Consider the following 69,274-nt stretch of genomic DNA (forward strand, 5'->3'; position numbering starts at 1 on the left):
CCACAAACAGCCCAACAATCCTATAACCCCTGAGAGACCAGCACCACCGGACCTTTCCAGGGGGCTGCAGAGCCCAGCTGGTGGCTGCAGAGGACAGACCACCACACCACGCCACAGCATCCCATCCTGAGCAGGAAGAGTGGGCAGGGAGCGAGGCTGAGTCACGGCCCGGCAGGCGCAGCGAGAGCTCAGCGTGTCTGGCAGGAAGGTGCCAGCAGCTGCGGGAAGCGCAGCTCTGAAGGAGGAGAAGGCACCCCCCTGCCTGACCACAGGGCTGAGATGTTTGGATGCCCGTTTAGGGAATGGCGAGAAGCTAAACGTGAAGCGCTGACACAGCATAAGACCCTGGGAAGCCCCTCTTCTAGGCAGCAGTGTCCCATGCTGGCTGCAGCCCGTGAGACCCCCTTCCCCCCAGGGCTCAGCCGTGGGAGACAAGCCTGCAGGTGACACAGGAGCTTTATTTAAAGTCCTTGTCTCATGATCCGTCAGCCACAGGAAAATAGGGCTGCCGACACAAGGATGACTTCATCCTTCCCGCGGAGCTGCTCCACCGGGACTGCCCCCCCCTTCCCGTCCCTCCGGCCGGAGCTGGGTCCTCACTCCGGCAAAACAACACTCTTGCAGCAACCGAAGGCTGGGAGAAGGAGCCGTGCCTTCCTCAGCGTCTGTGAGGTGCTGTGTTAACCGCTCCCCAGCGGGACCCCAGGCTTCACAACATGAGCAAAGCCACATGTGAAACGAGTGCAGTGGCCTCAGCTACCTCCTCTGTGAATGCTTCTTTCCCTCAATAAAAGCAAAACTAACGCAGCGCATGTGCTCGCCGCATTCCCGTAGAAGAGTAGGTGCCAGTGATTTCCCACAAGCGAGATGAGCAGGGCCAGACCCTCCCGGGCTGCACTGTTCTCATCCTGGAGGAGTCCCCCATTCCTACAGGGCAGGAGCAAGGGGCAGAGCTGGGGGCCATGCTTGGGAAAGCCCTAACGTGCCCTGCCCGGGGGACAGCATTCCCTCCTCTCCTCCGGCTGCCATCCCGCCTAATGCACGCTTTCCCCTGTGTCCTGGCTCTCCCTCCCAAAGCTCCATCTTGCAGCCTGCCTCCCCCTTCCAGCTCCACCCCCCCAGGCCGGACAGGCAGAAGGGGCCGATCCTGGCAGCCTCCCGAGAGTCCCGCACCACACCACCGTGCCGAGCACGTGTCCCTACCTTATATGAAAGAGGGGAGCCCTCGTGCCGATGCCCCTTGGGCTGCGCAGACTCTGGCCGCCCAGCAGGAGCTGCCTGCGTGCCGAAGGAAGCGGCAGCTCTTGCGAGGCCGTGCTGGCCTTTATTGGCAATGAAGACGAGGGTTTGGCAGTGGGCTGCGCGGCTCTCCCTAGCGCTATCCCGCCGGGAAACCAGCTGTTGCGGGTCAGGGTTAAATCCCCAGGAGTTCCTGCCTGCTCTTGCCAGCGACGGCGAGGTCTCTGAGCTGCCTTCCGCCCCATCCCAGCCACACAGGGGGTCTCCCAGGCTCCGGCACTGAGGGATTCGGACCTCCGCGCCTGCTAGCGCTCAGAGGGCGGGGTGCTGGGAGCCCTGGGTCCTGCTCCTAGCCCTGTCCCGGCTCTGCCTGGCTGTGTGGCCCTTCCTGAGTCACTTCCCTTCTCCCAGCCTCGGTTCCCCCTCCAGTAAAGGGGAGAGCCAGTTCCCGGCTCCCCGCACACAACTGCATCATTGCGGGCATCCCTAGAGCTGAGCCCTCCACTCCTCGGGCTCTGGGGCAGAGCTTTTCTGGGTCATCTTAGCCCTAGGGAAAGCTCGCCTCCAGCTTGCCTGCAAAGACCTCCAGCCTGACGGCGGAGAGAAGCGCATGGGGGGTAGGCGGAAGGAAAAGCAACTACCCCGGGATCCCTGTGGCGAGTGCTGCCTGGAAAGCATGGGGACAAGGCAGCAGGGATCCCTGCCGGGGCGCAGGCTCCCCAGGACCTACCCGTCCCTTGGCAGCCGGGAGCGGGGAAGCGCAGGGAAGACGGGGAGAGAGCAGGGTACGGGGAGCGCTTACCTTGAACTGAGCTTTCCCCGGCCTGCTGTTGTTGTTGTTGTGGTTCCTCTCGCCGCCGGTCCGGGCGGGGTCCCCGGGTCCCCCTGCGTCCCCCGCGCCAGCCTCCCCATGCCAGTTGGACAGCGTGATCTTCTTAATGGAGCGGGCGAGGGAGTTGCGGTTCAGCCGCTCCTCGTCGGTGCCCCCTTCCTCGCCGGGGCTGGGGCTGCGGGGCTGGCCCCCGGGGGCGGCCCGGGCTTGGGCCAGGTAGAGGGAGATGCGCTCGTTGAGGCTGCGGCGGAGGCCGCGGTGGCCGTCCAGAGCCGAGGCGAGGGCGATGCCGGGGCAGGCGTCCCCGGGGCAGTCGGCGGCACACTTGGGCAGCGAGAGCTTGGTGCTGATGGTGAAGGGCTGCACCTTCCTCGCCGTGCTGCCGGACATCCTCGCCCTCCCCGCCGCCGCCGGCGGGCGGGGGGCGGGGGGGCAGCCGGGGGGGCCCGGCCCGGGCACGGTGGGGCGAAGCCAGCAGCGCGGGGCCCCCGCTGCCCGGGAGCGCCGGTGATGGAGACCGCCCGGGCGGCGCCGGCTCCTTCCCCGGGGCGGGCGGCGGCGGCGGCGGGGCCGCCCCTTCCCGCGGGGGCGCTCAGCGGGGCGGCCCGGCGGCGGGGGGCGGCGGGGCGGGGGGCGGCCCGGCTCCCATGGCCGGAGCGGCAAGGCGCGGAGCGGCCGTCCGGCCTCGGCTGCCTGGGCGGACCCTCCGCCCCCGCCGGGCCGCGTCCCCTCCCCTGCCCGGGTCCCTCCTCCCGCGGCGGGCAGGGGTTAGGCGGCGGCGGCGGCGGCGGGGGGGGAGCCTCCGCGCCCTGCCCTGCCCCTGCCCTTCTCCCCCTCGCCGGCCGGCCTCAGTCGTCCGCCTTCCTGCGCAGGTTGAGGAGGCAGAGCAGGCAGGTGAGCAGGGCCTGGCGGCTCTCCCGGGAGCGCAGCCGGCGCCCCAGGCGGCGGAGCGGCGGCAGCAGGCGCTTGCGGGCCAGCGGCAGCAGGCGGGCGAGCAGGGCGCGCAGCAGCGGGGCGGCCAGCGGCGGGGCGGGCATGCTGCCCCCCGAGCCTGCGGGAGCACCGTCAGCCCCGGAGCCCTCCCCCACCGAGGTGCCTCGGCGGATCGGGGGGTGCTCAGCAGCTCCTCACGCTTCGGACCGTCCGACCCGAGCGGAATGCGGGGGTCCGCGCCCCTCCGGGAGCGGGGGGCTGCGTGGGGGAGGCTCGGCACCGGAGGGGACCGCTCACCCCCCAACCTCTTCCCCCGGTCGCTCTTACCCTCCTTGGGATCTTTCCTGCTCCGGGACGACGCTCTGCCCTTTCTCCCAGAGGAGCCTGTGCGTGGGCCTGCCACCAGCCCAAATGGCAGGAATGTCTCCACAGCAGGGACAGCAAAAAACCCAGCTGCCCATTTAAATGCCCCCTCCTCCCAGGCCAGACACATGCTCCTTGTAAGTGATACTGCTCCTGAGCCCAGGACCCCATTTGTCGGGGTGGCAGTTCTGGGGGAAGAAGGGGGGTGGGGGGGGCGAGGGAGGAACAACATCTGCCCACCACAGAAATGTGGGCTGGCAGGATGGGGTCCCGTTTCACTACAAGGCTTTGCCAAAGCCCCTGAGCAGGCAGCCGGGTCCAAAATATGCTTGCCTGTCATTCCCTGCCAGCGCCAGCAATTGCCACCCTGCTCCCACAAGGGCTAGGAATGCGGACCAGGAGGACCACCAAGGAGAGCGGGCGAGGGATGCCCCGAGGCACACAAAGCACTGAGGAGCAGATGGGTGCTCCCCAGCTGTGATCTGGCCCCCCGCAGGGCTCCAGAGCAGGCTGGTCAGCAGTGTCCCATGCTTTCCAGCTGTGCTCCCAAACTGAGCCAGCCTGGGGCAAGCAGCCAGGGCCCTGCAGACCAGGGGAGCACAAGCCAGCCAGGGTGAGGGTGCAGGCAGGAAGGTCCGTGGCTCACGTCTGTGCCCTTCCACTTCCCTCCTGCGCCTAACCTTTGTTTTGTTCCTGGTGGCTGTCTGGCTTCATTTCCTCCCCTTGTTGTTCCCTTCAAAAACCCTGCCAAGGGCCCTACTCTTGGCTCCCACTCAAGCAGAATTTAGGAGAATGAACAGGCACGAGGGACCGAACGCTACTTCTCCGTCTCCCAGCCTGCCTGACGTAAGCTGTCCCTTGCCCAGCGAGTCCCATCCAAGGGCAGTTAGTTCAGCCAGGGTGACCTTTCCCAGCCCCACGGATTCCTCTCCGGGAGCCAGCCACGGGTGAGATGAGGAAAGCGGGCTGGCTGTGCCTCAGCACAGAGACGCCATGTGCCGAAACAAGAAACAGCTCCCCAGCAGCTCAGCTCCAGGCCCGGGTGCTGCAAGGACCAGGGCTGACATCAGCCCCTTGGGACCGGCCTCCCGGAGGCTCCCGGGTCTGCTGCAGTCAGAGGGCTCCGGCGCAGGCACACCACTGCGCTGCGTGCTGCCGCCGGCCCCGTGCCGGCAGTGTTATGGGGAGTGGGAAGAGCCTAGGCGAAGGAAGCAGGAGCCAAAGCTTTGCTGCAGCTGTGTCAGGGTTTACGCTTCCCTGCGAGGGAGCTTCTCCCCTTTTATCGGGGAGGCAGCGGGTACAGCACTTGGCCTGCTCTTGAGACTCCTGGGTTCACTGTGCTGCGGCTGACCCAAGGTAAGTTGCTGCCTCGCTCAGTGCCTCGATTTCCCCAGCAGTACAGCCCCAGCGGGAATATCCCCTCCCTGTGCAGAGGGCCCTTGTGGCGTCCCACGTCTAAGCGGGCTGGGGACCACTGGGATGAAAAGTGCAGTGTCCCTGAGCAGTGGTAGTGACTGCAGTGATGGAGGGGAGCAGAGATCTTATTCCCCAGGGAGCCTTAACTATGCCTAGGAAAAGCCTTGCCTGAGCTGGGGGAACCACCCACGCTACCGTGCCTGCTGGGGAAATCCTGTCCTCCAGTCCCACAGGGAAAGGGAGGTGCCGGCCAGGTGCAGAGGTGTTGCAGCACACTCCTGGGGGTGTTGTGCCTGAAGCATTGGGTGGCAGAGATTGGGGGGGGGGGGGGGGGGGGCGTGGAAAATCCCTTGGGAACAAAGGGGCTTCATTGTGTGGCCTCTGCAGAAACCTGTTCCTTCCCAGGGAGTGAACACAGGTAACAGCAGGAGGGGTTATCCTGCTGCGAGAGCCAGATGCTGGCAACATCCCAGCACTGGGCAGAAAGCGGGGCAGGGCTTGTTTGCCAAGCTCTTGAGACACAAAAAGAGGCAGATTTTTGTCTCTGTCAAAAATGCAAAGGCATTGCCGGGCCCTTTCCCCATCTGGAAGGTCAGGGGCTTTAGCCTCCTTTCACAGCTGGGCAAAAGCATGGCCCAGGGAGGGGGAGGGACTTAACCCTGCGGCTCAGGTGAGTCAGGCGCAGAGCTGGGAAGAGAATGCAACCTCGAAAGAGAATGAAATCCCACCAGTATCTACTTCCAAACACAAGATTTAGGGCACTGGAGTCCTGTGCCCATGTGTTTCTTGGGCCAAGGTGTGTAGAGCCTTGCTGTAACCTCTCTGATCCACGGAGGACTTTCTGCTCCTGCAGTCACTGCTCTGTCTCTCAACCATTTTTCTTGTCTATCCTTCATCCCTCTTCACGAAGGGGCTCAAACTCCCTCACCAGGTGGCCGGCTCCTTTTTTGCTGGGTACATGTCAAGGCCGCTTCCTTTCAGGCATCCCATTTTCTTTATCATACCAATTGCACAACCGAGTATACCCTATTTAATTGCCAGGGAGGGCCGAGATCCACTTCCCGAGTCCAAATAGGGACCATGTGCCCCTCCATAGCACTTATTTCTCTCAGGTGGTCAGGTAGCAGCTGGACATCAGCAAACAAGGAGAAGGAGATGCCCCTGGGCAGTGCGAGGCAGGTGCAGGGTCCCGGGAAGCCTGCGGATGGAGCACCCGTGATGGGACAGCAGGGCTGGAAGCAGCTCAGCTGCGGGGGCTGTCCTCAGGCTGGCGGCAGGACTGTGCAGAGCTGTCCTCTTGTCTTCTCTCCCCTGCCATCCCAAAGCCTCGGGGACTCAGTTTGCCCAAAGCCCAGCCCCTTCCTTCTTGCTGCTGAGCAGGGGTGAGCTCACAGCTCACGTGTCTTCTGGGCAGATCCCAGGGCTGGAGTCAGCCAGTTCCTCCATCTCCCCTGGGAGAGGACGACCTGCTGGGCAGGCACCTCGGAGAAGGCACGGTTGGAGGGTCAGGGGTGTGGGACGTGCCAGTCTTTGGGCAGGACACAGCTGTGCTACCTCCTGGCATGACCCCTCTTGGTCACTGCTGCCCATCGGTGGGGGGAAGGCCAGCCGAGCAGCCCTGTGCCCCGTGAGCCAACAGGCAAAGCTGGCATGGGCTTTCGGTGGGGGGAAGATCCCTGGCCTTTGCCCCACAAGTGACCTGCCAGCACCCAGCCTGCTCCCAGGACAGCATCTCTGCTTCGTGGGAGGGCGAGGCCATCAAGCTACCTCAGGGACAGGCGCAGGGGACAGAGCAAGCATCGGCACCTGCCAATGCTTAACGTGGCTGTTGCATGGTTAAGGCTTCAGAGGATTTAGCAGGGGTGCTGGGAAGAAGGGCATGGCCCTCAGGCATCTCTTCACAAGGTGCGTGAGATCTGCTGCAAATCTTGCTCTGGGCATAGAGCTAACAGAAATGAGGGGGAGGAAGATGAGAAGCGGCCAAGAGTCCTTTCTCTGAGGAGACCTCACCCTTCTGGCAGGGACCTGAGAGGGTGTTGGGGACATGGTGGCACCCAAGCGCCTGGCCCCATGCAGGAGGACCATGGGCCATTCCTGCGGGGAGGGACGCAAGTGCTATAAATAGTTTGTTTAACGCACCGTGGCCAGGCCCTGGAAAGCCCCAGCCCATGCACATTCCCCATTTGCTGGCACTGAGACGGCAGCTGTTGAAAAAGGCCGAATCCAGCAGCTGCCGCCCGGTGCTCTCGGCCCCCACCCCACGCCCCCAGCCCTCCCGCTCCCCTCGCAGGGTGGCTGAGCCCATGGCATCCCTTGGCACGGGTGCTGAGGTTTGCCAAGGACGTGCCAGCTCGGTGCTGGGGCTGCTCCCTGGGCCGGCAGTGGCTGCAGGATGCTCCCGCTGCCCAGCTGCTGGGCAAGGAAAGTGCATATTTTCCAGAGGGGCAAGGAAGATAGGGAGGTGGCTTTCCTCCCTGACGGCCCTCGCAGTAGTGGGGACACCGCCGAGCCTGGCTGGGAGCTGAGAGGCCGCGCTGGCAGCAGCTGCTGCCCACGCACGTGCCCTCGGCTGCGGCTCTCCCCAAACCCGGCTTGGGCTGCTGGGCTGGGCCATGGCCCCCCGCCCGCCGGCTCCGCTCACACAAAGGGCCCTTGTGCCCGCGGGGCTGACATTCCTGCGGCCGTGGGCCCGGGGCAGCGTGAAGCGCAGCCGAGGGGGAGATGGGGCTAGAGACCGGCTGCCGGGGCAGCTGGTGGGGCCAGGTGGGGCTGGGCTGCCGTCCTGCCCCCCGTCCCGTGCCTGGAGGATGGACACGAGCAGCTGGTGGGAGAGGGGGGACCCCCGGGGCGAGCAGGCGGCCCCAGGCTGCGGGAGGCAGGGGCGCAGGGCGTGGGGTGCAGGAGGGGATGCTGTGGTACTGGGGAGCAGGAGCAGCGGTGCCGTGCATCCACGGGTGCTGCGGGCCCACCTCGTGCACTCCCACCCAATGCAGACCTCGGGTGTGGGATGGGTGCGGGAAAGGCGGGAGCGGGCTGGCTCTCGCTGGCTAGCACCCATGGCAAGACAAACCCTACGTTAAGTGCAGTTTTGGCCACGCCTGGCCCCGAGCCGCTCTTGCTCCTCATCTTATACAAGCATTTAAGGACTACGCTGGGCCTCCTCCTTGTCCCCCTTTGCAAGGAGGGGGACGAGCCAGGCTATTCTTTGTGGCATTAGCTGGCAGCTGGGGACCCCCCGCCTGCCGACTCCCCGCAGATACTGGCTTGCCAGCTGCTGGGGCCGGCAAGGGAAGGGATCTGCCAGCTGGCGCCTGGAGGGAGGGAGGGAGGGGGCTTCTGGTAAGGCTATGCTGGGGGCACCTGTCATCCCAAAGCCAGGGCGTCACCATGCCCTACAATTGGGCCTGTGTGCACGCGACGAGGCCCCGCAGCTGGGACAGCAATGACAGCTCCGCATGCTTGCCCCTGCGTCCCGTGCCGTCCCCCCGCCTCGAGCCCTTGTTTCTCAGGGGCTTTGGGGTTGCACAGCGGAGCCCAGGCTGCCAAGCCCTGAGATGCCCCCACCCCACAGGGGCAGCTCACAGGTAGCCACGAGCCAAGTGCAAGTAGCCCACCTCCCATCCAGCCCCGGGGAGCCTCTGGGGAGGCAGCTGGGGGGATGCTCCCTCCAGCTGGAGCTGCCCTCGCACCTCAGCTCCCCTCCGTGCTCTGCGCCAGGGTGGCTTGCCCCAGAGCTGGGTGCTGCCTCACCGTGGGGAGAGTGGTCCCAGAGAGCTGGGCTGGCACAACGGGCACCCACATGAGGGATATTGAGATGCCGTGACCAACATTAATCCAGCCTCACCGGCTGCCTTCAGCCACTGCCGGGCTGCTGGTAAGGCAGGGGGATGGTGAGTTTAAACTGCACGGCAGAGGCACCCAGCAGTGCCCTGGGGACGCCTTTGGGACACTGTGGCCAGACCCAGGGCTCCCCTAGTTGAGCAGGCGCATGGCTGCACCCACATCCCTGGGGCACAGGCTGGGGTGAAGTTGCCACGGCCCCCCACCCCAGCCCGGCACTAACACGCTCCTCCTCCCACTGACACCAGGGAGCAAGCACCTGCACTTGAAAAATCCCTGGGATAACCAAACAGCCCTACTAACAGCATGCTGCTTGCTCCACTTTGAAGAGCAGTACTCCCTTACACCTCTTTTACATGGTGCTGCCCCTGTGTGTCGGCGTTAAGACCCCCCTGCAAAGAAAGAGGGGAGTTTTATAAAATCCTAGGGGATATGGACCCCCTCATCCCCACGGCAAGACCTGTACCTGGTGGTGCTCCTCCACCCGTGGCCCAGGCTGGGCAAGCAGCGTGCCTTGGGCTTGGCTCCGCACCTCATCCCCCCAGCCCAGGCCACACCGAGCAGAGGGAGGACGCAACCCCCAGGTCACTGCCCAGCCCACACATCCGACAGATCTTGGTTTATTCCCGGAGTGCGCAGTGAGCAGGGTGAGGAAGCGGAGCTGCCGGGCGGGCAGCAGTGGTTATTGCTGCAGGCACATCCTCCAGCGATGACAGGGTTCTGGGGGAAGCTATCTGCCTGTCTCTACAGGGCAAAGGATGGGCCGTCACCCACTGCCAAGCTGGAACCACCCCATTACTCCAAAAGAAGGTGAGGGGAGTAGAGGAGGACAGACGAGTGCAAATACGTTGGCACTGGAGCCCACCCACACTGTGCGAAGGAGCCCAAGGGAAGAGGGGAGTGTAACAGTGTGGGAGAGTGAGGGAAAGGGGGGAAAAAAAAACCCCAACTGTGTGCAGGAGAACACCCCCCAAAACCACCACCCACTCCTCTCTGCGGGAAGGCATCACCTCTTGGGTGCTGGACCCCGCAGCCCTGCTGTGGGCCATAAGCAGGGGCAGCGGATGCCCCAGGAGCTCCCAGGCATGGGAGGGGAAGCCAAGCCCCTGTGACGGTAGTGGCATTGCTGTGCCCATGCAGAAGAGAGGAGCTTCTGCTGCGCTACAGGGTGGCATGTGTTCACGTGGCGGGGGAGCCCCCAAACATTCAGTGCTTAAGTTGCAGGGCTTGACCCAGTGGTGGGGCAAAGGCAGGGGTACGGAGGTTGGAGAGATGTGTTGAAGGCCACGCAGAAAGAGCCAGTGGGCTCCACGCTTTGGTCCTGCTTAGTGGCGATGAGTGCAGCGCAAGGGCTTCAAGAAGAAGAGTATGGCCCTTCCTCCTCCCAGAAGGCCGTTCCAGCTCCTGAGGAACCTGCTGCCTCTGCCCGAGCAAGGCAGTACCTGCTGATGCTCCCAGGCGTGTGCAGACAGGCAATGCGTGCCAGCGGGGATGGGGCAGCACTACAATAAGCGATATGAGTCCCCCTGCTCGCTTCCCCCTGCAGCTCCTGCCTCTCCCTGCTCCGCAGCTGGCCCCCAGCCTCCTCCTTCACTCTTGCCAAGCTCGGTGCAGGGATGCACAGGTACCCCTTGCTGCTTGCCCTCTTCCTGTTCTGGGGTGGGGAGAGAGGAGGGGGGGAGTGGAAAGAAGCCCAGCCCAGAAGAGGAGAAGGGCATCCCCTGCCTGCCTTCACGTCCTGGTCCACCGGAAAGGGTGGTGTGAGGCTTGTTGGGAGGCAGGGCTGGTGGCTCAGCGTGGGATGGAGCAAGGGGGAAGAGTATCCTGTGTCCACAGATCCAAGGGGAGGCACTTGGAGGGAGCCTGGCCCGCTGGGGTGTCCCAGCCGCAGCGGATCTGTCGTGGCTCCTAGCCGCACATCGTCAGCAGCAGCCACTGGGAAGGAGAGGGAGAAAGGATGAGCAGGGACCGGTGCATTTTTGACACACCCTCCTGTCAACTTTGACAGCCCTCCAAGAAACGTGGAGCAACCCCGTTTTCTCATCTTGCTCTTTTATGGGTTCTTCCCCTACCCAAGGGGCCAGAGGGCTCTCTACCACCCACCCCAGGGTGCCCCATTCACCTTAGAGCCTTGTCCCCTTGTCTCCCACCCCACCTCTGGCCCACCTCACCACTGGGCTGAGCTCTCACCTCAGAGAGGTTCATGACAGCAGTGCCGGTGCCTTCGGGGTCCATGCTGCGGAAGAACCCTGCAGGGGCACAAGAGCAAGGTGAGCAACCCGTCCCTTTGTCCCTGCCCTCCCTGCCCTGGGGCCGGCACTCACTGAACATGGCCTCCAGCTTAATGAGGCAGCAGACAAAGTTGTCGAAGTCCACACCCATGTCAGTGTCTGCATAGCGGGCCACCACCACCTGATGCAGCTTGTTGTTCAGCTTAAAACCTGCAAGGCAGAGAGCAGTCAGCACCCCAGGGAGGCAAAAGGGAGGATGTAACAATGGAAGTCCATGCCCACACCCAAAGGAGCCACTAACCCACCCAAGGAAGGGCACCGAATCCAGTCTCAGTAGGAAGAGGGGATGCTCTCCCCAGAGCTGTATGACTAGTTAGCTCACTGACCTACCCCAGGCCTCTGCTTCGCCAGGATGGGACCCTGCGGGTCAGAGGAGGACAGAGACTGGGACCACCCTGCCTGCGTCCCTAACCCTGAGGCTCCAGCACTTGGCACAGCTGGGATACAGACAGCCCAGTGCACACATGGGCCACATCTCACTACCACAAGCGGTTGGCTGCAAGCACGCAATATAGGCTGGTTTCACTCTTCTCCAGCTACTTGAGACAGGGCTCCGAAAGCAGGAGCCCCCACCCCAGCCCAGCCCCATCCTTCTCCAGACCTACCGGCTGATTCTAGAGCCATGCGCATCTCATAGGAGTTCATGGTGCCCGACTTATCCAGGTCATACTGGCGGAAGATTGTCTGCAAAAACATCATGGGGGATGTGAAGGGCAGGGTCTCCTGCAGCCTCCAGCCTGGCTGTCCCCTCACCCTGCTACCCCAGGAGGGGTGCTACCCCTGTGCAGTGCGCCATGCCCCGTGCTCCTCCTCACCAACCAGCTCCGGATCTTGTTCCACAGGATCTGGAACTCCACCAGCCCGAGGCGGGCACTGCCATCTTTCTGGGGAGCAGCGTGTCAAGGAGAAAGCAGCCAGCAAAGGGGGTGGCGTAAAGGCAAAGCCATCAGATCCCAGACACCTGAGGCAAGAAAAGCCTGGCCACACTGGGCCTGCCCAATTTTCTCCCCAACTTCCCCTCTCTGTCCTGCAGCATCAGCAAGATCAGAGCCTGCAACCCAGTGAGGAAAGTGCAACACTTAAACTAGCTGCTGTGAGACTCCCCAGGAGCAGCTGTGCTGCTGCTGTAGGAAACACACTGCTGTGGTGTCCTCGGAGCAAAACGGGGCTGGCCTGCAGCAAAAAGAGATGCTGCAGGGCCAGGCTGGAGAAGGGCCATGGCTCCTGTCGCTTTACACCTCTCATCCTCAACTGCCGTCATCAAACAGGATGGTTTGGCGGGTAAGAAGCCCAACAGAACCTCATTCCCTTCCAGGTTTGCCTTGAAAGCTGGGTGGGGTCACGGCATGTCAGGCTGGGGAGCCTGTGGGAAGGGAAGCACACAGTGCTTCCTCCTGGAGGGGAAAGTTGGAGGCACGAGTAGGGCTGGGCTGGGCTTCTGGTGGCAGAGCCAGGGCTCAAAGCAAGCAGGGACTGATGTCCCTTTCCAAAAAACCTGCTGCTAAAGCCCAGGGGTGTAGGGTAGGTGGTCTTGAAGCCACAAGGACCCCTTCCTTTCCTTCCTTCCTTCCTTGCTTCCCCTGATTGAACAGCCTCGGCACAGCCGGAAAGCCAAGCCCCAGCTCCCATGGAAGTCTTGCTGCCAGGAGGCTGACCACCAGGGAAGCTGGCCCCTGCCCGCAGTGCCAAGAGGATACATCCATCAGGTTGACCATGTTGCGGCAGGAGTCAAGGCTGAACCCATCTGTCTTCAGATCTTTGTCTGAGGAGGAAGGAGGAGGTTGAGCACATGCATCAAAAGCCAACCTGCTGAGCAGGCCTGGGCCACGGGGAGCAAGGGGCAGGAAGGGCAGCACTTACGTCTAGCGATGACTCTGTTCAGAATAGTCCGGAGCTCAAAGACGCTGATTTCCATGTCCTGCAGCAGGAGCAGAGTTAGCAGCACCCCTTGCCTGCTCTTCACCCCACTTGTAGCCATTCCCCAGCTCCTGCCTAAACATCTCTGCCTTAGTCACAAAACATCAGGGCGCCATTGCATTTCCTGCATGTCCAGAAGAGTTTGGGCCACAGCTGGATGCCCCTTCCCCAAATCTGCTCCCGTCACACCACCCCCAGGGGCAGCTGGGCTAAGCTGTGGCAGAGATGGACTTGTCTGCAGGATGGGACTGAGCGAGCATGGGGTGGGCTGAGGCTCTCACAGCCAGGTGTCCCATCCTGTCCCCTCCCCAAGCCAGGCCCCCCCAGAGCTCGGCACAGCCGTACCCACCTCTCCTGCCAGCTGCTGGAACATGTTCTTGAAGCTGTCCTCTATGTCATCCTCAGTTATTTCCTCCTGGGGTGACACAGGCCAGAAGGAAGAGGTTAGTGGTCAAATCCGGGCTCTGCCCCGCCTCCCAGGCTCAGCAAACCCAAACTGGAAGGGAAGCTCTTCTTTGTTCTTCTCATCTTTGTTACTTCCCACATCCCCCTCACCTCAACTCTGCCAGCCCCTCTCCAGCCACAGTGACATCCCAAACCCAGGCAGCCACCTCCTGCCTGCAGCTCCCCCTCCCAAGCCCCGGAGCCTCAGCATCAGCCAAACCAAAGCGGCGGCTCCTACCTCATCTGCCAGATCTGCCGAGATCTCCTCATCCAGCTCCCTGGAGACAGAAAGGAGGAAACCAAAGTGGTGAGTGGGACCCCCAGCCAGCAGGCTGCCTGCGATGGGGACATGTCCCACTGCTCACAGACACAGGGTATCGCCCGACTGGGCACGGACTCACGCCGTGTCCGACTGCTTCTCGGTGAAGACCCGCAGGATGAAGTCGGCCTCCTTGTGCGGCTCGAAAGTGGAGGGCACGACGATGTACTCGCCAGGGGGCAGCCGGATCTGGTTGCTCACCTCCCGCAGGTTGATGAAGGTCTCGGACCGTGCCCGCGACTGGTTTCGCAGGAAGAAGTCCTTCTTCAAGTGCACGTTCTGGCCGCCCTGGGCCTGGGGGAATGAATGCGCTTGTGGACCAGAGCCCCGCAACGGGGGGGACCCACAGGGAGCAGCAGGACCAAAGCCAGCCCCGTTGGGCAGGACATCCCTTCCCTGCCATGCCCATCCCAGCAGGAGCCATCCCACCTGCACGGAGGTGCCCAGCACCCGTTAGCACCCTAGCCACCGCCAGTGCAGTGGGAGCTCCCACACCACTGCGTGCACATGCGTACATCCATGTGCATTAACCCGTTCCTGCCCACTCTTGCGCTCCCCTCCAAGAGGGGATAGGCTCTGATGGCTCAGGACGTACCTCCTCAGGAACCTGCAGGGAAGAGAGAAAAGGGAAAAAAAAAAATCAGAATCCCAGAACCTGCCCCCATCCCTTACACCACGGAGAGCACGGGACAGGGGACATTAACCCACACGCTGGCCAAAGCAGGTGGGAAAGGTTTCCTTGAGGACTGGGGTGCCAGGTCCAAGCAGGACTGGCAGGGCTGAGCTGGTCCCCAGGAAGCAGCACCAGGGTGGGCAGGGGTTACCTCGTAGACAGCGAAGCCGATGGTGTGCATGTCGCCCCCGACCCGCCGCTCCCGCCGCCGGTGCTTCTGCATCAGAGCCACCAGGAAGCTGCAGGCCACCTCATCGTCCCCGGGGTCATCATCCTCTTCCAGCAGCTTGATCTTAAACTGGGGGTTGATCCAGAACGTGGCTGGGAGGAAGAGGACATGTGGATGAGACACTCAGCTCAATTGCGCTGCCAGGAGCAGAGATGTGGCGGAGAGAGGTACCTGGGTGATTCCTGCAGCCCCCAGCAGTGCTCCCCCGGCGCCACGTGCCCTCGAACACCTGCGTGTGCCACTTGCTGAGCTCATCTTTGGTGAGGGCATCGGGGGTCAGGTTGCAGATCTCCAGCCTGGAGAACTCCCTCATGAAGTCCCGGAAAGACATCCTGCAGGAGGCAGGCAGATGCTGAGGCCAGGGCACCGCTGCGGGGAAGGGAGAAGAGCGCAAGCAGCTCCGGGCCCAGCCAACATTTTGGGACAATTAAGTGACAGCAAGATCTTTCACCCTGAGCAGTTATAGCTCATTTAAAGCTCGCTGCTGGGTTTGGGGAAAAAGGGATGTTTACCCTTTCCAGATGTTTATTTTGCATTTAATTGGGCTGAATTTCCTTGAAGAGAGGAAAATTATTAACTAGATCAGATGAGAAAATGCTAGCAGGCTCTCTGGTGCTGGAAAGCCAGCTCATAAAGGCAGGTCACATGTTTTGGGTGAAGCAGGACTGTGAGATCTCTCCCCAGCTCCTCTGCTCCTTCTCAGGCTGGCTGCTGAAGAATAGCAGCCGTTTGCTCTGGCACTCACCAGAACTCTCCATCCTCCATCTTCAGCTGCAGCTCTTCCCTGTCGCCAGGGTCAATGTTATCCCACTCGGAGGAGCTGGAGTAGCAGGAGAGAGACAATTAGATGAGGACTACTTGATGTGAATTGAGAGCACTTCAGAGCTGGCCCTCAACTGCCCCCCCTCGCCGATGCAAAGGGCTCTGCACGCTGCAAACTTCCTCTCGGCAGTGCTGTGCACTCGACTGCTGCGTGTGCAGTGCCTGCTGGCCTGCCAGCAGCGGGACTGAATTCCCATCTGTGCAACTCACCCATCGCTCCAGGCTCCGGTCCACTCCACCTGACCCCAGGGGTTCCTGACGCGGATGAGCTGTTCCTGCCGACCCCGGTAGTTCACCTGCCGGCCACCAGACACAGGAGGTTGAGCTCATGCCACTAGGCAGGCTATTTTATTGCTATTAAAGTCTCACATAGCCAACTCACCTCTCTGAAGGCTGTGACAGAATAGGCATGGCCCTTCACCAGCTTCTTGAAGGTCACTGCTTCCATATCAAAGGCACTTGTGATCTGGGGAGAACGTGCAAAGCTCAAGTGAATATGGTTAAATTCATGTAGTCCTATCCCTACCCCTTCTCTCCACTGTGTGGAGAATTCCCCTTGCTTTGCACTGCTCCAGCCAAGAGAAGCAGCAGGTACCAGCACCCTCTGCTCAAAGGCTGCTGGCTGAGGACAATGTAAAGACAGTTTCCCAGCCAGAAGACCCAGAAGATCCATCAGGGAACCACCCAAACTTCTGAAAGCAAGAAAAGGATTTTATGAGAGGGAATGGATGGAAAACCCTGCTCCAGATAATTCTCAGATGCTGATGTAAGACATGGCCAGAGCTAGAGGCAGACCCTTATTCAGCAGCCCACACTTGAGATGGACATTCCCGCTCCATCCAAAGGAGCCAATTCCCAGCAGCTGGGCTGCAGTCCCACTCGCTGCGTCCTGGGGCTGCCACACTGGCTCTGGAAAGGGTGCTCTGCTAAGAGGGGAAAGAAGTAGCCTCCCACCGGGTGTCCCAGCGAGGGGACTGCTGACATGATCTCGGGCTGCGAGGCCTCGCTTTGGCTATTGCTGGGGCACAGCCCCTGGCTCATCCCGGCGCACCACTTACGTCGATGGAGCAGCCCAGCAGGGACCCCCTCTCCAGCGCCTTGCGGATGATGTGGCCCATGTTGCGTGGCGGCCGCTTGAGGTCATACATCTCTGCCACGCCACCGGTGAAGTCCTCGAAGCCCTCGGTGGTGCTGCCCCCCGAGAGTGACTCGTAGCAGCCGTTCAGCCTGAGCACCAGCCGGCAAGAGGGACGCGTGAGGTGGCAAGGACGTAGCACACTGCTGCTGCCCAGGCACCCAGCACAAGCAGGGCCAGGGACAGAACAGACCCCCTCCCCTCCGCTCCGCACAGTGAGGTGCCCCGTCCCCCACCCGCCCACGTGCCCGCCGCGGGGGTACCCACTTGGCATAGGCCTTCTCCAGCAGAGCACTCCAGAACTCGGTGCACTCTGCCGAGTGCACGAACAGGAGCTCCCCGTCCTTGGTGGGCAGCTGGTCATCCACCACCACATCCACCCACTCACCGAACTGCCAGATCTGGGGGGTCAGGAGAGTTGGGGTGAGCTCGAAGCATCACACGACTTGCTCATCCCTACCCCAGAGGGATGCCCTCAACCCACCGCCCTCCCTCCCACCCCCAGCCCACCAGCTGTGGAGGGCCAGGAGCTCCCAGCCCACCTGGAAGTGGAAGATGCCGGCATAGTCGTCCTGGAAGCTCTGCCCGTGGGGCACCACGCGGTGCAGGAGCTCCTCGTTGAGTGTGAGGGAGCCGATGGCAGCCAGCAGCCAGCAGTCACCTGGGGAAGGAGAGGAAGCCAATGTGAGCACCCACCACCTCCCTAGCTGGAGGAGTAGGCGGTGGATGTGTAGGAGCCCGTGATGTGCTCTCCTTGCAAACATTTGGGGCTCCCCAGCTCGAAAAGCACATGGAGAAACCAGAGAGGGTCCAGCAGACAAATGGAGCTCAGGGAGCCAGGCTCGTTCAGCCTGCCTCAGAGAGAAGTATTAGCTCAAGGCAAGAGGGAACAATCCTCCCTGACCTGGAGCCTGTGTCCACACCACCACATACAGTCAGCACCAACAGCCCCCTCCTGCAGCCGTTTATCCAGACCCTCCTGGGACTCATTCGTATGACTGCCCTCCACATCTCAGACGGTGAGTTCTGCAGCGGAATTACACTTTGTATTTAAAAAAACATTTTATATAGCAAGAGGTTTAATGCTGCTGCCCCGGCTTCTCAAATTGCGAGCAACACCGCTGCGCTTCTCCTTCCAAGCGCTCTTAACCACAAGTGCTGCTCCAGGCCAGCACTGCATTTTAAATTCTTTGTCTTGGTTCCCCTTTCTCTTTTGCCTTTGAAGCCTGTCACACCTTAGCCTTAAGCCTGGATAACCTGTACCGGGATGTGGTTTGACAAAATGGCATTTCAGACTTTAATGACCAATTGAACTCCACCGCAGTGCTCTGGGCTGTTCATACTCCAGTTAACACCTCAAGTTTGCTCTTAATTACTGGATGCATTAAATGTGGTGAGTCCTGAAACCAGTGTGCTATGTATGCTAAGGTACATGATACTCCCAATCAAGTGCCCAACTTGATCCAGATCAGGACAGCACTCTTGGTGGTACCCAGATCTGGTTCCGATGACCACGAAATCTCAGTTGCCAGCCCTGCCAGCATAGCCAGCCCATTAACACTGCTCTCTTTGTCTCAGTGCCTTTGCCTTGGGAGACACCCCTGGAGAAATGACAAATCACCGCTTGCACTCTGTAGCTCTCCTCTCCGTTCTCTTCTGTCACATCATGTTGCTTTGCAAGCTCTTTGTCATGACCATCACATCCTCACCTCAGTTTGTTACTGTCATCCAGCTGCCATCTCTCACCATTTACCAAAGCAGGGAGCTCTGTGGAGCAGCTCCTGGTGTTATTGTTGGCACGTGCCAGGCATGGATCCACCCAACATCTCCCCTGATCTTAGCATGGTCAAGCTGTGCACACGTCAACCCATTTTTGGGGGGCCGTAACCTAGAGCCACCAGGAGGCCCAGGGTGTCCCCCACCTTCCAGTTTCCGCTGCGCTAAATGGGAAAGGAGCCTTTGGTACAGGGATGGTTGTGCAGAGGCTGGCATGAAAATGCACTGCACAGACCTGGGGAAAGGTGCTGTGAAACTGGTCCACCCTCAGTTTTACACAAACACCTCTTCTCCAGCCATGCCAACCCTCCCCAGCCACCGCTCTCTGAACCAAGGTCTGGGGACGGAGCTCCAGCACTCACCCAGAGCCCCCTGGCAGATGTCCGTCCGGGTTGCACCACCAACGATGAACTGAGGGTCATCCACTAATTCCTGCAGGAGAAGGAGAGAATCAGATGCTGGTGCTGGATCTTGGCAGGGCCTGGGCTTCTGGGGGGCTGGCACCCACTGCAGCTCTGACTCGGGAGGAAGGGTATACAGTCCCCGAGAGATGCAACCCACTTGCCCTCTACCAGGGAAATCTGCTGGACTGCAACCCCAAGGCCATCACGGTAAGGCAAGGCAAGATCTTCTGCTGTAGCCATGGGAGGACATGGCTAGATAGACTAATGGCATTCCCCTGACACTTGTGGCACCAGGGGATATACAACCTCAAAAGCCCCAGTCACTGAGGGTGACACATCCATGCCACGACACTTAGAAGAAATGACATAGCCCACCCATTTTAAAGCCCATGGTCTGCTGCCCAGAGGAAGCAGGGCCTGCTAGACATGATGCTTTTCTGAGCAGACACTCATGGGGCATTGCTCTAGGCCCTTGGAAAAGGAGGCTATGAAGCACTTGAGGGACTTTGACCACCGAGAAGAGGAGCAGGCCAGGGCCAGGTTGCAGCTTGGCAAACCACATCAGTGCAGACATTGCAGGGCAGGGACACCAGCCCAGCCCAAGGAGAAGCAAGCCCAGCACTTACCGATGGACGCTTCCACTCCACCCCCCGCGTCTTGCTGGAGTGTGGCCCCAGCTCCTTGAATCCGAGGGCAGAGGGGCCGGCTGGGAACTGGGGGTCCCTAAAGAGGGTACCGCTCTCAATGCACTCCTGTTTGAGGGCCTCATAGTCCTGGTTGAGGTACTTGATGGCATTGTTGTGTTGGCCAACCCCCTCGGCTCTCAGGCGGTCCCTCTGCAGACGGGCAGCCATCCCACCAAAGGGCATCATAGCTGGGCACCGGCAGCGTTACCTTCAGCTCCGCTCCCTGCAACAAAATGGGCATGGCCGGGCTGAGGCAGGGACCGGTACCCACGCACACCCAGGGGACGTCAGCCATTTCACACAGTGCCAGGCTCGGAGGCTGGATCCCCAATTCCCCACCACCCCCACCGCAGGGACCTTCTCTGTCAGCATCGCCCCGGGGCAGCGAGCAGAGCTGGCACAGAGAGCATCCCAGGGTGGGCCCAGGCACCAGGACGACCTCCCCAAATCCCATCCCCGGCAGCAGCACCGTTCTGAGCCATGGCCTCCAGCCCGGGCATCACGGCCCTGCTGTCTTTAGGGGACACCGAAGGAGAGCGGCTTTGAGGGCCAGCTGGGAGGAGGCAGCCCACCGACAGCCAGGCTGCGGCTCTCCCATCCTGTCCCGTCCCTGCTGTGCGGAAAGACCAAGCCTGGAGGAATTTCAGGTGCTTTCTGCTCCGGACAGCCTCTCCTCCCAGCACAGCTTTCTGGGATCTTCCCTCGTCCTGGCTCCTCCTCGCCCATCGCAGCCAGGAGGGCGTCAGCAGCCGCCCCGCAGCTTCTCCCAGCCCCAGGCGCCTCGAAAGCCGCCCCAGCTGCCTGAGCACTGAGTCAATAGGGCCGGGAAGGGAGGAGCCCAGCGGGGCGCAGAGAAGGGGGAAGGAAGAGGCAGGACAGCCCTTCCCAGCGCAGGGTGACTCAAGCCTCGCAGGCAGCCTGCAGAGCAGCCTGCTGGGGGGCACTGGGGAAGGGATGTGGGGTGCAGTGGGGCACCCCGGCACCAGGAGACTGGGGCAGGGCAGACCCCACAGAGCCCCTCCACGGCACCGGACCCTCGCCCTGGCGAAGGCCCTGCCACAGGCCTTCCTCCCCGGGGGATTAGCCAGCAGCTCATGGCCAGGTGCTTTGAACCGGAGTGACACAGCTGTGGGGCACGCCTGGCCCCGCCGCCCTGCCCCACTGCACCCGCTGCAGTGGGGCAAGCCCCAACTCCCCTCCCTGCGCCCGGCTGCCCTCGGCTGAGCTCAGGCACCCGTGACAGGGCCCAGGCCAGAGGGGTCCCCCGGGGGCTGTCGGTCCAATTGCCCATGCAAGCAGTGTCACCTGCAGCAGGGCCGTGCCACCATCATGGGCCCACCGGCATTTTCGGCTTGGCCTGCCCCGCTCCCCAGCCATCTCAGCTCCTGCTCGGCCGGGCTGGTGCTGAATGCTCCGGAGGTTTCTCTATCCTTGGGTAAATAACCCAGGAGCCAGCAACCCACTCAGAGCAGTGGGCTGGGATGCCAGCGCTGGCCTGCTGCCTCCCCAGTGCCCTGTCCCAGGGGAGCAGGGTGCAGCCTGGCTCCGGAGAGGCAGCTCTCCTTGTCCTGAAGTGCTGTGGTAGCTAAGGGAAGGCAGGCAACAGCGAAAAGGATGCAAGCTCTTGGCATGTGCATAGGGCATAGGGCATAAACCTGGCTGCTAACCCAAGAGGCTACCCTAACCAGAAGCTTTTCAGGAGGAAAAACTACTCCTCTCCATCACTCCGCCTGCCCTGGGATGCTCTAAACTCATTATCCTTCTCCAAGGCAGTGCCAGCGCTTCTCTCCTCTATGATGGCCCCAAATCTATGGAGCTCAACCCTTTTCCATCATCCCCTCCTTCTGACTCCTGCTCTGCAGCCAGCACCCTGGCAGCCTCTCCCCGCGGCGAGGCACTCGTTGCCTCCTGAGCTGGCCGGATGGCTCCTCCGGTCCGAGCCGCTGCCCAGAGCCCAGGGGGGCTGCAGGAGGAGGAATCCCGAATGCAGCCGCCCACACAGCCTCCAGCTCCCACGTTGCCACCTCCCCAGCCCTCCCACCGCAGCCTGCCGAGGGCCGTGGAACTCGCCCTGCCCGCAGCCCCTGCCAGGCTGCCTGCACCCTCTCCCGCCCTGCCTACCGGCACTGGACATGGCCGCGGACACGGGGAGCTGTGTGCAGCCCAGACACGGTCACCGTACGAGTTATTCTTAGCTCTGTGGCTCAAAATACTCGGGAAGGTTATGCTCAGTGGCAGGCGGAGGTCACGCAAGCGCAAAGCGAGGAAAACCATTTCAGACCCCAGGATGGGACAGGAACCATGCGGGGCCTTAAGCAATGGGGTCGGTTGCTGACACCCCCCCAGGCTGATGCCGATGGACGCCGCAGGTCCTCCACGGGGGAGGAAAGGGTGTGAAGAGACAAGCCAAGCCCCCAGGGCAGTTTTCCACACCCGGCAACATCCAACCACAATATGATGCTTTCCAGTACCGGAGGCACCTCTGATCCCTCCCAGGTGGGAGCAGAAAGACACGCTGGTCCCCGCAGGGTCCCCGATACCTCGTGCACCTTAGCACACACTGAAAAAACCCCTGGACTGCATCATTGCTGAAGTCCAGCCAAAAATCTCTGCAGACCTCTGGTTCGCCAGCTGCTCTTGGAGATCGAAGGAAGGGGGAGCTCCCTTCCACAAAACCAGCCAGGCCGAGCCCTGACACCGCATCCTGCCGCATACTCAGCTCGGGGCAAGGAGCCACAGCCGCCCGTGGGGTCCCACACTGTGCCAGCAGGTCCCGGGCCCTTCCCAGCCCTCCGGGTGACAAAGCTCCTCGCTTCCCACAAGCTCCCCTTTATGTCCCCGCACCCCCTCCAGGAGATGCGGCGCTGGCTTGGGGTCGGCAGCGCATCCCGGGTCGCTGCGGTACCCAGTGTACTCGCCGCCCTGACTGGGAAGCCTCCAGGTCTCTGCGGCTGCATTATCTAACGCAACAAAATCCCCGCGGATAAAGAGGGGATAGGGGGGATAGGCAAGCCTAGAGCAGCTCAGAGCCCGGGGGAAGCAGACGGGGGGGTTCCCCCCGGTGCTAACCCCGTGCTGGGGGTCGGATAAGGATGGGGGGGTGGGGGAGAAATAGACTTACGGAAGCTGCCGCCGCCACCGCCCTGCCCGCTTCAGCCCAGCCCAGCCCGGCTCGTCTCGGCACGGCCCCGTGGAAGGTGGGGTTTCGGCCGGCAGGATGTGCGAGCAAAGGCGGGAGGGCGGTGGGAGGGGGAATTAAAGGCGCAGCGACAGCTCACAGCTACCGGGAGGGGCTTTACTGGCGCTGCTGGTGCGGTCCCGGGCTGCTGTCACCCTCTCCCAGCTCCCGGGGATGGAGGGGGACCGCCGGGCTGGGAGCGCTCCTTCCACCTTTGCTCCGAGCAGAGGGCTCGGGGCACACGGAAACCGGGGCTGGAAGGAAAAGAGGAAGCGACTTTCCCCCGGGAAAGGGTTTGGGGTTGACATGGCACTCCCCCACGCTGCTGGCACGCCAGCTTAGCTGGGTGAAGCTCTGCGCTGCACTTCATCCCAGGGCTTGTTGACCTGGTGCCAGCTGAGCACGGTGGTCCGGACGGGTGTCACCCACCGTGGGGTCCCTTCTCCTTCCCTCATGCTTGGGGAGGCTGTGTCTGCACCACCTCACTCCTGCAAGCCCTGGCAGTCACGGCCAGCAACCCCGACATCCCTGCAAGCCCTGGCAGTCATGGCCGGCACCCACCCCACCAGCTGCCCCTTGCTGCTGGGTGCCGGCAGGGCCCATCCCAAGCAGGTCCCACTGCCCTGGGCCTTCCCGCAGCGGGGCTGCCCACGCGTGCCCGCCCTGACTCACGACGCAGCTATGCCAGGTGCTGCCATTGCTGACAGGCACGGCCCCAGGCTTGGCGCGGCACCACATAGCCCAGTGTGGTGCAACACGGCTTTGTCTGGCATGGCATGGCCCAGCGTGGACTGGCACAGCTTGGCCTGGTGGTGTTGGGTTGATGGTTGGACTGATGATCTTAGAGATCCTTTCCAACCTTAATGATTCCTAGTTTTTACTTTCTAATGAAAAATAACCCAGCCACCAAGCCAGCAAACATGAAATTACTACTCTACCCTTAATTGATTTAGTGGTGGACTTGGTAGTGGTTGGACTGGATGATCTTAAAGGTCTTTCCCAACCTAAACAATTCTATGATTCTATGGTGTGGCTTAGCCCAGCATGGCCAACATGGCTCAGCACAGCATGAGCTGACCAGCTCAGCGCAGTTTGGCATGGCCTGGCCCAGCCCCACCTGCCCCAGCCCTGGAAAGGTCTGCACTGCCATCCTTCTGGTGCCAGGGCTGAACATGGTGGTCCCCACAGGTGTCACCAACCGTAGGGGTCCTTCTCCTCCCCTTGTGCCTGGTTGCAGCTGGGGAGGCTGTGCCCATACCGCCTCACTGCAGCAGCTGGCACCCAGCTGCTCCCCCAGGCTTCACAGAGCACCTGCTTTCTAACCCACCCCATCTTGCACCAGGAGGGCAAATCCTTGCTAAGCAGGGAGCAGGTTGCATGTGGGGTCAGGAGCTGTGTCCCTTGCCCGGGAGAAGGGCAACCAGGACATTCAAAACCAGCTGTAGCATGGTCCTGCTGCCGCACCCACAAGGGAATACTCCGGCCCTGGCCAGGACCCACTGGAACTGCCCTGTCCCTGTCCACACCTAGGAGAGCCCACCACAGGCAGCTTATTCTGCCTACCATGGCACAGAGGATGCTTTGGGGTGCCCTGCACTGCGTTGCCGCAGCGGCAGCTCCATCTTATCCTCAGCCAGAAGGCGGCTGTGTCACTGCCCGCAGGCTGGTAGTGTAGGCAGGGTCTCTGCTGGGGTCACCAGCCAGCTCTGCCCTGAGCTGCAGGAAGCAGCGTGCTTTCAGACAAGGAGCAAGCAGACCTGCAACGCCAGGGCTCGTTCCTGCTTTGGGCTTGTGCCTGAACAGCTCTGCCAGTTTTTTCTTTGGTGTTGACCACCACTGACTGCTCAGATCCACCCAGGACAGTGCCTATCCTTGTTGTGACCCTGTTCTCCTCCTGTTCATCTCTTGCCTTATTACTCCTTAGTGGCCTTTAACGTCACTCTCACAGCTGACTCTCCTGGGGTAGGAGACAGTTCCTGTGTAATCCTGTCACGCGGGCTGTCCTGTGTCCCGCCCCTTGTGCTTGGGAGTAGTTTCCGTCAGACACCTGCACAAATACCTGTGCAATTTCCTTGTTCCCTTCCCTCAAGCTTCTTTTTGCAGCAATAGCTGCAGGGACTTGGCAGCAGGCACCGGTCTTCTTTCAGTCTTTGGTTCTCTTTGTGCCCAGGTATTGTCTCTTCCCAGTCCTTTGGCTGCAGGCTTCGAGGGGAAGGAGAGTTTTTTGTCCCCTGCTCACACTGCGCCGGTGGCACATGACGCCCCAGAGCCTGAATACAGCACAGTGGGAATGGAGCTGGGGTCACTCGTCCATCTCAGAGGCCTGCCCCGCAACTTGTGCCTTATGCAATCCTCTGATTGATGGCCACTGTACACAAATTAATGAGCATGCAGCAGCTGCCTGGGAACCACCCCCAGCTCCAGCCTGCCCCAGAGAGCAGCAGGGAGCAGTCCTGGGGGCTGGCTGCTTGCTGCCTGTCCCTGTACTTAAGGGATGGCTGAGCTACAAGCAGCATCACGTGGCAGGAAGGTGCTCCCTAGGGTATAGCACCCCTCACCCTTTCCCAAAGGCTTTAGCTGTCCACCCAAACCAGGCTAGAAGACTTGTTCCTGGATAGAGACAGCTGGAGCAGCCACATAAATTACTATTGGGATCATAGGGTTGGGCTGACATCTGCCACCAGCAAAACTCCCCTCCCACACCATTCCCAAAGCACCTTCCCCCACCCCAGCCTCCATGCATGCAGCTCCCCATCCACCTGCTTTTAGCAGCAAAGCCTTTGATTCCTCTGCAAGCCAGAGGGAGAGCCCACTCGGGCTGGGAGAGCCCGTGAGCCACGGCTGGGTTCCCGGCAGCAGGGCAGGGCTTGTGCTCACACAGGGGGAGCGCACAACCACCCGCTCCTCCTTTTGCACCACGCATGCTCCTGCATCCCTGCTGCAGCTGGGGTCCTCTCCTCCCAGATCCCAGCCCCCAACCCACTCCACAAAGATGACTGCAAGAACAATAGCTCCTTTTTTTCCTTTTTTCTTTTGTACACAAATATATACAGGGTATTATACACATCTCTACACAGACAGTGCCACTCAGAACACACAGCTCTCCATGGGCAGAGCCCCAACAGCCACAGAGGCAGCCCCGGGCCATGGCCGTACCGACAGCAACTGGAGCATCCCAGCCCCCCTGCTGGACTGGGGGCAAGGGCGGTAGAGGTGGGTGCAAGGATAGGGAAGCAGGATCAATATCCTCCCTGCCCCAGCCTGGGAATGGACCAGGAACTCTCAGCCCACGTGCTCATTTAATTTCCAGCCCGTCCCTGGAGGGGACGGGTGACACTCACCGTGCCTCTCTGCACCCACATGTGCTCCAGCCCTGGCCAAGCCCTGGGAGCCGGGGTGGCCTGCCCTCCCCATGCACTGAAGACCCACATCTCTTCCCCTCCATCCCCCCTTTCCTCCGGGCCTGGGATTCCTATAGAGAGGTGTACAGGAAAGTCAGCTACGTCCTTCCCAGAGTAGCCCCCCCGCCTGCTCTTTGTGTCTGGCTCCCCTCCTTTAATGGCGGGGCGAGGGGAGGAAAAGCTATGGGATGTGACTGCCCTTTCCCAGAGCCGAGGTGGGCAGGGCTGATGCTTCACTTGTTCAGGTCTATTAAAGTGCTTGGAGCTCCAGGGCCAGCACGGGTGATTGAAAAGTTAAATGACTGTCCCCTTCCACCCGGCCCTGTCAGACCCTGGAGGACATGGCCCCAGCGAGCCAGTGCAGCACCCACAGATGACAGGCAAAGGGAGGGTGGTAGTGTCTGCAATGAGCACCAAACAGGGTCGTGGCAGGGGGTTGAGGGAAATAAATATAGCTCAATAGCAGGGAGATTTATTATTTTCCTTTACATTTTACACAAGGGGAGGGGGGAAGCAATTGAGGGCAACTGATCCTGACCAGAAACCTCCTCACAAAGAGCCTTTAAATAAAGTCAGACCTCCCTGCAGGTGCCAGGGGCTCCAGTCCACCTCTCCCATCCATCCTGTCCCCTGCCTGCCTCTGGGACACGGCTATCACCAGGGAGGGGGCAAGGGCAGGGGTAGGGGACGAACTGCCCCCCTCTCTCAGGCTGGGTGATGCCAGGGGATCCTACACCCAGTCAACGCAGGTGAAGAAAGCCGGCACAGCCCCATGAGGCTTTCATGCTTCTGAAGACGGTGGTCTTGCTTGGAGAGCTCCCAGGGCCTGCTCTCCCAGGGCTCCCTCCCTCTCCAACCACCTCAGCTGGAGGAAGACCCTGCGGCAGCTCAGGGAAGGCAGCTCCGTCACAACCAGGCAGCACCGACCCCGCAGGGTGCAGAGGGCCTGCGATCCAGGACCCATTCTCCCCTCTCCCTAGCACCCAGGAGAACCCCAGCACAGGCCCCCCACCCCTGGGACTGACCCTGCTGTATTACGCAGGGGTCAGGTTGATTTGTTTGAAAGGGGAGTAAAATGTGCAAAAAAAATGCCACTTAATGATGCTGCAATCCCCTGCCTGTGCCCCTGGGGGAGGAGGGTACAGGACCTGGGGGAGAGGCTGCCAGCGCCTCCTCCTGCCCATGAGAAATGCCCTCAGCACCCCTCACCCTGCGAGGGGCTGCACAGCTCACACCAGCCCCGCGCCCCTTCCCCAGGGCGATGCCACCCCTGACCACAAGGCCAGGCTGTCACCTTCCGCGTGAGGGGAGGTCTCTGTCACCACCCCCCATGCCTGGCCCAGCTCCTGGCACGTCACACCACGGGGATGCTGCAAGGGATTGAGAAAGGGCACACGTGGGCACGGGGAGAAGGTGCAACAAAAACCACCCCCCTCCCTAGGGGGACTTCCGATACACTAACTAAAGCTTTTTGTTTGTCACCTTCCTGTAAATCTAATAAATTATTAGTGTTTCTCGCCAGGAGGATGGAGGACAGAGGGGCCTGCTGAGGAACCCCCAAAGGTTCCCCTTGCGCTCCACCCCACAAAGCACCCGGCTTTCCTCCTCCCTGCAGGTCCAGAGCAGCACTGTGGGCATCACAGCCCCCCTCCTCCCCAGCCCCTGGGGTTTTGGGGTCTGGGGACACCTTGAAGAAGGTAGCTAGTAAAGAGCATGCCCGCTGAGCTGCCGGCCCGCGCAGGGGTGGAGGGGCAGGGAAATGGAGAGCTTGTGGCAAGGCCCCTGCCCTCACTGAAGGCAGTGGCCCCGGGGCACGGGCAGGTGAGGGCAGCGGCCAGCACCCTCGGGTGCCTCTCCCTAGGTCTCTGTGCACACAGCCTGCCCCGCTCCTGGGCCTCCTTCCCCTCCCTCCCTCCGAGGTCCCTACTGGTGGATCTCGTTCTCTATCAGGCTGTCCTCACACGACTGGAAATCCGTGTCGTTCATGCCATCCGCATTGATGAGCTCCTCATCCTGTGACCCTTGCTCCTCTGACTCCGTTGCTTCACCCTCCGGTGAGGAGTCCTGCAGCACTTGGGCGATGTACTTCTGCCAGGGCCAGGCACAGGGTGGGGAGAGAGCAGAAACACACATAAGCCTGGGGGGCTTCTCATGGCAGCAGAGCACAAGAGGTACAGCACCATGCAAGAGGTTGAGCGTGGGGACATGCTGGAGGGTCAGGAAGGGCCTAGACTCCATGGGATGTACCAAGAGAGGGGGTAAAAGCGGGGTTGGCTTGGCCCTGCAACAGTGGAGGTGCTTGCAGCACAGCTCTGGCCAAACCCCAGCATCCTGGGACAGGCAGCACCCCCAGGGAGCTGGGGCTGGGCAAGCATGGGGCTGCTCAGCACTCTGGAGCTCACATGGACTGGAAGACTGTGCTCCCTTTTTTGCTGGTAGATGTGTCCCTCTGAGGCTGTGCCTGCCTCCTACAGGGAAATCTTGGAGATGCTTTTGGAGAGATGCTGCTGCCCTCAGGTACATGGAAACTGGAAAGGAGCCTGGATTACTCCAAGGGAGCAGGAGGCTCTGCTTTACCTCATCTCTGCATGTACTCCCCTGAACAGCTCTGCACAGACCCCAGCTACAAACATCTCATGGCGGGAGCAAATGGCTGGAATAGAGCCAGTGAGCCCAAGAGAAGGTTCAGAAAACTGACTCTGGAATCTGAGTTGGGCAGGGGAGGGGAGAGTCCCCAAAGCACTTTCAAGGCCTTCAAGGCAATGCCCACAGAGACCCCTTTGCATTGGCACCAGGACCAGCCCAGCAGGTGACAGCCTTTGCTGATAGGCAAGTACTCAAAGATGCAGAAGAAGGGAGGCTGACCCAGCTGGATTTACTCTCCTGGCCAAGAGAGAGGCAGAAAGTAAAGGCACAGTGTCTGGGAAGCAGCAGAAAGAGGGGTTTGCGTGTGTGTGTGTGGAATTACACTTCATCACCCGGCTCAGGCAAGTGGCACAGGGCCCAATGCTTGGCTCCCACCTTTGCTGGGCAACTCCAGGTGCTGCCTCAGAGAGGTGAGGAATGAGGTACTTGGACAGGGAGGGGAAGGAAAAAAAAAAAATCTACAGGTGTTACTTCCCTCTTTTCAAACCCAGGTAAAGAGCATGCCAGGGCACGAAGGTGGGGACAGGGACTCACAGCTGATTTGGGAGCCGGCAGACTGGTGGCAGGTCTCCCGTTCTGCCTGTTTTCTATGGTGTCCACCTCCGTGTGGTCAATCTGGAGAGGAAAGGAGAAACTGAGAGACTGCTGGGGCAACACGTCTGCTGTCCCACCACAGGAGTAGCATACAGGCAGCAGGGACAGCCTTGGGACCATCCCCTCTGTAAAGCGAGGGTTGAGAGGCTCTGCCACAGAGCAGACTGGGACCCCCCCCGCAGAGCCCCTGCTGTTTTGCAGCTGAGCTGTGCTCCCGAGGGGAAGGGTCCTGCGCCCCGACCCAGCACTCCGCCTCACCTTGTAGTTGTGAGCACTGAGGTATTTGAAGTGCCCGAAGCAGACATGACACAGGCAGATCACAATGGTGATCACGAGGACCACAAAGGTGAACATGGAAGTGGGGGCCAGGAACCCTGGGGCAAAGGAAAACCAGAGTGGCCATGTCAGAGGAATTCTTGACCATGCCCCATGGCCGGGGGCTGCCAGGACCACAGCCCAGCCAGGGAAGCGTTTCTGTAGGAGGCCAGGGGATGGCATCCCAGCCCAACACTCACCTGTGCGCATGGTAGAGAAAAAGAGAAGCCAGAAGAGGCAGAGGATGGGGGCTGCCACCACCTGGTTCACAGCCCCTGAATGGATCTTCTTGTCAAGCTTGGCAGGCAGGTAAGCATAATACAGGTTGTATCGGTCCACCAGGTGCTTAAGCAGCATGTACATGAGCCCTGGGAAAGAGGGGAGGGATGCCAGCAGAGAGGGTAATCAGCCTCTTTCCCAGTGCCTCCAGCTGACAGGGAGTATTTCCCCCACCCTTCTTGCCTCCCCGCCTCAAGCTCTCCCCAGCCTCTGACACAGGGGGGCCGAGGGGGATCTCTTACCAAAAGGGACGATGATGGGACAGGTGATGCTGTATGTCATGACCACAGTGAAGACACACATCATCCAGGCGTAAGCAGCCCCAAACTGGAACTCATAGGCCTGGTGCTGCAAGAGGGCACAGAGACTCATCAGCATGACCCCAGGAGCTCAGCGGGGGCATGCAATGCACCCAGCTGTACACACAGCATTGGGCGAGCCCCATCGGGGCCCCATCGCAGCACTCCCATCCCCGGGTGAAGGCCACAACCCAGCCCCTCAGCCCTGCTACATACTCGTTTGACGTTCCTCCGCTCAGCGGCTGAGCGGGCCAGGCAGAGGCGTATCATGTACATGAGCAAGCCGGGGATGCGCAGCAGGTCCATGGCGTTCCCAATGAAGGCAGAGGCGATGACATAGTTGACGAAGAAGGCCCCGTTGTCCGGCAGAAACACACATCTGGGGAGGCACAGCAAGAGCAGGCTGCAGGAGGTGCTCCCCACTTGCAGGGCAGCAGCTGGGAGCCCCCAGTCCTTTTGGATGTCAACAGGAACCTCCCCCCCTTGCAAAGAAGGGCCTTCTGGCCGACTCCACTTACTCAAATCGCACGGCAGCTTCGGCGAGGAATTTTTTGTCAAACAACCAGCGGAAAAACACATCCAGGCTGTGGGGGAGGAAGGGCAAGAAGACAAGAGGAACAGTCAGAAGCAGTGACAGACATGCACATGCAAATACGTGGAAGCTGCTCTAGAAGGACCCAAAGCTCTGACCACAGACGGTTTTCTTCCCTCTTGGGATGTGTCACCAGCAATTATGTAAATCAGACACTGGGAAAAACAGTGCAGCACCCAAAAAGGGATGTAAAGCTTCCCATTCTCACGTGTGGTGTTCTCCATTTGCCCTGATCCTATCAGTAAAGTATTATCCTCTTCCCTCTGTTTGGGCACAACATCCATGCAAGGAACAGGTGACTGACTCTACAGAAGAAACTGGTTAGGTACAAGGTAACCTCCAACACAGAGATTAAAAAAAAAAAAAAATCCCTTAGAAACAAATTCCATTTTCCTCAATTCTGATTTTTTGATATAAACCCATCCAACCCTCTGGTACCTTGGGTACTGGTGGAGTACAGAGCTCCAGAGGCAACAGCAGGGGGACCGAGTCCTTGGAAGCACAGTCTGTTTAACGGTATCTGGTCAAAATGCAACCTTCCAAGAGCATTCACCTCCCTAGGTTGTAAGGTTATATGCAGCAAGGCATTTTTAATCTGGCTGGGAAACATTGCTGTAGTCACCCACTGGGATGAAGGGCTATTCTGCCTCTATCAGAGGGTTCGTCTATTCTCAGGAGCTGCCTGACTTCACCACTGAGGGGCTGCATCCCGAATCCTGAATTTAGGGGGGTGTAGATTGCCCACCCTGCAATGTGCAAGTAACTCACTACCACAGTAAGGACCCCCTGTCCCACTCCCACCTCCCAGTGTTTCCTTCCTCACACTATTTCCCTACTTGGCCACTGTTCAGTGCTGAGAGCCCATGCCAATGGCTGGCAGCTGATGCACCACTGTTTGCCACAGGACATTTCTACAACCCCTACAGGAAGACTTGGGGCTCACATCCAGATGGATCAGTATTTCTGCAGCCTACACATAGCAATTCCACCCAGCCAAGCAGTGCAACCTACTCAGTTCAGGCTCAAACAGGGAATTCACTAGTTTTGTGCAAAATTTGGTGTGTGCACTGTGCAGAGATGGGGAGTGCCTCCTTCACCAGCAGACCTTGAGCAGACTTTTCACATGCGTTCACCAACCATACTAGTTTTTGCCGCATTATTCATAACACCAAGGCACATGTCAATGCGGCTGCACATTGATTCAACAAACCCCTAAGGACCCAACCGTGTATGGTCTGGCCTGGCCACCCAACCAGAACTAAATGCTACCTCCCCAATGGGACAGTGGCCACTGCACTTGTGCAGTGGGGAAAGGAAGTAGCGTAGGAGAAGAACCAGGGATGCACCTCAACCCTCCCTGTGTCCCAGGTCTCTCCACTTGCTCTTCCCCCTGCTCCAGCCCTACCTGCTCAGGCCCAGTGATGGCAGCAGCAAGACCATGAAGATGAGGAAGGTGTAACACTTGTGCATGGTTGTCCTGTTCTCTCCAGACCTGAGGACAGAGAGGAAGCTGTTGACCTTTCACTGTCACCCCACCAGCCCCAGGAGTAGTAACTCCATTGCTTTCTCATCAGAAAGCACCTCCCGGTGTCTAATCTGAATCTCACCCTGTCCACGACTAGTACATGAATATGCCCCCTTTCCCTCCAGTGTGTCCGAGGTCTGCCTGTTCTCGAGTCCCAGTTTCTCCCCCCTTGTCTCACAGGCTCTCCCAGACCTCCTATCTTTAAAGGACTCTCTGCAATCATCTCTCTTGTCCTGCAATCCTCAGAGCTAGCAACAGCCTCCCCACCAGTCTTTGCAACACAGAGCAGAAAACAAAGCGTACATCGCACATCCTCCTGGGAAAACGCCTCACAAGCAGCACATTTCTAGTGCTCTGCACTTCAAACACCTTGCCTACAGCCCAAAGCCATAGCACCTAAGGTGATTTTCCCTTAGAAAAGCTATGACTTACACATGGGTACAGGCACACCACCCCTGCCTGCTCACCTGAGTCAAGACTTCCCTCACTAGCATTCCTCACACAGACCAGCCCCAACTCCTCCCAGCTTTCTTCTTCTTGTAGACCTACATCAAGCTCTGCTCAGACAACCATGCTGCACAACAACAGCTAAGGACTGGCAGAACAGCTGTCCACGGCAGACCCCAGGTGTCCAAGAGGTGCAACATAACACCATGCTTGGAGTGGAAGACAGGATTTCAGGCAGAAGGATCCAGCCAGAACCTTTACATCAGTGAGAAGTGTCTAGTGGCCAGGCAGCACGCTGGTATGACTAAGAACAGGTGCTGGCTGTCCTTACCTGGTCCAGTGCGCTTCGAAGAAGGCAGAGTAATACACAATGGTGGGCAGCAGAGCAGAGAAGCACCACAGCAGCAGGGTGGGGAAGAACTGTGTGATGATGGGGTTCTGTAACGAGGCAGAGAAGAGACTGTGTATTACATGGTGTGGCAGCTCTCATGCCAGCCACAGGTACAGCTGCTTTTGCTGATGCCGAGTCCCCAGCACCACAGCTGCCACTGCACCCTGGCCAGGCTCAGCACCTGCCTCCCGGTCAGGCTGACAGGACCTGGGTAATGCTGATAATCTCTCTCCCTAGCTCCTCCCTTGCAGGGGCTGTTGTGCCTCGGGGTGGTTCCCATGGTACCCATCCTGCACCCATCTCTAAAGGCCTTACATTGAGGTACTCCACGGGCTTGGTGACATTGAACTTGTCCATAGTGGTGATGATGATAGCAGGGGTAGTGAGGAAGAAGAGGAGGATGAAGAGGACCACATTGATCACGAGGCAGCGGATCCACCAGATGAAGCCCCGGATGGAGAGGTGTTCCCTGGGAGAGGGGAAGGAGGGCATCAGGATGGCTGCGTGGGAGAGAAGGGCAGGTCCGAGGCCTCACATGCACACCACGGCCCAGCCTGTGTGAACAGCACTTGGGGAGCCAGCCCAAGGCTTTCCCCCTCCAAGTCAGATCAGACCTCTAGCTCAGCCAGGCTGGGCTTCAACAGCAACTCCAGAGGAGCAGACAGGGAGGATGCACTCCTTTCCCATGAGCAGGCTCCCCACAAAACTGCTCACCAGTAGATGTTCTGTGGGTCGGGGGCGTAAGTGACTGTCCAGTTGGAGACATGGAGGGACTCGCTGCAGGAGGAGGCCCTGGGCTCCCCACGGCATGCACAACCCTGACACTTGCAAGCATTGAAGTCTTTGAGGATTCTGGAGAAGAAGAGAGAGGGAGATGCTGACACAGAGGTCTGGCAGGGACAAGTAAGGGGGGATGCCTTAGTGCTGGCATTCCTCTGATTTAAGGGGAGAGCTGCTAGAGATCACCTTCCAGGGAAGGACAGGATCCTTTGTACTCACATGGCTGTGATGGTCTCATTGTGGAAGGTGACAAAGGCCATCCCCAGAGGCTTCTCATTCACCTTCTCCTTCTCCCTCTTGTAGTCATCTTTGAGCTTCTCCTCCAGCTTGGTGTAGTACTCGATAGCCTCCACCTGGGCAAGGGGACAGGGGTCAGAGCAGAGACCCAGGGACCCAAGCCCCTGTGCATCCCTCTGCCCAACACCTCCAGCTCTCCCCCCACCTCCTCACAGCCCCTGATGACACAGCAGCACAGATGGCCACAGGGCTTGGGGTTGATCATGGACGGCGTGTTCTCTTTGCTCTGCAGATTGGTGAAATAGATTCGCCCACGCTCAGCTTTCTTCCTGAAACAGGAGAGGGGAAGATAAGGAAGGAAAGAAGGAAAGAGGGCGGCTCAGAAAAAGCTCCCATGTCATCAGACTCAAGGGGAAGCCCACAGCCCCCATCCACCCTGCCCTCTCTCCCAAACCAGGTGTTACCTCTCCGCATCGAGAAACATCAGCCGGGCCACATCGTAGCAGGGACGGGCCTCCAGGACGGTGCAGTTGGCGTAGGCCTCCCTGTGGATGGGAAGCACCAGCTCATCACACCCAGCACCAAAAGCTGTACCCTCAAGCAAACCTCATGCATCCAAGACTTCTGTCCTGCCCCAGGGTAAGCATCAGGGTGCACAGCAAGAGCTTGCTGGGGGCATCAAGGGAGCCTGCAGGCTGTCCCTTACAACGGAAGCAACACATGGAGCAAATGCTACCTCCTCCGGGCTCTGGCACAAGGAGCCTCTCTGGACTTCACCCTGTGGCAGCAAGGGTGACACCCCTCTGACCCCACACTCCCCCTCTGCCTTCATGGGCCATAGGGCTTGGGGTCAGAAAGAGGCAGAAGGCTTCCCAAAGAGTACAAAGCATTTCTCCTTTCCTCATGGTACTTCTAAACACCCTGTGTTCATTGAGGTCCTGAGGGAAGAGGACTTTTTTTTGTTGTTATTAAAAAGAAAAATACACTTTTCTACAAGGACCATGATCAGTGCAGAAGAAGCAGCACAACAGACCAGTCATTGCTTGAGCACTTCCTGCCTACATCTCAGTCTCTGAACTTGACTACATCTCAGGACATGCTCTGTCTACTACTTACCACACTGACCTGCTATGGCTCCACAAGAGATAGCTGGGCGTGACCCAAGGACACTGCACATTTAGATAAAAATTTACCCAGAAAAGTAATACTGAGATGCCCAAAATAAGAGTGTTCACCAATTTTGACTAGCTTTCTGCTCTCAATGTATTACTGCCACTTCAGGTAACACTAGCACTACCCCAATAAAAAGCATCCCCGTTACAGAGCAGCCTTTATTTAGAGACACAGTGAGACTCACTCGAAATGCTTCTTGATCTTCTCTGGCTCAGCATATTTTGAGATTCCATTGATGAAGAGAGTTCGCTTAACCTGGAAGGAAGGACAAAAGGAGAGAGCAGGTAGGTGTGGATTATGTGAAAGACCGGACTGCAGCAAAACCCCCCAAGGCCTGAGTCAGCAATGGGAAAAGGCAGCCCCATCACTTCTAGCACCCAGGGCTCCCCGTCTCCTATCCTTCCACTAGCTGTTGGCATCCTGGTGCACAGCAGATTGACAGGCTGGGGGCTTACACTGCAGCTGCCTGAACAGAAACAGGGGGTAGCCTTAAGAAACGAAGAAGGCAAAAGCAGCTGGAGCAACCCCTGAGGAAGGCATGGGGTCCCTCGCACATGTTCACCCAGTGCAGACCTCTCCTGTTTCCCCACAGGCAGTTAGGACTGCTGCTCTGGAGGAGATCTGCCTTTGGCCAGGAGGAATAAAAGAACAGCCAAAACAAGACAGCCTGAAATTGCTGTGGGAAGCAGGATGCTCGTTACTCTCTCCAAGGCCACCTGACTTGACAGAAGGGCATGGGAAAATGTGGCTGGGAGATCGGCCAGATCCCGCTCACCAAGTCATCCTCTTTGTAGCGCATCTTGGAGGTGTGCCGGCGCATGCTGTATACCGTCAACAGCAGGTACAGGAAGGCAAAAGACGTGTGCAGCCACAGCAGGTTATTCCTGTCACAAGGGAGACCACAAAGGTCAATGCAAGGTTGCCACTACAACCCTGTATATCACTAGCCAGGCCCTGAAGGCGCTGGGGCGATGAGCAGCATAACCGGCACAGCCACCCACATGCCCTACAACCAACTTCCAGGAGCTCAGCCTGAAAATTGGAGCAGGGACAGTAGCCTCATGGCGAGGGCAGAAATGCAACCTTCAAGGAGGTGAGGCTCTGCAGCAAGTGGACATTTACAAAATACCCTGAGGGCCTTAATTAACCATCCTACCCCTGCCCACACATACCCGGAATTTAGGTTAGCGATAGTTGTCCTCCCAAAGCTGTAGGCGTTGTTTTCTAGAGAGAAAGAGGCAGAAACAGGCATGTTCAGTTATACTGAGTGACACAGAGCACCACTGGGGTGGGATACAGCAGGAATCTCATGTGCAGAACACACCCTAAAACGCAAGCTGCCCGGGATGACCCTCTGGATGCACCATGATCAAAGTGGGACAGGAGTCAGGGTTTGCCTGTGTTAGTCCCATCCTGCCCTTCACTACTCCCTGGTGGTCTGGGCCATAGTGTTGAAAGCAGCTACCCCAGCCCAGCCAGAGGCTCCCTGCTCTCACCTAGCAGGTCCCCTGAGAAGTTGACAGGTAACACGATGCCCACAGACAGCACGCCCACGGCCACCAGCAGCCCGATGATGTGCCTCTGGAAGGACAAGTAGTGCACCGCATCACCCCCACACTTGTCCCGGATCTCGTCATCCCTGCCAGGGAGAGAAAGGCAGTCAGGCAATCTTCTATGTTCCCTCAAGTGCTGGAGAAAAGCACAGGGTCATGGCTGCCCTCCTGGTTTGAACACACACAGCACTGCTAGTTCTGCCCTACAGAGCTGTGGCCAGGCCTTGGGTAGGGATCCCCAAGTGCAGCTTTGAACTGGCCTGGGCAGAAACCTGCCCATGCAATGCTTACTGCAGTTGCACTCCCCATGCCCCTGCCCTCCAACCCCTGGGACGGGCAGCTGGACCCATGCAAACCCCACCTCACATCCTTCTGGGGTGACCTTGCTTTCCCTGCTGAGATACAGGATGGCTGACACTGTCCCAAAGCACTCTGAAGCCAAGAAATGCTTAGGAGACTACTCCTGAGCATCATCAGGCTGGGGGTGACTCCCTGCATCCTCCAGTCCCTCCTTCGTAGTCATTCCTTGGACAGCAGCACCCCTATCAGTAGTCCCAGGGAGAGGAGCATCTCTGCAGAGCAACAGACAGCGATTCCAAGATGGGACTGAGGCAGGGGAGACCTTGGCTGGGGGCTCTTCTCTGTCACAGACTCACTGTGTGACCTTAGTTTTCACTTTAGGACTCCTTATCAGATCTTGTCTTTGCTTGTCCTCTCCAGGGGGCACACTTTACTTGTGCTCTTCTGAGAAGGGGCTGCAGCAAGGGCAGTGACTTCACACAGCTGTACTGCACTGGGTGTCCCAATGTCCTGCACTACCCTCTGCTTCTTCCCCACGTGGGTCCTACGTGCAGGTCCTGGGGCACTTACTTTATCCTGAAGATGGCTGTCAGCCAGGAGCAGAAACCCTGTGCAGAAAGAAGACGGGAGGGTCTTGCGTCACTCTGTGCTCCCTTTTCCCTGCTCCCTCCTTCAAAGGCTCAGGAGGGGACCAGGCTGGTGTCCTTGCACCTCCACAGACTCTGCTCAGGACAGGAAGGGGCCCAACCACAAGTACCCAGACGTGCAGAGCCCTGGATGGGCCCAGGTGAAAGAGATGACAGTGCTACTCCACAGGGCACAACACAGGCTGGACTCTGCCATGTGGTTGCCCCCTACTAACTGGCAGCTCAGCCTCCCAGGCAACCCATGGGCTCCTGGCTAGCATGGAAGCTGTCCAGAGCCTAGGGACACCCAGAAAATTCACCATACAGGTACTTTAGCCATCATCCTGGACAAGAGGAGCTCTGCAGGGACTGGGAAGGCAGACTGGGCCAAGCCAGTGCTCCTCAAAGGACACCTGGGGGAGGAATATTTCCTCTGGGAGCTTCACCACCCATCCATCACACCTTGTTATCCTACTGAACCACACCTCTCTTTTAGAGAGGAAAACAGCAGTACAGGTAGACAGCGGTGCAAGGAGCCTGGCATTGTTCGTAATGCTAAGATGATGGGCTGGACAGCTGTCCATTAAGCCACAGGGATGTACAGCACATGTGTACACATGGTGTACAGCCTAGCACATGTCTAGAAGGTACATAGTTATGTCTCCTTGAGCTATATACCACACCACACACTACAAAATGTGGAACCTAAGGTCCAGGGATGGGAAAACTGTATTGCTTCTGAAGAGCCCTTGGTTCAGACAAGCTGTGGGCTTCTTGCCACTCAAAGGCAAGGTGTTTGACTCTTTCTGCTACTCACGTTGTCCCTCTGGTCAAAGTCCACAGAACTGGAGACGGAGGTGAGGCGCTCGTAGCGGTCATGGTTGTCGGAGTGCAGGGCGGAGGCTACACTAAAATGACAAGCGGGAGGTGAGGGGAGAAAGTTAGAAGATGTGAGGAGGCAGCCCGGCCAGGAACCAAGAGCACCCAGAAGATCAGAGGTTAATTCAGGTCAGTTTGCCCCACGATGGAGAGAGATGAGGTCAGAGAGCAGAGGTAGTAGTAAGCAGAAACCCCTCCTCAGACAGCACCCTGAGCTCAGCAGCCCCCATGGGCTCGACCGTGGATGCCACTCGCTCAGCACCTTCTGAGAGAGGTGCCATGGAGGAGAGATGAGGTCTGTTTAGCGCAGGGCTTAGACAGAGGAGAGGAGGTGGGAACTGGAGGGTGCCACAGCCCCTCTGGCTCCTGTGTGGCCATGAGGCAGCAGCCCCAGTGCTCTGGAGAGGTGCTGGCAGCAGCTCCCGCCCTGTAGGGCCTCACTCATCAGGGAATAGGAGGGCTGGGAGTCTGGTGGGCCACATTCCCGGCTATACCAGTCCTCCCCACCCTTAGTGCTTCAGTGCAGGGAATCCCAGGAGGAGGAGGAATGCAGCTGAGCCCCGGGAGCCATGCTGCCTGGAGCCAGGCTCAGCCCAGCCTGCTCCACAGCCTCAGCTGGGCCTCCTACCTGGAAATCCCTCCAGCAGGAGCAGGGCAGGCAGCTAGAAGTGAATGACCGCAGGCTAAAGGGCAGGAAAGCAAGAGAGGTGAATATCCGAGATCGCTTTACTCCAGATGCAGGCAGGGACCTAGATGAAGAACCTGCAGCAGAAGCATCCGAGGCAGACAACAGCCCCCGCTACAAATGGAGACAGAGGGCAGCTGGCAAAGGAGACAAGAAAATGGTCCAGAGACCTAAATTAAATAGCTCTTGCGAGATGACAACAGCAGCCCAGGACCTTGAAGGTGCAAGAAGAGAGATGGCTGATCTGAAAGCTAGAAGCAAAGGAAAAAAAAACAGATGAAAACACAGTCTCCCTGTAACCAGTACAGGCTCAAGCAGGATCAGATGGACAAGAACCCAGAGAAGAAGCAACTGAGAGACAAGCGCTAGAGACAAGGTGGATGACACTACAGTAAGGAGAACAAGCAAAGACCCTTGTGACACTGCCGAAGGAAAGAGGATGGGACATGTGGCCTCCCTCAGAGCGGAGCAGCACCTGCTGAGTCCCTGGCTGGAAGCAGCAGAGAAAGGGGAAAGGAGATTAGCTGAAGGTCATGAGACTACTGGAGTGCAGATTAGACAGTGGTGTGCAGCCTCGCGACTGCACAGCCCAACACTCTGCTCTGCTGGAGAGACAGAGCGAGTTTTGACCAAGCTCTTGGACCTTCAGCCCTTTAAAATCCCAGAGGCCTTGCAGCTTGGTGCAGGGAGCGAGGGTGAATTTCTGCTGTCCACAGCCCTGAGGAGAGCTCAGCACGATGACATGGTGTGCTTTTGGCTCCTTGGTACTGGAAAAGCAGAGCGCAGAGCAGAGCAGCGCTGGAAGGGACAACGGAGTGCCATGTTATGAGATGACCAGGCTAACTCAGCTCCATTCAGCAGGATGCAGAGATGATAATCAGGATGACCAGCAGTGCTAAGAAGACAGAGGGGGCTAAACCTTGCCAAAGATGGGAAGCTGAAGAGGGAGCTCCAACAGCACCTGCACCTAGCTGGAGACTTTTTAAAGCATAGCACTAACCTAGCAAGTGGGTGGAGGCAAGGTTACCCTAAAAAGCGAGAAGATTAAGGTGGGACCCTGCCCACTGCCCCAGGTTTGATGCCAGCCCTGCTAGGGAGGGAAAAGGATGGGGTCCAAGGCATGGCTAGCCTCAGGCCAAGGGAATTGCAGGCTCCAGGGAGGGGAGACCTGGTATGCTGTGGAAAGGGCTTGCTGTGGTGCAAGGCAGGAGGTGGCTGTATAGGTGGCAAGCCCCACAGGGCTCTGTGATCATTGCCTTTACACATGGAGGAGCAGGTGGGTTGCCACGATCTCCCAGTGCAGACTGAATCACCGATTAAGAGTGCTGATGGCTACCACAAGCCCTGGCAAGGGGCAGGACAAAGGCACTTGCTGATTCTCAGGCAAAGGGACACATCTGAGGAGGATGTCCTCCTGCACCAAGAGCAATGCTGCACGTTCAAGGGCTGGGAGCACCATGCAGCATACATGTATCCCTAACCCACCACGTGCCACTGCACCCCAGCACAGAGAACAGCTGGGATGCGAAGGTACCACCAGCCTTGGAAGGACCACAGCCAGGACAAGGTTTCCTTGTTGAGCTCCACAGGCTTTTGGAAGTTTATGGCTACCAACACCGTCCCAGCTCAAGCAGTAGGTTTGGGAGGGTTAGCAGAGAGCTCCAGCAAGCCCAGATGAAGAATGGGAGTGGGAAGAAGCAGCTCCCTGGAGAGACACGAGCATTTGTGAGGATAACTGAGGTGGCCCCTCTGAGAAGCCTCAGAACATGATGGCTATGCTACCTCTGCCTTACTCCCCCTCCAAAGTGTTAGCAGTGAAAAGTTGTCAGACACACCTGAAGCAGAGCCAACCACCAGTGAAGCACTCAAGCATGAGCAAGGTGTCCCATCTGTGCCATGTACCACAGCTACCACCTCCTCTGTTTTTACCACACTGACTGCTCCACTCCTTTGGAGCATTCCTGTACCGTCTCAAGGCAGTAGCAGTGGCAGATACCTGCTTTGCAAGTCACGGCATATGAGAAGTGAGGCTGCAGCTTGCTCACCTGGCCTCAGACATGCGTCAGCCTGGCTGGAGCAACTGTCGCAGGCTCTGTCCTGCTGGCTGACTATCCTCTACAGCATGCACCACCCAGCCAGTCAGCAAGGCATGGGGGATGCTCTTGTCTTAGGCATAAAAGCAGCAAGAAAGATGAAAGAGAAGGGAGGGAGGGTCCATGGCAGTGCTTAATGGGCAGTGCCAGGCCAAGGTGCTGGAGGATGCTCTCAGAAACACTGAGGCAGGAAGTTTGCTTCTGCAGGGGGAGAGAGAAGGGACAAAGGTGCTGCCTTGCCAAACATGCTGCCAGCTGGGGGTAGCAAGGGCTCTGCCGATGGTCAGGCTGGAGAAGACCTTCCTTCCAGAGCCCAACTGTTGACCCCAAGAGCCAACACTTGCTCTAGTCCTGGCAGCCTCATGTGGTGAAGGACAAAGAGAGAGGCCTTGCAACTGCCTGCCAGACCCTCTTCGTGGACCCGCCTGGCCTTGCAGCTGGTGAACAGCACTCGTGGCACCCTGGCACGAGAGGGACCAGGCAAAGGAGGCTCCCCTGCGCCTGGGTGACCCAAGCATGCTGTGGGCTCAGGCAACTGGGTTTATTTTCTCCATCGTAAAGCAGGATAGCTGGACATGGGCAGGCAGAGCAGGGTATGTGAAGTGGCACCCTCCACCTTGGCTGCGACTAGGAGCTCCTCAGCACTGTTGCCCTCAGGAAGCATTTAAGGGCTACTAAGGGAAAACCAGAGTGCATCCAGCTGTGGTAGTGGCTGACACAAAGGAAGGGAAAAAGAAGAGCATGAATCCATTGAGAGGCACAAATCCAAGCCCAAACTCCCAGCCACTTAGATTAGTTCAGAAGCAAGACAGAAAACTGCAAGAGAAAAGGAGAAAGAGAGAGAGTACGAGCAAGAAAGAGAGAAGAAACAAGACCCTGAAAAAACAACATACTATTCCCGCTCCTCTCGCTCCGTCTGCCAGCGTCGGCGCCTGGGGGCACAGAAACAGAAAGGGAGAGGTTACAACCATGGGAGCAGGTGCTGGGTCTCCTCTGATGCAGGGAGCTACGCACCCAACAAGGCTCCACACCATCCTGAGGAAGAGAAACCTGCCGATGGTCAGGCTGGAGAAGACCTTCCTTCCAGAGCCCAGCATTGCCCCAAGCCACAACCACCCCGAGCCCCCACCGGCCCAGGGGCAGAATGCTTTGCTGCCAGCTAACGGGAAGCTGGCTTCACTGTGAAGGTGACCTGGCTCCACCCTGTGGGCATCTAGGGGAGCTCCTGAGGGATGGGGACAGGCAGAACAGCTCCCCTTCCATGCCTCTCCTCCCCACCCAGGCAGCCAACACACTTACATTCCTACCTCCCAAAATGTTCAACCCACCCTGCCAAGGGCCAAGCAGCAGGGGCTCCCTGGGATCCCGGTCCTGGTGATCCACAGCTGTTACCACAGCGATGCTGTCTCTTCTCCCCATGCTTACCAGCTCTCCGTCGCCAAACACCTGGCACCTCTCTGCCTTCCTGCCTACAGCCCCTGCTCCCACTCGCACCCAAGGTGCTCAAGCATCACCTCCGAGAAGGGTCAGCCCTCTCTCCCCACTGAAGACCAGAACTATGCAGCCCCTGTGGCTACCAGCCAGTGCCTGGGCCCAGATGGCTTAACCCCAAGGAGCTGCTGCCCTCTCCCCAGTGAGGCCTCATACAGCTATTCCCTTCTCACTTTCCCCCAATGCCCCTGCATTGCTGATTTCCCCAGCCAGGCCAGGAAAGGAGGGGCAGAGGAGCCACAGAGACACAGCTGCTTATCTAACACTATCCAGGACCACTTATCCAAAGCAGGAGAGTTCCTGTTTTGGTGCTGGAAGAAAACAACTCCTACTCTTTCTACTGTTGTGCACGGAGTTCTCAAGAGCAGTTTGCTTGAATCTGTATCGCCAAAGGAACCAAAGAGGCTGGAGCTCAGACCCATATGAGCCTTTGGGCATGATGAGCTCATGAAGCTGATCAAGTGGAAGAACAACCTACCACAGCCAGCCTTCAGAAGCCACACTTTGCCTCCAGCATGTGACAGAGCAACCATGGGCACAGCAAACCACTCCTGGAGAGAGCCAGACTACCTGCACAACCCCTCTAGCTTAATCAAGGAGAGTTCCTTGTTCTGCCCTGGAAAATAATTATTGTCCTTCCTGCTGCTGACAGCAAAAATGAGAATAGCATCTCACTCTGCTGTGGAGCTGCCATCCCCAATGGGCTCCAACTTTTGCCAGCAGACACTGTAGCCCACGAATGCATCAGGCAGGAAGGATCCATACCCGGACGACTCAGCAGCACTTGGGATGCAAGCTAAACTCACATTAGCACAGCAGTACTGCACCTGGAAATGCAGCCTACCACTTTCAAGTGCTCTTAACAAGAACTGCATCCAGCAGAGCCACAAAGACACCTTCAGAGGCTTAACAAAGCCTTCACTGTGGCAGGCCTCACCTTTCCTGTGACCTCTTCTCCTCTCTCCTCCCTCCCCTCCATCTGCTGTTCCTCTGTAAGGGCCCTTGAACATCTCTGTCACTGTAGGGACCATAAGTGATATGCAGCCAGTGGGGGCCACTCCCTATGTTTGGAGAAGGATGCTGCAAAAAAAGCTGGTAAGTGGGGATTCTTCCTGTTCCTGGAGCTCAGGGGATATGACTGGCATGCTTGCCATTCCTCCCCAGCTGCCTCCAGCACATGCAAGGGGACTTATCCCTTCTGCCCTGACCGCAAAGAAGAGTACCGCTTGTGCCTTGTTTTCCTGCCCCTCTCCCACACTTACCTGTCAGCATCAGTCACCAGGGCCAGGCGGCCGTAGTCCCAAGCAACTTTACGCAAAATTGAAAAGACAAACAACAGTGCCTGGAAGAGAGCAAAGGAGGAGCTGTGAGATGAGGCATTGTCCAGCTCCATCCTTGTCCTCTGCATGCAGAGCCATGGGAACAGGGAGGGTAGGAGGGGACAGGATGGCTCAGCTGACAGCACACTGAGTCCATGGGACAGCACTAGTTCCCCAGGGCTGTTAAAATCAGACTATCTGGATGGCTGTGGGAGGCAGAGGTCCAGGATGCAACATACAGTAGCTCAGTTAGCCACAGGATCAAAAGGCCCTCAGGTCCCAAGGAGGCAAGATTATGGCTACAACATCTGTGGTCCTGCAGTTCCTCAGGAGGAACAAGCAAAGCCTTTGGGTGGGTAAAGATGCAGGGACTTGGCATCATAAGCAGGATTTTTGGTATGCAGGACTGACCTACCCTGACCCATGTCCTTAGGAAAATTTGCAACACCTTTCCATGGGCTCAGTGCAGTGGAATTGGAGTTAAGTCAATAGCGGCTAAGCCCACAGTGGCTATGGGATGCGATCAGGGCCATAAAGTCAGCCAGCAGCAAAGTCTGGGACAGCATTTGGGGCCCTCAACTCTAACCACCCAGCCACAGTCCTCCCTGCATGGCTAATTAGGGGAGAAGGTGCTGAAGCAACAGTAGGTACACTTACAAGAAAGCACATAAAGTCAAGGGCTAGGACGGTGGGCACCCCACCGAACGGCAGCCCCTGCAGCACAGTGCTGCGGATGCGGGCACTGTAGCAGTAGTCCTTGGTGCTGTTGTTGCATGTGGAGGCTTTGCAGGTGGCCCCTGCTGAGCCCAGGGTGGCAATCACGTAGGGAAGCATCTCTACAGCTTCATCGTCTTCCCTGGGGAAAGGAGAGAAAGGCCTGGTTAGACACACACCAGCCGGACGACAGCGTAGCCCTGTTGGAGTTAGGGGCCAACCTTGCCTGCTACCGCAGGCTCCTCTGCACTAGAGGATTTCCCTGGGAACCAGTGTCCAGGGACAAGGTCATCTGGAGAAGCCTGCTGATGTTGGGAGGAGCTGGAAGAGCCTGGGTGCTTCAGCAGCTGTGGTCCCACCATGCACAATCCTAGAGCTCCTTTCCTTGTTCCCCCACTCTCACGCCATTTAGGTGCACTTCCTTCTCACAGACAGAGTGTCTCAGCCCCTTCCCCTCAGCAGGGAGAACGTTTAGGTACAGGAAAGAACGAAAGGGTGGGGTGGTAGGGACATGAAGTCACGTCTGGATGATGGAAACAAACTGCTACAGGACAGTCGCTGCATCATGATCCCACAATTTCCTTTGCCTGGCTGCATTCCATTAGCTTTATTAGGCTGAATCACCACCCTCCACTCACTGCAGGCCTCAGCCCCCAGCTCCCAGGGCACCCATCAGCAGCTGGTTACACCCCCTGCTTCTTTTCTTCCCTTTCTCTGACTTGGATGCATTTAGATGCAACCACGCAAAGGGCAGAAAGGAGGCTTAGGCTCTACTATTTATCTGGTCAAATATTTTATTTATTTCAGTGCCCTCCCTGAATGCAAGACCTGCAGCCGGGCTCGGGTCAGCATCACTGCTTGGACATGGCGGTGTCGTCTTCCTCCTGTGCAGAGTAGCTCCACAGGAAACAGAGAGAAGACCATGCTAGCAATGGATAAACGCAAATTGAGTATCACCAGCATGGTCTAGAAATGACAAACTGACAGCAGAAACACAACTGCTTTGTGGAACAGGGGAGAGAAAACCCCATCAGCTGCAGAAGGAAGCAGCAATAACAGATGGGAATATCTACCCAGGCTGCCAATCCCTGAACCATCCCTCTTAGCCAGCACCTACCAACCACCCCAAATCCTTCAATACCACCACGTACCATGCAGAAAGGCTGGCTGGCACAGCATCATTTCTGGCCAATGCTCAGGGGCTGCTTACCCAAGCCCAGAAATGCCCTCCTGGCGGGCTGGGCAAAAGAGCCGTTGCTCGCCCAAAGCACGAGAAACCCACCACCACTGCCCTGTGCTGGTTTCAGCCTCTTGTCCCAGAGATGCTCCCTGCCACCAGCCCTGTCCTTCTAGTTCCGTGCTGGATGGTGGCATTAGCAGAGAGAGCGCACGGCTCCTCCCTCCAGCTCGCGGGTATATCCTGGCAATCTCCCGCCTGGCTGCAGAGATTTATCAGCATCACAGCACAACACTGGCTGGATAATGACTACCAAACCATTTGCTGCGGTGTCCTAGAGAGCTCAGCTTCAAAGTGATCTCTCCCAGCTCAGCTGGTATGGATGCATACCAGCAAACAAGCTGAAGCACTGATGACAAAGGGCACCACAACGAGCAAAAGCCCAGCTGAGTACAGGCATTGAGGGGGGTCAGCCGAATTGGAAAAGCCACCAAGCAGCTTGTTAAGAGATACTCACAGGTACAGAGCTGGAGCAGGGCTGTCGGGAGCAGAAAAAGGGAGTAGAAAAGCAGGAGAAGAAAGCCAACCCACGAGATCACAGTTGGGAACCAGCTGGGGAGCCAGGCAGGATAATTCACCCTGGATGAATTAACAAGAGACTTGGAAGCTCCACTGCATGTATGGGAAGAAATGTTGGGATAAGACTCACCAAATGAAAGTCACACGCTTCAGACCGTCAATAGTTATACCCCTCTGTTTTTACCTCAGAGTGCCAGCCTAGATGGACTCATTGCAAAGAGAAAAACCTCTCATTCCTCTTTTTGGGAATCTTGTAAACTTTTAGGTTGTAAATGGTATTTTGGAGCAATGAGTTCCAGATGTTGAGTAAAAGACTATGATCCCACTGCAACTCCACAGCCTTCAGTTCTCCTTGCATAGTGAGAAAAGGCAGAGAATAAAAGCCTCTGCTTTTTCTAGACCTACTAAGCTCACTACTGTTAAGTGCCTTCCCATGACACGAGGTGTCTTCTAGCTCTAACCATTCTCACTGCACATCCCCAATAAATCCTCTCTTTTGACCCTATGGAAAAGAGACCAGAACTGCATACGATATCCTGGGTAGGGAAATGACCTTGACTGCCAGAACAGCATCCTGATGCTCTCAGCACCTCTCCTTATGCTACTCCTTGTGCAGCTGAACATGATTTACTTCTCCAATGACATCCTTGCGTATTGAGGAAAAGCATCTCTGTAACCAGCCCGCAATGCTGCTGCCATGAGTAGCCACACTAATTTAGAAGCCAGCCATGTCCCAGAACAAATCATTCCTTCCAATACACCCAGCTGCATGCTTCTCAGCACCTGCTTTCTCATCACCTCACACCACTTCACACAGCATCACTTTGGAGTCGCTTCATCTTGACAAATCTGAACAACTCCAGGGCATCGGCATATTTTGGGTACCTTGCTGCACATTATCTTTTCTGGGTCATTAATAGCAAAGGACCTCATCCCTCTGTTCTTGTCACACTGAAATTCCTCATTCACTCCTAGGCTTTGTTTGTGGACCCTCAGCCAGTTTTTGATCCAGGACTCTACATCTCCTCCACTGGACAGTTTTCTTAACAGTCTTTTGTGAGGAATTTCAGAACACCCAAGCAAGTTACACAAGCTGGCTGAATATTACCTACTATTTTACTGAAGTACTGAAAGACTTGCAACAGATCAGGGAAGTATGATTTTCCTCTGCAGAGACCAAACTGTTTACCTCACTCCTGCATGCTTTATAGTCCCATTTTCTGGTCATCTTTCTAAATGAAACAAGGCTCATACAACTCACATTGCCCATGACCCCATCATAACCATTATTTATACAAACCATCACATGTTCAAGACAAATTTTGCAAGCCTATGGGTAATTTAAGCCACATTTCAGACACAGGTCCCAGAGATGCATTTTTTTCTGAAGCCTAAAGGACAGGCTGGAGATAAACCTCCCTAGCCTCTCCAGTAACCCAGTCAGAACAGCCAGTAATGGAAAAGCTGTGGCACATGCCCAAGGCTTACACTGCCTTTTCATCAGCCCAGCCAGGTGGCATAGCGGCAGTCAGCACCATCCTTAGGTATGCAATCTCCCACCTGGCTGGTAAGCACAAGAAGGGGCTCCCCATGGAGACAGAGGTGCTTCAGGTATGTGGGAAGGGTGGGAAAGCTTGCAGAGATGTCCGCAGCACTTCTACCCTTCCAGCTCCCCCAGCTGCAGGCACAGCCAGCAGCAGGCTGGAGGCGACCTGCTGTCACATCACTTCAAGTCACACCCACCAATGTGCCCAGCTTCTTCTGGGGTCACAACACGAATTCGGCAACTAAGAAAAAGCTTGGTGACTACCTCTGCAGGCTCGATCAACAGCACCTACCTAGAATCCTTCATCCCAGGAGCCTATCGGCTGAGCAGGAGGCTGGCTGGTCTTGCCAGGCACAGCACAACCCATGGGACTGACAATACCTCCATCCTCATGCTCTGTTTGCAACTTGGTTGCAGAAGGCCGCTCCAGGGGACCCTCTGTCCCCACCCTCGACCTGGCAGGGCACACTGCAACGTGTCCCGTGCTGCAAGGTGCAGGCCTGGTCCTGGAGACAGCTGACATTGGTTGCAGTGTTTTAAGCAAAGCACAGTCCTGTGGCACAGCAGCATACATCCCAGTTATGAAAGGAAATCCCCTCTGGCAGCATGGGAGGGAGAAGGGGACTTCTCCAGCAACAACTGCCCCCCTCCCCAAATACATACCTGATGCCCTGCCTCCACCCAAGGCAGAGATGGTTTTACAAAGCTTTCTGTTCAGATCCCACTGCCTGCCTCTGGGGAATGAGCCTCCTTACACCTATGCTGCCACCACAGGTAAGAGAGCTCCTGTGACCACACAGGCTGTCCTGTACCAGGACATGGTTAAAGGTGCCTTTCCTGGTCCCTCCTTCCCCTTGAGCCCTGTAGCACAGGGCAAGCTCGGCTCTGCCTGGGCTGAGATGCTAACATCAGCACAAGGTCCTGCGCATCAAGAGAGGCAAGGCACATGGAGTCGGTGGGAAGCTGTTGTGAGGGCTGGAGCAGTGGGAACCAGCCCGAGGTGTCCAAGCCCTTTCCTGACCACGAGCATGACTTCCCACCGCTAGCACACAGCAGGGCCAAGAAGGCAGTAAGAGCAGGACATCAAGCCAGGTCCCATGCAAGCCCCAGAGCCTTCCCCTCCTGCACTCTGCCCATTTAATGCTGACTTCCTCAAAACAGCAAGGACAGCATAGAAAGACTTGCCAAAAGGCATTATTGGCTCTTATTCAGCAACACTGGACTCCATCCCCTTCTCTATGAGCAGTGGGAAGCGCGGAGGGAGGAATGGCAGTCCCCCTGCTTCCCCCATACCCAGAGAATCCTGCTCGCTGCCTTGCGCCACAGCCTCTATAGCCCCAGCAGGACCGGCATGTCCACACTGCCCCATGTTTCTACCCCCACATCTCAGGATCAGAGGCATCCCCCTTCCTAGCTGAAGTCCCTAAAGCACATCCCACCGGGTGCTGCAGTGCACGCAGCCTCAAGCCCAGCTCCTGCCTGCTAAGTAAGCCCTGTGCAGACACAGCCCTGGGAGCTGCTGCTATCAAGGGCTTGGTGGACCCAGATGGGCAGGGGCTCTCCTCACCTTTGTCTTGGGCCTGCAGATCAGCACAGCTTGCTGGGTTTTCTGTTTGGATGAGCACCCACATAGGAGCCAAGCAAGCCTCCACACTCCTGTCCATCCATTGCAAAGGGAATGAAGGAAGAAGGCAGTGGCATGAGGCTGGGAAGGCCATGATGACACACCTTGGCCCTTCCATGGCTGTGTCTCAGCCTGCAGACTGTGCACCAAGATGCTGATGGAGTCATCCCGCAGCCTGGCAGGGGGTGTGACACCCGGCAGAGGCCCAAGGGGCTCTTGCAGGGCAGGGGACCAGGAGGTGCCCATTGAGGAGGCTTCCTGCCCCACAGTGAACTCTGCCGTGGCACAGCGTGGCCAGGGCACACAATAAAAATAGCGCTGCAAGCCCTCCCAAATGGAGCATTTCCCACTCTCCTCGCCAGCTCGGCCTGGAGTCTCTGCCCCTCATGCCCAGTGCTTGCATCCTCTGCCAAACCCCTGGCACCAGGAGGAAAGAAGAAGGAGAAAATACTGTGCTGGGAGTCAGGCAGGAGTGATGCAGAAGCTGGACAGCCGTCTTATAGGCAGACAGATGCACTAACATGGGCAAGTGTCTAGCTGTGTTCTTCCAGGCACACCGCTGATGTCAGCTAGGCACAAGGAGGTGGCCTGAGAAATGCTTGCAGAAAAATATAAATCAGTAAAGCATATGCCTGCTCTTGCAGCCAGAACGACGTAAGCACACAAGCTACGTTCATTTGTTTTCTCACTGGTAAATGTTAATAACCACATCTGTAATTACAACAGCAAGACTGTGCTCCGGTAGAGACACATTCATTTATGGAAATGTGACAGTCTCACAACAGGCTGGGGGCACAGAGACAGGCAGCCGTATACCAGCAGATCTGGTGTTAGGATACTAGAGTTTTCCAGATTAAAAAAAAACACCCCCCCCCAAATTTGCTAAATCTCTAGGAAAAAAAAACACCCCAAAATTTGCTAAATCTCTAGGACACGACGTTCAGGGAGGTGAGGTGTGTTTTGGCTCCTGGCCCCAGAAGGTGCTGGGGGCACGGCCTGTACCTTGCAGACCTGCTCCTCTGGGGTCTCCCTTGGTCTCCCAAGCACCACAGATGACCCACACCATGACACCAGGGATCTGAGCCCAGACGACATGCCACCCTGAGCTCCTGCCTGCCAAGGCAGCACAGACCAGCCTGCACTGGGCACTTGGGGACCTTCACACAGCAGCCAGCACCCAAGGTTGAGGGAGCCTTTTCACCCCCCAAACAGTCAGCTAGGTTACCTGCACCTCGACAGCAAAGCCCAGCAGAGCTCTGTGCAAGCCGCTTGCAGTCATGAACAGACCACAGGAAGAACAGTCTGACTCTTGGCAAGCAAGCAGGGAAAAGCCTCACGAGAGACAGAGGCTTACAAATTAGCTGAAAGCCTTTCCCAGAGTACAGCAGCAAAGAAAAGGGGTAAACAGCACTCTTGCTGCAGACAAAGCGGTGGGAAAGCTGCCCTGCACCATGCTTCAGACCTGGCATGGGGCTTTCAGGCAGCTGAGCGCTGGAGAAGTGCTGACGCGCCAGGTGCAGCGAGGAGGAACACGATCTGCAGGCCAAGGGAAAAAGCATCAAGAAGCAAATGTGCTACCAGTGCATTTCAAACAAGCCTGGGCAAAGCACGGACGAGCATACGATTGTATCACCAGGAAGGAGGAGGGCCTGCCAAAGCCCTGCATCTCTCTGCCTCCTCTCCATCTCCTCCATTCAACATACAAAGCTCCCTGCACACTTAATAGTCTGTATGAGCTAGCCAAGCAGACACTGGGCCTCAAAAGCTTTGATCTGGCAGGCTCAGCTTCTTCAAAGCAAAAACTAAGTGCACCCTTGCCCTGGGTCCTAAGTCCTTCCAGCTGGCTTTGCATCTGGCCTCAAATATCTACCAGCAAAGGGCATCACACTTTTTTTTTGTGTGTATCAGCTCCCAGCCCCGGTGTTGGCAGGTACTGTCACCGTCATGGCCAGCCCCTGGCCCCACGCTGCTCTGAGCACTACTTTGCAGCAGCTTGTGTACTGCTGGCTGCGTACATCCCGCTGCTTGGGAACCCCTGGTCCTGCTCCCAGCACCGCCGACCACACAAGTGGCTCATCTGCACTGGGATGGTGCCTGGCAGGGATGGAAGTAGACTGTAACAGCGGGGAGCCTTCGGATCCACGAGAAACCTGGGTTTGATTTGCTCCTAAAGGCAACTGAGACCTACAGAGATCACTTCATGAGCAAAACGGGAAGGAAGCATGGCTTCCCCACCCAAAAGGAAGAGGGGAACTCCTCCCAACATTCTGTCCTGAACGGGCTAGAGGGTGATCCTGAAGGGACACAGATGTTTTAGAGAACCCTGCTTACTTCCTGGGGCTCAGTACTGGGCTGCTCCTTCATTTCAAAGGCTTGAAATGGTTGTTTGAAAAGCTCCCTTCCCTGGGAATAAACACTCCAAAAGCTAGGAAATCTCAGCATCAGGGAAATCTTCAAGTTTCAGGTGAAACCAAGCCATTTTATTTCCACAACTTCATCTTGACAATCCTCCCTTGACCAGGCCACAGAACACTACTTCTTTCTTGGAGGTTATTTTCTCATCCATGATTTTCAGTAAGGAAAAGAGCTTTTGGGCACTAACTTCCATGAAGGTCAGGGAACCTGCCCATTTCACAACTCTGTCCCTTTCAAGATCACCCAGGATAGTCAATCACAAACCTTGCCTTTGAACATCAGCAAAACCCTTTATGCTGCCTTCACCCACCGGAAGCTGTCTGACTTGCCAAGCGATATGGATTTAGCTCCAGACAGCTAGGTCTTTTTTATGCCTCATTTTTACAGGAACTCCCTCCAATCTGCTGGTAGTGCTTTCAAGTCGTATGGTGCCCTGAACATAATGTACCACACCAAGAGGGGCTGTACCACAGCTCAAAACCCTGGTACGCTGTGGTTCATGCTCCTCTCATCTCAGCTGGCTGATCTGTCCTCCGCCTAAACGCTCTTTGGTCTCTGGCTCTGCATTTTGCTCCCACATCACACCGTGCTGCCCTCCTGTCTCAGCTTTCACATCCCTTTGGACCAGGTGCTCCTGGGCAAGGGGTGTCTGTCCCTGTCTGGCCATCAGGAAAGGGCTGATGGTGTCCCCTTCCCCTCCAGGGAGGTTTGGTGGAACAGCAGAACCCACACAACACCACGCTGCAGCTCTGCTGCCAAGAAGGCAGCCCAATTGCCTCCACTTGGCTACAAGAAACCAACACAGCTGTGGCACCCAGCATTTCTGCACCACTAAGTAGAGATCCCCAGCCCCACCTTATTTGCCTCCTGACAAATGCTACAGTCTCAACACCACATGAACACCCCCAGGGTCCCATCCATGTGTCCCACCCTAGTCCACAGCAAGGGCCTGTCGTCTCCTCTGCCATCAAGAAGAAGCCCAAGCCTATCCAACAGTTCTCCACATCAATCAGCTCTCAGTCTGCACGGCAGAGTCACAGCCAACCTGATTTGCATTAAATTTTGAGTGTTAGATTTCATGAGTCACCGAATCAAACACTTTAGTTCCAAATATATCTACCTGTCACTTTCCCTTCAAGCTCCTGGGCTGTAAATCTATCAGAAAGAAATCAAGTTTGTCTGCCAGCTTGTACTTTATAAAGAAATACCCCTTACTGTTTGGCTTCCCTTGTTTCCTGTAGGCATATGCTGGTAGTGATACAGCAAATTCAACACAAATAAGTTGAGTGGTGAGACTGACGAGGCGCTGGACTTCACACTGTATATTCTGCAGAGCAGTGGCCATATGGCAAACAGGCCTTGGTTGGGAGTAAGTCCCAGAAACAGGGCTTCCTCACCTATCACCCAACACCCCAGCAGTAGCAAGTCTACCAATCCCCAGTGGACATTTACTAAACCCAGGGATGGAGACTCCACCATCTCTCAACACCAGTGATTTTCAGGTTCTGGTTTACAGATCCCAGCAGCATATGGGCTGTTCCTCAGGGGCTGTCTTCTTGCTTATCTCCCACATGTCTATTATCAGCACTTATGCTACTTGCACATGGTCTGCACTTTAGTTGCAAAGTATCTGTGGGCCTGCCCCAGGTTGGCTCTCCCATACTTGATTTTTTAGGTGAGAGTGACTACTCATACAGGATCTTTACTCCACAAATATCAATTTGGCTTTCGAGTACTGTTAAGGAGAGCTGTTCAGGTGCATGACACCTGGCTTGGCTGAAACATGGACCAATCTCCCTGGTGATCCCTTATTTACTCTGAATTTTGCCACGTTCCCCTCCGTTTCTTAAGCGACCAAATGCCATCTTGTCTATTTTGCACAGGTACACATTTTTAGCAGGAGCTTTGCATGCCTCCCAGCTCTCATCCCTTTTTCCTTTGTTTATCAGTAAGCTCACCTCATCTCAGAGCTTCTTGTTTATCTCTGATCTTAATCCTCTTGTGCATAAGGGAGTATTAACATACTTGCCTTCCCTCATGCCCCATATCTGTTCCCTACCAGTTGTTTCATGGACTGGGTATTCTCATCTGCACCCAGCTTTTCTTCTTGAGTGAAGCTTATGTGGTATGTCTATCATAAAACCAGGTTTTTGAGCTAGTCTCTCAAGGTCACATTGACCGTTTCCTCCTCCTCACTTCTGCGTGACAGGAGCCTTTACTTCCTTGCAGCACAGCACTCAAAAGATGCAGGAATTTTGTCCACTGGGCATGATTACAATCGCTTACCTACACAGCGTGATCAGCACTTCCCACCAAGGAAACCCTTGGTGATGCATGTCACCAAGCAGTGGCAAGGAGCATCTCTCAGAGTTGTCCAAGAGGGCTCCACAGCTTCCTCCTCACCAGAGGCTGGTAGGATACCCTGCTGCGTCAGCCCTGGGAGCATCCCTACTCCTTATTCTGCAGCCTGTAAGCTGCTCACTCAGAGGTTATTGGGGGTAAACTTCTCTCTTGCCCAGTCCCCCTGCCCTGACACCACCACACTCAGTGTGCACAGGGTTGGGGCATTATCTCTCTTGGATGGTACTTCAGAAAAGCTTCATGCCCCTGCTTTTAGCAAGTGCTCCATAGGGACCGAGGAAAATTGAACCCCTGCATCAATTCAGGAATGGTGGCAAATCTGGCACATGGGCTGCTTAGAGCACCTTCCCTGGAGATAACGCTTAGCGGCACACAGAAAAACCCTCCTTCAGGTCAGAAGGGGAGGAAGCTTGGCACAAGCAGGGAAGGGCCCATCAGCTTGGCTCTCTCATCCAGCAGGAAACACATAGGATGCAAAACCAGGAAGCCTAGAAGGAAACCCCTTCCCTTGTGGGCACCGGGAGGCAAGCAGCCAGGATGCTGCATGACCTCCAGCAGGAGGAGCAGGTTGCTCCTACAACAACAGGAACATCTACTCCAAACCCTGGCACCTGCACCCTTCCTATAACAAATAAAGGCTGATCCTTTCCAAAGGTCCTTAAGCAGACTGCAGCTCCAAATGTTTGCACTTTGCAGGCTGGGGATGTTCACCTTTTCCTCACGTTCCTTACCACACTCCTAGGGTAGCGCTTGCCTTGCAGGGTTGGTCTATGAAGGACCCACAGCACAGGCAAGCAAAGGTCAATGTAATCACAGCCCGGCAGCAGGCAGAATTGAGCTCCCTTTACGACTCCATGCTGAGAAGAGATTCGTCGGCCACAGCAGGAGGAGGAAAGAAGTCAATTGTTCCCCAACAACAGCAGACATCAGCAAAGGGCTCTCACAGTAAGAGGTCTGGATGCAGCCAGCAAGCCGGGATAGTTATAGGAGAACATCTAGGAACCAGCATTCTGCATCTGCTGGGGAAATCATGACAGGAGTCAGGGCCCCAGCAACAGCAGCACAGCCCAACCCGCAGCACAGCACCAGGGCACTATGCACAGGGCTGGCACAGCACCCAGTACAACCAAGAGCAGCAGGGCAACCTTGGCCACAAGGATGTCCGAACTAGGACACTGTGACACTGGAAAAACCTTGAGGCTTTACAGCACACAGTTTTCCTTACACACTCTGTCCCAGCAGCTACTGAACTCCAACAAGGGAGATAGAGGCTGTGAGAGACCAATTTTGAGCTCCTGCTGGGCACTGAACAAGTAACAAAGGTCATAGCAGAGCGAGATGGACATTAAACACAGCGTTGAGACTGTCCTTGCCCTGAGGCCATCGTCTATGCTACAGAGAGAGAACCGCTGGACCTCACTTGGCATATCAGTGCCCAAAGATGTCCCAACAGCTCTTCTGCAGGATGTTTGCTCTGATGCTGCCAGAGGGATCTAATCTAGAGGCAGCTCCCCAATAACCTTTACCTGCTGGGAAGAATGAGGGTTGAATACCTCTTTTTGAGTTTTCAGAGCAGTTCTGCCTGCCTTCAACTGCCAGGGCTGGGGTCTGCAGGCAGGAGTCACTCACACGTACCAGGCTGAGGATGCCGGGCTCTCAGCCAGCCACCAGCACTTGAGAGATGCTGACCAGGCTCTTCTTTTCAATGGTCTCTCTCCACCCCATGGGGCTTGGCAAAAGGAGCTGGGCCTAGCCTGGGAACACGGGGAACAAAGCACCATTTGGGCGCTGGGCACAGAGATGATGGCGTCCAGCCGAGACCAGGAACACCGAAGTGGTACTTCAAGGCAAGCAGCCTGTCTCCCAGATCTGCAGATAAAGGCGTGCAAGATAAAGTGGCTGCTTGGACTTGGAAGAGGGCACTGAATTTTCGGTAAGACGTGGCAGTGCAAGCCTCATGTCATCCGGACTCTATCTCAATGTTAGGACAAACAAAGAAACAGTACTTTAACTGGTCAAAGCCACTCTGAGTCACTGTTTATCCATGGAGCACAGCTCCACAAGAGCAAATATCAAGCCTATGAAAGTCCACTAAAGACTTGCAGTTGGTAGCCTGAGCTCCTCTTGCCCACAGCCCCAGCTGAAGCCAGGGTGCTCACACCTATTAAGACCACTGAAATCCTGACTTGACATGAAGGAGATAGCTTGGAGGTCACCCCAGAAGCAATGTGGAGCACACCAAATACTGTGCAGCAAGGGCTGCTGGGGGTTAAGTCAGGAAGGGCCCTCCTGCCCAGACAGACCAGCATCATACAGAATAACTAAGACTGGAAATGTGGCAGCCCCCTCAGGCATGCCTGCCAGGCGGCCACAGCACCTCCTGGGCTCTGCTCCTCCAGGCTGTGGCACTGAAAGGAAAACAGCAGCGGGTGCTTTCCATGGGCTTGTGTCTGGAGAACACCCAGGAGCAACTAAGCACCATGGCCTGGAGCTGCTGTAAAGCAGCCTGCACACCTGGAGGCTGCTTTTCATGGAAAGCACCACCTTAAACAGAGTGCAAATCAGTGGGGAGCTGCCTGACTGGAGCCACTGCAGCCCTGAGAGGCACCACACTCAGAAGTGTGCTGCTCCCGTGTCATCACCTCTGCTGCCAGCTAAGCCCTTCAGCCTTCATCCTTGTGTCAGTGGTAGCCAAGACCCATTGTTTATTTTGGCCATGTTTCCCGAGACCATCTCTCCCTCCCAAAGCACTCCCTCGTGCTCTGTGCTTCCACAGACAACTTCTAATGCAATGTGCAGGCACTGATGGCTGGGGTCCAGGTGCCCCAAGCCTGAGGGGAATCTCATCTCCGACCTTGTGTCCCCATCCTTACGTGAAGCCTTGAAGTTTGAAGGTCACCCTGTACCCACGACCCTAGCCCTCCCCTGGACATGGGTACCAGCACACAGCACAACATTGGCAGGATGCACCAAAGCATACCATAAGTTTCCACCAAGACATCACACTCCTGGGTGTTCTCCTTGCATGGAAGGGGCATCTGGCTGCATGGACCGATGTGAAGTGCAGCATCACAGAGGTGGGCAGGAGTGGCAGTACACCCAAATAAAAAGGAGCCAATGGACCCCAAAGACAATCAGGGTACCTTCAGACAACAAAACTGTTCTTTGCTGGTTCACATGCTGGAGAAGGTGAACATGCTGTTGCATACATAATTTCTGGATCAGGACAACATACCACATGTATTGCACGAAAATAAAAATCACTTATTAAAGCAGTGGCTGAGGCCTCTAATACAACATGACAGAATAGTAAGCAGTTCCTCCAGAATTTTCATTATGGGCGTGCAGTTTGCCTGGCCTTCCCAAACACATCACAGGAGCAGAAGTATAAAAACAATTAGTAGATTATGACATTCTGAGATTAATTACTAATTAATAACCCAGATGAGGTTACTGCTTAGTATTTCTCCCAATGCAAATCTAGCTTTGGCAGCTGTATGGGCTAATGCTTGTTAAGATATTTCTCCAAGGACCTTCATGCAAAAGAAATCACCCCAGCTCAGGAAAGCTCCTAAGTACATACTTACCTTGAAACGCTCTCACTGAAGTCATCATAACTTAAGTACATGGCTAAATTAAAGTGTTGACTTAAAAAGGGACAGACTTGAGCACTGTGCTCTGCTTCAAGCACCAGATGTTTTCCAAGACCATTCTCTGAACCCCGGCTATGTGCACCGGTTATCAATGCAGCCCCAGTTGAGTGTCTCAGGGTGGAGGCAGCAAAAATCAAGTAGCTTAACCAGAATTTTTCTTTGATGATGAGAAATAGGTTCCTGCAATACACTTCATAATGACTGGTTAAATAAATGATCCTAGACCAGAAAGCTTTCTTCTCTTCATGAGGAAATGGTTCTGGCAGGCTTGAAAGACATGCCATTCCTCCTGATTCTGTTTCCAAATTTCATTACTTCTGCTTCTGGCTGCTCCTCCAAAAATACTGCTTCCCCTTCTCAGCAAGGGGGTTGAAGATCCCTCACTGTCAGGAGACATCTTACCTGCATCCTTAAGCTAAGCTCTGTACACCTGGCATCTTTCCAAACACTCCCTTCCAGCCTCTGACTGTTTCCACGGCTGATGTCTCTCTGAGTGGTCAGCATCTTTCTAGCTGTATTGTGCCTGAACATCCCAAGCACAGATACGGCCAGAGCCAGAGGGAGAACGGTACTGCAGTCTCCTTGGTCTGCAGCACAACTCCTTTGCATTCATAGCCTGAGAGGCCAAAGAGTTCTCTGTCAGTCACAAATATCTAAATATCTAAACCCTGGCCAAATATCTAACCACTGGTCAAATATCTAAACTTCTATACCCTGTCATCCTAGCTTGTCCTCTGGCTTCCCATTTCCTTCCAGCACAGCTGCCTCCCACGGTGTCCAAACGGTCCACAGCAGGAGGGGAAAGCAAGCTTTTTCTAATTTTTAAATAAACACAGCAGTTTGACAAGTGCCAACTGTTACGTGGTAAACTTCAGTTTTCCCATTTAAATCAATGAACATTCAAACACCCTAGTGGGAAGCACCTGAACCTTGTTGCCAGACTTACTACTGATCATCAACATTAGTGTCAGGGCTTGCCTGGCTCTTGGCAAACACTACCACACAACCAACATGGCCTTTATGCCTCCATCGCTGTTACGGAGTATTTTGAAAAGATCTCCCGCACTAAAGCACTGGAGTACCTCAGAGTTTCCCCAAGCAGCTGTATGATCTAGGGTGTCCTGCACTTCCACCGGGGCAGGCAATCTACAGATGCCAAGGGCAGAGGTGAACTCCATTACTGCATGATGGAGAACAGGATTCCTAACATTTGCTTTTCAGATCATGGTATGGAAAGACATATGCTACACGCTGGAGATAAGACAGAAGCCTCTTACAGGACATTTTGCTTTTTATCAATGGAGAAAGCACAGCCATACTGCCTCATCTCACATGCTGGTCAGGCTCTTTCTTGGGATGCCTTTTGCCTGGCTCTTCCAACGCATCCCAGTCAGCTCAGAGGAGCCAGCCTGATACTTCACAGGAAAGCGGTAGGCAGCATTACATTCACATGGCTTAAAACACAACCTGGACAATGCAGAGTAAGGCTGGACAATGCTGCTTATTTGAGCAGCAGGCCCCCACTTTTCAAACTGCAGAGCATTCAGATTCAGTTTACACTTTGCAAGCCACCACTGTCCTCCTGAGAGCTCCCAGGCAAACCCAGATGCTCCTTTCCCCAGTCACCCTCTGGTTTGATGGGGGGAAGGCTGCAGAGTCAGCAGTCCCCTGCCTAAGCATCACCTTTGTAGAAGGTGCATCCCAGGTGTGCCAACTCACAGCTGCTCCTTGAATCACAGCTACTTGTGGTGGGGACATCCCCTCTCCACCCTACACTGCTGCAGGGGCTGGGAGTGCACCTCCCAGGCCAGCCTCCAGAGGGGAAGGCACCCAGCTGCCCCCAGAGCGAACCTGGCAGGTGTCCTTAGCTCCTCCAGGGCCCGAAATGGGAAAGTACAGGCATGCAGGAGGGCAGCACCTCCTCTAGCCTCTTCTCCTGGGCAGCCAGCCCTGCCACCGCTGCGCTGCCCGCCTGTTTACACCAGAGGCCTGCCACAGCCCTGTAAGCGAGTAGGGAGGCTGGAATTTCACCCCGGCACCCTGCCCTCCGCTTACGCCACCCGACTGGCATCCCAGTCAAAGCCCTGCATACAGAAATGAGGCCTCTGCCAAGGCTGTGGTGCCAGCCACCGGGCACGGCTGCCAGGGACTGACTGCCAGGTCTGGTGGCAGGGGGACACATCCTATCAGGGTCAATGCTGGGACCTCTGGGGATCAGCCCCGCTGCATGGAGCTCTGCTGGGCTCCACATCACGCACACACCCAAGGGCTCACTCATTTACTGCAGCTCATCAGAAATCCACAGCCCCAGCAGCGCTTTAGGGTGAACACTTGCTCTCCAAGCGGCACAAGCACAGGGATGTGTGCGTGCGTGTGACCGGGTGGCAATCAAAGAGAGATCCCTCGCTTTGTGCCTTCTACCCAGCACCCTGCTGGGCACTGCAAACCAGCCCAGGGCAGCCATCTGCTCATCTTCAGAGTCTCGCCCAGATGCTGGCCACATACCTTCTCCCACGTCAGGGACCATTTCAACAGGAAGAAGCTGACAGTGACCCTGCCCCAAGTTTTACCCCACTACTGCCAGCTGCTGTATCTTTGTTCCTACATGAAACACCTGCAGCCCCTCAGGGATAACTGTAGCCCAACACAGCCATGTGCATCTCACTCCTTCCTCCTGGGTCCTAGCTGCTTTCAAGCCTCCTCTCCAGTGGCCCCATCCACATGTTGGCAGGGGTGGGAGGCTGTGGATGGCTTCCCAGGGCTAGGGGGGCAGAGCTGGCGCTCAGGCAGCTTTCCCCCAGCCATACCCACAGCAACCCCTTGATGAGGGGGGTCACCAGTGCCTCCGCATGCCTGCCTGCCGAGCTCACAGCTTCCAGGCCCAGGCCCCACTATGCCTGTGCTCACCAGCAGAGAAAACTCCTCCCAATATAGCATCAGTTGCCTATTTATAACATGCTGTTTACCAACACCAAGCGCTCTCTCTTTGGAAGCGGAGGATGAGATGAGTCAAAGGAGCATAAGCAAAGGACTTTTCTCCTGTCATGGGAAGATGAGGGGACCGTGGGAGAGTTACTTAGGGCTGGGTGCTGTAGCATGGCTGATCACCTGCAGCTCCCTCACCAATGCAAGCAGACTCGAGGGCCCACTTGGCATTTATTTTACATCAGACCCTTAATCTCTGGGAAGATCTTCCCGCAAAAGGGTGAGATTAGATCCAGCACACAGGAGTCAGCCAGCATCCCCTTGCAACCTGCTCCAGGCTTGTGAAGCACTGAGTGCCAGCAGGTGTTGAAAAACAGATTTAACATAAGGTCTGCAAAAGCCTCCTGACGGCTTCTGGGACCCTCTTCCAGCAGCTCAAAGAAGGGCTGCTGGTTGCTACAACACTTTGACAGGGCTTCTTCAGGCAGTGTACATCTCCAGGGGGAACCACAACCCTGCCAGCTGGCAGTCCTCTGGCAGGTGGGTGGGAAGGCAGCCCCCACCACTCACCCTTGCCCAGCCTCCCCTCTGGACGGTCACTCTGTTACTGCATTTGTGCCTGCGAAGAGTTAGATTTGGGGGGACTGTATGAAGCAAGGACATCCAACTGCTGAGGCACTAATGATGCCAACCTTCAGCAGTGGGCAGAGACAAGCTATGGGTCTCAAAGCGGGGTTGGGGGAAAAAGGGGTTACAACCCCAGGCTCCCATGGCAGTGTCTTACATTCGGGGTACTGCCCAGGAATATGCTCCTGAGCAACACAAGGCAAGAATTGAGTACCTCCTAGGGCTCCTTAAATTTTGCACTGTCTCCGGTATCCAAGCTATACCCCCTCCTGGGCGGCTGGAAACACACCCCATATGATGTTATTGAACTGCACACCATATGGTGGCAGATCAGAGTCTTGAAGCCCTTCCAGGCGAAACAATCGGTGCCAGCCCCTGGCTCCTCCCAGAGCCACCACCACATTTTCCATTCCTCCCTCCCGGCTGCACCCAGCCATCTCCTGATGCCAGGCTCATTTTTAGAGCTTCACATTTTCTTCTCCAGCTTCAAGAAAGTTATTGCTTTCCTGCCCTCAAATAGCCAACACTTCTTCCACCCTACCAAACTGGTAATGGACCTCCTGGCTCCATTCCCCTCTGTCATTTCCTGGATCCATCTCCTATGGCATTGCATTTACCAGCCCCAAACAGGCTGGCGAGGATGTGCACTTACATTAAGAGGCTGGATCGATGTCTGAGTTTTTAACCTTTCCTAATGGGCACAGGGAGGGTTGTCTTAGGGGCTTTACCAGAAAGCCTCAACTGGGCCTTGGTGCATGTTTGGCCAAGGCTTGGAGTCCAGAGGCATGCCTGGAGTGCACCACCTTAGCAGCAGGAACACGGGACATCGTCACACATAGGACACAGGAACTGCTGGTCAACTGCACAACAAGTTTCGGCTATAAGCTGTCCACTCAGCTCACCCTCATGTGCCATCCCTTTGGTATGGCATCTCCCCACCGACAAGCCACAGGCTTGGTGGCGGTGCAGGCTTCTGCACCCCATGTGCCACCAGTGGTAGAGGCACCAGTGGCGCTGCCCATGCCCAGGATGATCCTTCACATTCTTCATCCTCCTGCCTCACCCTGGTACCCGCTGCTGTGCCCCTGCTCTCTGCCAGCTTCCCACTCATCCACGTGGCAGCTCTCGGCCATCCCCACCCATGCCCCGGCCCACCCGCTCCTCCCGGCACCGATTCACCCGCCCCCGGCGCTGACTCACTCCCCACCACTCGAGACCACACATCCAGCTTGCCTCCGGCGTCCCTGCCACCCCGAGTCACAGGGTGAGGTGTCAGCACTCTGTTTTAGAGAGCAGCAGTGAAGCAGCATGGACCCGTGATGCAGGACAGCTTGGCTCTGCATCCCACCCCAACTGGCTGCGTGACAGTGGGCATGCTGCTGGCATGTCCCGTGCCTCTGCTTCTGTCTATCAGAATCACATACAACCCGTCCCAGGCAGATCATGTAGTTAATTCACAGGCACTAGAATGACACTCCACTGTCCAGATTAGAGGTACCAGCAGTACACAAGTATTTCTAGCAAGAAATTTCTAGGTTGCACCCCCACCTACAGTCAGGTGAAATCCCTGTTGAGTTACTAGGAGTGAAGGGTATGTCCTGGAGCTATGGTCCTCTGCTCCCATCGGTAAGGTCCAGGGAAGCGGCAGGGAGCTGTCACTGCCCTGTCTGCTGGGGCTTTTGGATTTACCCCTCTCCTGGGTGAGCAACACCTGTCCTGTCCCTGCTTGAGAGCGTCACCAGCCACAGGATTAAAACTGAAGATGTTTCTGGATGGTTTCCTAGCTGCTTGCTGGGGTAACTGCAAGAGCACAAGCTTCACACTGCCTCTGCCAGCTCAGGTCAGCTCCGAGCAGCCAGGGAGATGCCCAGGCAGGCAGCAGTGCACCTTATGAAGTTTTGCCACTGCTAGTTTAATCCTCCATCCAAGGTCAGTGCTTAGGCTCTTCAGGACCAAGTATGCTCCCTGCCCTCACGGGAGAGGGCAGTGGCACCGAGCAGCAAGTTTGTCTCAAGGAGTGAGAAAGAAGGAATAAAACACTCCCCGTCCACCCATGGCCTGAGTCATGGGACCCCCACCAGCCCTGGCACAGCCTCTCCTGTCCGCAGGCAGTGTCCACCTTTGGGTACCTGCGAGGAGTGGTGGTGCTGTGGGGGGCTCTGCTCAGGGCCCTGATGGCTGCTGTTCCATATCATGGAGCCCATGCTCTTCATTCCGCACCTCACGCAGCTCCTACACGTTGTCTCCTGCTACCTGCCGCTTGTCTCCACCATCGCCTTTTCTCCTTTAGTTCTTCCGTCCCTGAAGAGGGATTCAGGTTTACATTAGGACCAGGCCAATGCCCAGCCCTGCGAGGGAATCCCAACAGAGACAGCACATATGCCTGACCACTTTCTACAGTTCGCTGGTCTTCTCCCCCAGCATCCAGTCACCAGATTAGGAGCGGAGAAACCGCATCTCGGCTATTCCCTTTGGTACTTGCTTTGGTGCCGCAGTGCTGGGGAAGTAGCGGGAGGTTCCTCCTCTGGCATGGCAGGCAGCAGCGTGCACCACCAGGGCCTCCTTCTGGACCTTCTCATCTGCTGGGTTACTAAGGGATGGAGCAGAGGTTCCTGTCCCACCATCCCCAACGCACACACCTTAAGAATAAGCAGGGGTAGAGCAAAAAAACAAACCTCAAAACCCAAAAAAAGCCCAAACCACCCCCCTCCAGCCACATTCGAGTCTCAAACCCTTGTTGATCCTGAGATCCACCTGGCATGAGGTTCCTGCAGGCAAACGGGGCACTAAAACCCACACACCTCTAAGCGGGGAGGCAGAGCAGGAATAACAAGGCAGCCAAGCCCCGGTGCTGGGGGAGGAGAGGGTGTCGCCCCAGAGCTCTGTTTGGAGCCTCCAGAGCCAGCTCTGCAAGGAGGGGTTGGTAGGAAGGGTAGGCTTCGCAATCAGTAACACATTACAAATCAAGGGATGCTCTGAAATGCTGGGGTGGGCTGGGAGCCAATTAGAGGTTGATCAGTATGATTGACAGGCTGGAAGCAGCCAGGGGGAAGGGAGGGGAGGAGAGAGAAGAGCAGGCAGGTGTGCTTGCTACAGGCCAGACAGGCTCACCCCCTGCAGTAGCTTTTCAGGACTAGGCTGGGACTTTTCAGCCCACACGCCCATTTGGCTACAACGCACAGTTCTACCTGCGCCACTGCTTGGGTGGGCTGGAGTCTACCTTTGCTAAACAGGTTTAAAAAAAACCCTTTTCTTGCTCCAAGAAATGCAGTGCAAACAAGACACAGAGCATAGGTGCTGCAGTCCAAATAGCAAAGCCCCCTCTCCCCAAGCTGCCCGAAACCTGCTTTGTTCTCTATTTACCAGCCATGCACTTCCAGCTCAGCTTTCCTACCCATACATCAGTCACTCCCATATATTTTGAAAACAGACTCATTAAAACTGCACACCTCCTCCACTTTGATTGCCCCATCCCTTCTCTTCCCTAGATTTCTGAGCTCCAAATAGAGGTCCTATTTGATCTTTCAGACCCAGCCAACCCCAGAGACATCTGCAAGCACAGCAGCATTAGACACAGAGTCAAAGACCCAAGCAATCGACATGTCTCCACAGGCATAAGTCTGCTCATGGAGGTGCAGTTTTACTGGCAAAACTGCTTCTCTGTGTTTTGAGGTGGAGGAACAAGCCAGGCTGAGAAGCAGGAGCATTTTTGCCAAAATAATATATCAGCAGAGCAATCAAAACAGGCAATCCTACACATCAAGCAGGCCAGAAGCTGCAGGTGTTTTGAAGGAGGCACCTAATGCACCACACAGACATGGCCCAGACCATGCCCAAATACTGCCTACCATACCATGTTTTTATGCCTTTGATTTGCAGAGGTGTGTCCCTCACCCTATACCCATCAGAGGAGAGCTGAGCTGTGGCTGCTACTGCACAAGATTCTTCTGGAGCAACTCAGGCCTTTCCACCCTGTAGCACTTGACTCCCCAGAAGACAACACAAATGCTTACCGGGGTGATTTCCTACAAACCAAAGCTCTGCTCCCATCAAATGGAACAAAGCTTGGGAGAAAACAAAGGAGTGAAACACTGGGGGTTTTTCCCCCTGCTCCCTTAAAGCACATCAAAGCATTTGCTTTCCCCTGACTCACAACCATAGTCAGGAGCTATCTCCTAGCTTTGAAATTCCCCTCCTACCCCAGGCAATAATAAAACATGAAGATACAAGAGCGTGAGATTCCAGGAGCACTAGGCAGCAGGGATTTACAAGGGATACATCCTGTCAGGCACACTGGATCATCTTTATTTTTAACAGCATTACAGCGTTAGTGGGTGAAAGGGAAGTCGTGGATGTAGCAGGATTTTAGTGAGCCATCTGCTGCGGCACCTCGCCCAATCTCCCTCTCAAGGTTTGTTCATCGGGCTAAGGCAGAAACATCACCTCACAGACTGAAAACAGGCGTAATGACCCTAAATAATCCAGCAGCTGTAAGTGACAGAGCACTGGACCACAGGCTGGCAGGAACAAGAGGTGAGGATGACATTTGGTTTCGTTCATCAATTTCACCGACCCAGGCACCAAGTTTGGAGAGGTGGTAGGTGCTGGCTGCTCCCAGCTACCTGTTTGGCAAAGAAGCCGGGTGCTACAAGGGAAGGGATGCTATAAATCACTATGATAACAGGCTGGAGGAAGGAGAGGCAGGGAACAATTTCAGAGGCACATGCATGGAGAGTGGGCGTAGGTTTGTCAGGGCACTACCCTACATTAGCTGGGGCCAGGCTAGTGCTTTCTTTTACTGGAGATGCCTCCTCATAAGGTAGAGGAATCTCAAGGAAAGGACTTAGACAAATATCAAGGCAGAAGCAACAAAAAAAAAAAAAAAAAAAAGGGCTTTGAAACCCAGAGAACAGGGGCACACTGAGAAAGCAGTAACAGGTGAAGACAGGGACCTGCACCCATGCAAGAGAAGGGACAGCTGGCTGCATGGCTCTGAAGGAGACCACAGGCCCAGCATCTCACCATGGGCTTTTCTTACCGCCCTCCATGGCCTGGCATTTCTACCCTACCAAGCTAATGATACACAGTCATAAGACATGTTATGCTTGTGCAGGATAACCAAGTCCCACCTTAATCTTTTCCTTGGTTAGATAAACAGATTGATCTCCTTATGTTTCTCACCATAAAGCTTTCTCTCCAGCCCTCAGATTATTTTGTAACTCTTTTCTGCATTCTCTTCAATTTTTCAGCACCCTTTTCTGAGCACTGACACTGGATTTAGACAGAGTATTTTAGTACCAGTCTTCCCAGCAGCTCCTACAGCAGTGAAGTCTCCTTCCTAGGACTACTCACTGCTGCCTTTCCAGGTGTCAAACATTTCACATAACTGCCAGGCTTGAAGGGGCCTTAATAGGTCACCTGGTGAGATTCTTTGCTTCAGGCACAGCCAGCTGCAACTCATTCACATCTACAGACTTTTGGCTAATTTGTTGTAGAACAAACAACCCCCAACCCCCCAAAACATAAAAAACCTCTTCAAGATAGCCTCCTCTTCTGCTTCACCATCCCAGCTGATGTTACAGAAAACTATAAAGTCTGAATTCCCTCATTACAGGTGAAGTGACTTCCTGCCCTGTCTTTATCACAACTACAGTCTTCTAGAAGTACATGGTTGTACATCCTTGAAGACCATGAAGTTCCCTCTTCCACCTTTTCTTCCTCAGGCTACACAGTCCTAGTTCTTCTCATCCTTCCTCCCACACCATATTTCTAAAGACCTTAATAATTTCTGTTGCTTTCCTGGATACTCTCTTGTTTGCACACATCCTTCTCCAAGGGCTGCAGCTATGTCTGAGCCTGGTCCTTCAGCAACACCTCATCTGTGTTGAGGAGAGCACTAATTGCTTCCTGCACCTTAGAGGTGTCACTCCTCATACAGCCTGGCACAAGGCTTGCCTCATGTTTTTCTCCTCTCCAGCAGAGCACGAACGCATCTTGCTCACAAACCCTGGTAATACCAATGTTTTCCCCTGCCCTGCCTAGCCAGGGTCTCCTTATCAGACAGGAACCCTTCTGAGTACAGCTTTTCAACCAGTTGTGGGTCCACCTGAGGGATGCTTCCTATCTCCCACCCCTTGACTTTGTTTATGAGGCTGACACTTGGGTCAGTGACACAGACTGACTTAAGTAAAGATCCATCACATCCATTGCCCCCGCTCAGCCAGTAGGCTAGCCATCCTTTCAGGCAAAGGCATTGACCAACTTGACGTGGTACATTCCAGACAAATGCACGCTGATGGATTTTTTAATCAGCATATTCTCCCACCTCCTTAACAGGATAAACACTAACTGCTTAACTATTTATTCCAGTTTATTTAGACAGGCTGGTTGTAGTCCCATTCCTTCTCCCTGTATTTCAAGGGATCAAACCTTGGGATCTCCCTCCACTAGATGCTCTCTAAGGTGGCTGCTCACCATGCAAAAGTTGCCTTAGTCTATTCTTTAAGTACTTTCAGGGAAATTTCATACAGCTTTGCCCATACACCCACATATAATTTACCTAACTAGTCGTGTCACCTGTTCTGACTTGTGCTAGGATTCACTTTTTAAAATTAACTCCTTTAAGTACTTCATCACGCCTGACCTTCTTTGCAAGGTGAAGACAGTTCTTACTGTCACATTTTATTTGTTCCTCTTTTCCACGCAGCCAGGAGCCAATTCCTTCTTCTATCCAATAGCTGCATTGGCTCCTTCTGCCCTTGCTGGGAGTTCACACTGAGTTTCACATCCACTGCAAATCCGGTTCCTTCCTCCCAGATCTAAAACTTTGCGACTCTAGCCAACTCAGCCTGCGTTTTCTGTGTTGTGAGTAATAGCAAGCCCCTGGGCAGCTACCGCAGTTCAGCAGGCACACAATAACTCAGTTCCAGGTCTATGCCTCAAGCTTAGGCAAAAGCCCAGCAAAGCCAAATCACCCACTTGCATACACAGTCATCCTGGGGAAATGTCAGCTTCACCAGCATCACCTGAGAGCCTCCAGAGTCCAAGAGTTTCATGCAAAGGGAGTCTAGACCATATACACAGGGAGCTGAGGGATGAATCCCTTTTAAGCTCTTCCTTGTGACCCAAAGGCACTAAATTTTTGGCTTAAGAGCCCACGTATCCTAATGTCAGCTGCAGAGACCTCCCCAGCCTATGTCACTGCCAGGCTCTTTCTGACCTCCAAGCAGAAGACATCAGATGTTGACAATTATTTCAAGCAGGAGATAAGGCCTGCTGTCATCTGAGTTTCCTCTAAGTAAAAGATCATGCCAAGATTGTCTCACCCCCCCAGCTTTGAAGGGACCTGAGGCAGAGGCTACTAAAGGCCCCTATTTAATTAGCAAAAGCAGGGCCAGGCCAACACATGACTCTCCTACTAAATGCACTCTCGTAAAAAATTCCACTTAAGAGTAGCACCTTCCCCCTGACCCAGGTCAGCAACACATCAGGAGACAGTGGGATGCTCTTAAGGGAGCCCATCAGAGCTATT

At 56.3% G+C, this 69,274-nt stretch overlaps 2 protein-coding genes across 3 annotated transcripts; both read right to left on the reverse strand.

Moving 5' to 3' along the window:
* Positions 1–10,531: 10,531 nt before the first annotated feature.
* Positions 10,532–19,505, reverse strand: CAPN11 (calpain 11). Its single transcript, XM_075708479.1, has 21 exons — positions 19,260–19,505; positions 18,592–18,661; positions 16,996–17,114; positions 16,721–16,854; positions 16,377–16,545; positions 15,701–15,784; positions 15,529–15,614; positions 15,242–15,316; positions 14,668–14,828; positions 14,419–14,588; positions 14,190–14,201; positions 13,677–13,888; positions 13,514–13,553; positions 13,181–13,246; positions 12,775–12,832; positions 12,612–12,676; positions 11,730–11,798; positions 11,520–11,598; positions 10,948–11,064; positions 10,814–10,872; positions 10,532–10,558 (listed from the first exon to the last, which is right to left on the reverse strand). The coding sequence occupies exons 1-21, from the start codon at positions 19,503–19,505 to the stop codon at positions 10,532–10,534; spliced, it is 2,118 nt and encodes a 705-aa protein (XP_075564594.1).
* Positions 19,506–27,760: 8,255 nt separating this feature from the next.
* TMEM63B (transmembrane protein 63B) lies at positions 27,761–44,956 on the reverse strand. 2 transcript variants are annotated; one of them, XM_009486434.2, is made up of 23 exons: positions 44,780–44,956; positions 44,066–44,145; positions 42,206–42,244; positions 38,473–38,563; positions 37,600–37,637; positions 36,673–36,815; positions 36,349–36,400; positions 35,952–36,060; positions 35,361–35,431; positions 34,468–34,548; positions 34,209–34,332; positions 33,986–34,119; positions 33,701–33,838; positions 33,302–33,455; positions 32,927–33,033; positions 32,029–32,115; positions 30,550–30,615; positions 30,248–30,410; positions 29,975–30,080; positions 29,654–29,821; positions 29,397–29,512; positions 29,079–29,159; positions 27,761–27,986 (listed from the first exon to the last, which is right to left on the reverse strand). In XM_009486434.2, exons 1-23 carry the CDS (start codon positions 44,954–44,956, stop codon positions 27,822–27,824), a joined length of 2,490 nt encoding a protein of 829 aa, XP_009484709.1. In that variant the 3' UTR covers positions 27,761–27,821. The 2 variants fall into 2 exon arrangements, with proteins under 2 accessions (XP_009484709.1, XP_075563162.1); XM_075707047.1 differs by lacking the exon at positions 42,206–42,244 and having other exon boundaries at positions 44,780–44,806.
* Between the last annotated feature and the right edge of the window lie 24,318 nt (positions 44,957–69,274).

This window comes from Pelecanus crispus, chromosome 3, assembly GCF_030463565.1.
Source record: "Pelecanus crispus isolate bPelCri1 chromosome 3, bPelCri1.pri, whole genome shotgun sequence".
Taxonomy (NCBI): Eukaryota; Metazoa; Chordata; class Aves; order Pelecaniformes; family Pelecanidae; genus Pelecanus; species Pelecanus crispus.

Coding starts and splice junctions, on each gene's coding strand:
- CAPN11 (XM_075708479.1), bottom strand. CDS start 19,505: ATGATGCCCTTTGGTGGGATGGCTGCCCGTCTGCAGAGGGACCGCCTG. Junction 14,589..14,667: donor GGGCTGCAGGAATCACCCAG/GTACCTCTCTCC, acceptor TCTTCCTCCCAG/CCACGTTCTGGATCAACCCC. Junction 12,677..12,774: donor GAACAGAGTCATCGCTAGAC/GTAAGTGCTGCC, acceptor CTTCCTCCTCAG/ACAAAGATCTGAAGACAGAT.
- TMEM63B (XM_009486434.2), bottom strand. CDS start 44,956: ATGCTTCCCTACGTGATTGCCACCCTGGGCTCAGCAGGGGCCACCTGC. Junction 30,411..30,549: donor GAAGCTGCCGTGCGATTTGA/GTAAGTGGAGTC, acceptor GTGCCTCCCCAG/ATGTGTGTTTCTGCCGGACA. Junction 30,081..30,247: donor AGCGGAGGAACGTCAAACGA/GTATGTAGCAGG, acceptor GCCCTCTTGCAG/CACCAGGCCTATGAGTTCCA.